General features: G+C 43.4%; 2 protein-coding genes across 3 annotated transcripts; one reads left to right on the top strand and one right to left on the bottom strand.

Annotated features, from left to right (window-relative positions):
* Positions 1–26325: 26325 nt before the first annotated feature.
* Positions 26326–41096, top strand: PDIA6 (protein disulfide isomerase family A member 6). The gene is made up of 13 exons (XM_050893593.1): positions 26326–26359; positions 29229–29370; positions 30566–30623; positions 31400–31526; positions 32028–32134; positions 33582–33715; positions 34136–34250; positions 35198–35338; positions 35761–35845; positions 35939–36011; positions 37076–37234; positions 39220–39316; positions 40067–41096. Exons 1-13 carry the CDS (start codon positions 26326–26328, stop codon positions 40133–40135), a joined length of 1341 nt encoding a protein of 446 aa, XP_050749550.1. The 3' UTR covers positions 40136–41096.
* A 488-nt stretch (positions 41097–41584) lies between these two features.
* Positions 41585–70154, bottom strand: ATP6V1C2 (ATPase H+ transporting V1 subunit C2). Of its 2 annotated transcripts, XM_050893595.1 has the most exons (13): positions 70026–70154; positions 68404–68471; positions 62983–63068; positions 61811–61840; positions 58102–58196; positions 57311–57402; positions 46502–46600; positions 45334–45402; positions 44295–44387; positions 43772–43865; positions 43365–43462; positions 42827–42956; positions 41585–41993 (listed from the first exon to the last, which is right to left on the bottom strand). In XM_050893595.1, exons 1-13 carry the CDS (start codon positions 70152–70154, stop codon positions 41898–41900), a joined length of 1179 nt encoding a protein of 392 aa, XP_050749552.1. In that variant the 3' UTR covers positions 41585–41897. The 2 variants fall into 2 exon arrangements, with proteins under 2 accessions (XP_050749552.1, XP_050749551.1); XM_050893594.1 differs by lacking the exon at positions 61811–61840.
* Between the last annotated feature and the right edge of the window lie 1300 nt (positions 70155–71454).

The following is a 71454-nucleotide window of genomic DNA, read 5'->3' as shown; positions in this document are numbered from 1 at the left end:
TGTATGAGTTTGTGTTTTACCTTTTGAGGTTGATAATGAAGGAATAGGTTTCATTTTGGTCAGAGGTGGAGTGTTGTAATGCACTTCTTGCTGCTTTTCCACAGTACTGTTCTATTCCTCTGAACTTAAGCATTCTAAGATTTTTAATCTCATTATGATTGATTATATTACTGTTATTCTAAATAACATTATACAAATATTTATGTGGAAAAGTTCAAAATTAGAATAAGCAAAAAGGCTGCTTTTGTTCAGAATTTAATTTGGTTTCTTTCCAGCAAAATAAATTGAAATTTTTCACTTTTCCTTAACTTCCTTTTTGTTTAGGTATTACTCATTTCAGACTTTTTTATCAAAAAACTCTAGTTTCAGCACATTCTAGCTATTTTTTATTAAATCTTTTAATGTATATCTCATTTGACTAGATCTAAATAACTTGCTGAACTAACTAAAAAACCAGAGATCTAAGGAAATTGTTTCCCTGAATTTAATTAGACAGACGCTCTGGAGGTCTTCAGAGACATCCTCCTCTCCACTAAGTACTTTCTGGAGTGACTTCACTCGACTTCTATGTTTTAGGTGCAGTTTAAATGACCAGATTATACAGGACACTCAAAGCACACAATAACAGAGTAAAGCACACAATAACAGAGTCCCAGTCTTAATGACTGGAAAGTAATTGGGCAGTAATTATTCCATATTCTTGTATAGAAATGCATTTAAAAAGATAGATAAATAATATTCACCAATATTTCCTCTCATTTATACCAAGAACTTGTTGCATGAGCTCAACAGCAATAAGCCCTTGCTAATTACCTATGTCCCCTCCATGCTGCTATGAGAAGAGGATCACAGCAGTCTCTGAATAAATGGGTTTCAGCCATACCTTAGACTATGGGCTTTTGTGGTTTAATTATCCTGTAGTATGAGAGTCAGTTTTCATATTTTAAGAGTGTGGATTGTGTACATGCAAAGGTATTTAGATGTTCATTGGGACTTCCAAAAGCATCTAAGCGCTTGAAATTGTCAAGAGTTCATTCCTGGTACTCAACAGCTCCTACACAACCTTCACAGCACCCATCTGCCTTGTTAGGCACTTAAATACTTGTTAAAAACTGGCCCCACAGCTTTACTAAGGACAACTTTGGCCCAGAACTTGTTTTTCAGCCATTCAATTTAACATGATTATTTTCCCAGTATTCAAAAAAATAGCTGATCCATCTTCCAAAGTACTGCTAGAGGTGAGAACCCATTCTTGTCATGAGCTGCCAGCCCTAACACTGGAAGCGATGGTGTAGCATTAACATAACTTCAAACGCCAGCCAGAAATAGCCCAAACCCATTGGTGTTGGGCTGACCCTAAAATTTCTAACTACTGCTAAAATAGACTCTTCCTCCCTAAAGTGCACTGGGAAATATTATTTACCAAGGATGTTTTCGGTCTTTTTCCACTGCACGGGAGTTTGGCCCCAGTGAGAGCACTGACAGCTCTCTCAGGAGTAAGGCATGAGGAAAGCATGAGGCTCTGACTCATGTTTGCAGGTGGATTTAGCCAAGATGGCTGAAAGGGTCATTGCCCTGCTGCTCCTGAGGGGCTGCTGCCCACAGAGCCCGAGCAGCGCGATGGCACACGTGTCCCCCCTCGTGCAGTGCAGCACTGTGTGTCACCCTGTGTATTGGCACGACATGAAAGAGGAGGCAGTTCGCACTAGTACGTCAGGCTGTGAATCGTGGCCTTTGGAGGTGGACAAGCATCCTGTTCAGCTTTTCCTTCTCCGGGGATACCAACGGCTGCAAGAGGAGGGGTGCAAACAGTGGGAATCGCTGCAGCTACCCCCATAGCTCTGCCTGTGAGCACAGGCAGTAAATGCAGCTGGAGCACAGGCAGGCAGGGATGCAACAGCTACCAGTCTTCAGAGATACGGCTATGAGGAGGTTTTTAAAAGCAGAATTCCTCAGAACAAGCAAAAAGTCCAGAATGGGAATGGGTCTTGTAAGCGGCATGGACCAGTTCCCTGTCCTGCTGTCCACTGTGATGAAAAGGTGGTGAGAAATAGCTGCACCTGCAACACTGAATAGAGGATGAGGGACGTTGTGGCTGTGGCTGCATTAATAAATTAAATAATGCCGGAGACCAGTCTCTGGCCCCAAAATCAACTGGAATGGCGTTGCAATGGTCCCAGTGTTAAACTGGATTCAGGAGACACGCTAACAATTTAACTGCATAGATGACTGGGTTGCAGGGTTTGGATCTGTGCCATAGCAATTTTTAATTTACTACTAGGAATATGGTCTGCACATAAGCCCGTACCGATATTCCTCAACAGGCACTGGTTCATGGGAATTTTGCAGCTCCAAAACCCATTTTCCTCTTGGTTTGGGAACTGTCTCTGGTGATTGCTATAGTCATACCTTCCTGGATTTCCATGAATTTCTGCAGAAATTCAAACTCCAGGTGCTGGCACCCTGTTGCTCCACCTCTGGAAAAAAAAAAACCAGCAAACTACAACCCCCTCCACACAGCAGGGCCTGTCATTATCTTGCTAATCAAAGCAAGAACTGTCAAAGAACCTGCTGAAAGGACACTTATGTATATACGTCAAGCTTGCACCAATTAAAAAATTGTTCATTGCCTAATTCATTAAACAGTAGGAAGTAGAAATGAAGCTTTAAATTTAGCAGAGATGCTACTGCTAATTATTAACCACAGTCTCTCATTAAGCAGTTGTCTGTCATTCTAATGAACAGTATGAACAAAAGAGGATAAAATATAATCTACTAATCAAATTGAAATCTAATGATATCCAATCGAACAAGTATGTGGTCATTTTCTCAAAAGATCAACTGGCGGCTTTATCTTGCTATTGCTAATTAATTTGGGCTTCACTGCTCGAAAATAACATGGATTATTTCCATATCACGTTCCTTACTGTCACAAATAAGGATGGAAGAGTACTCGGCACTTGAACAAGAAGCGCTGCTGCGGGATGTAACTCCGTTTTTGCTATCTTTGTACTCCTTTATGTGATAAGGGACAATTATCTTCACAGGACAAAATCTCCCCAGGTAACTCAGGTTTGACTCTTCTCATGGCCAAAGAATTTGCTTTGTGTAGATGTTACATGATTTACTGCTCTATGTGCTGGGTTCAAAAGCAAATTTGAGCAACTCTTATCTGCCATACTCATCAAATACAAAAGGCAGATCGATATCCATTGCTCTGTCTAGGTAGCGAGCTAGTCATTTCAAAATCACCTATCATCACGGTTGTGTTGAGGCCAGTGGTTTCTCCCTCTGAATGATGAAATTGTTAAGGTAAATGCTGCCTTTGTGAACCTCGGGATAATACCTGAAGGCAATATTTGCAGTTATCACCCTTCCCAAGAAAATGTAGATTGTAATGACACCTTTTTTTTCTGTAAGACTTGAATCAAGCTGAATCCAATGGATCAGGTTTTTTTGTGGCTTTTTCAGTTTTTCTACCTGGCTTTGCAAATCTGAAGTGGGTACTGGGGAAAAGTTACACTTTGTGATCTCTGTGAAAGTCCTGCCATTGCCTCAGCTTAACTCAAAGGATTCCTAGGAAAGGATATTCAAATTTGAGCTTCCATCTAAAAATACACTAATGACAACTGTCTTCCTCTCAGATCCATTCCCCTGTCTCCTACCATTAAGGAAATCAATTACAGAGGATCCCAGTGTGACATCTGATGCTAGAGTAAAAATGGTAGGAATTAACTGATGCAATTGTAGATGTTGGAAAGTTAGTTGCCTGTGTGTCAACTGCTCGGCCATGGTCACTTCACAGTCAAGAGGCAATTGCAGAGGGCAATTCATTTGATCCATGTATGCAGCTATCTTAGCCTGAGAGAAATTGCCTCCTGGAAAAGCCTGGTTGTGTCCACTGACTAGAGTGTGTCAGTTAATTAGCTTTGACTTAGCCACCTTTTAGACAGAGATGAATGCCACCTTACATCTATCATTCATGACATAAAGATAATATTAGGTATTGATACCATTTGCAGTATGTAAGAAATCACAGGTTTGGGTTTCAAGTCTGCACAATTATTTTCCAGGCTCCCTCTTTGATCAGGACCTCAGCACTTGACAGGAACGAACTTCACTCAATTCTCCTTTACTTTTCAGCACCACTGAAATGCACCAATATTTGAATCTGGGTTTCACAATATTTGGGGTTTTTAACAGGTAGCTTTAAAAAACCCCTATCCTGCACCGCTTTGTTTTGCAGTTCTGAGCACGCCACAATTCAACGCTTTCTGGAGTTAATTAAGGGTTATCATTTTTCTTTGCTCCAAAGGTTCATTTTAAGACAGATCCAAAAATGGCTAAAAGAGCACTTGAAGATGGTATTTTCTGAAACAGATTGTTAATTAACCTTCCCCTTTTCTGTGGTTGCTAAAACCTGCATTGCTCTTTTTGCTAATTCCTCATCTCTTAACCTGTCATTTAAGTCTGTGCCCTGGGCCTTCAGATCCAAACCTTCATCTTTCTTTGGCTTGCAGACGGGTCAAAGGGCTGGTCCTTTAGTCCTTTATATCCCCCTCTCAGACTTGGCTACAAGGAATATTTTGAAAGCTTCTGTGAACTGTCAGCATTTTCCCTGGTTACTGCCCCTCTCCTTTATTATCAGTGAACTTCAAAGGTTTATTATTAGTGCAACACCTTAATTTGTATTAGATTTTGTGACTGTCTAATTAGCATTAGCAATTTACTACAAAGCTATCCAAAAGGTAACATTCATCTTGCCAGGACAGTTAAAGGACTAAAAATGAAAGAATTTGTCTTCAATTACCTATTACAGAAAGATTAGCTGTGGATGCTGCATTCTCAAATTAAGATATTCCTACTCCTTTCCTCTAATGAATTAGCAGTACAAAGGCTGTCCTAGTCTTTCCAGTCTGTTTTAATGATGGTTTAATGTTTTCCTGGAACACACTGCAAACAACACAACCCAGCGCCCACCAGAACCTTTCCTGCAGCTTTCATCCTCCGTGCCCCTCTGCCAAGCACTTGGATTTGCTCCCCTTGCTGCCTGCTGTTTTCATCTGGCATAGTTCAAGCCACAGCCAGTCTCATCACTGCTGACCTCGTCGCAGTCTGATCATGTTAGCTTGTGACTGACTTTACCGTGCTGCCCACAGCCTTGGGAAGTAGCTTATTGTCTCCAAAGTCCAATACATAATGGGATATTTGATTGTGTTTTCCACTTAGCCTGAAAAGGCTGCCACAATTTTTCAGCTCTAATAACTTCGGAATAATACCCTATTCGGTTCTAGTCTGACCACATTTGCAAATAGCAGCGTTCATGTATTAGGTCTGGAAAAAACATTAATAAAAGATGTCAATGGTAAGAAGACTGGACAGCTGGATTATAGAAACAAATCTAGGTATTAAAAAGTAGGACCTTTACCTTTTGAAGTGAGCAGGAGTGTCTTCATGGCTGTCAGTGCCTCTCTCTGCAGGAGGGACAAGATTCCAGGTCCACTTATACTCACATCATGGTCCTGTCTTTCTCCTTGGCCTTGGTGGCCCTACTTATGGTTTAAGACTACAGCCACTTATCAAGGGAGGAATTGGTCTGGACTAATGCAAGTAGTCCTCCATCTGAATCAGTCACCTGTGCTGCTGTTGTCAATGGAGAGCCATGTAGAAGTTTTAGGCTGTGATTCATCTGATTTATTTAGATGTCTACATTAAGATGACATGAATCACATCTTAAAACTGCCTGTTTCTCACCACAGAGCTGAGAGTGACAGTGATTTACATGTATACTGTAGGCATCTCTACTCAATCAAACAAACCCCTGTAGAGGTAACATCTATACTAATATTGTAAGCAGTATCAGGGCCAGCTGGCAGGAGCAGGCCACATAAATGCTCTCTCAGCCTCCAAGAAAGGGTGGCAATGTGCGACCTGCCCACTGGAAAAAGCCCCTACCTTGGGATTGCTCCTCAGTTCTTCTCACGAGCGCTTTGAGGGAGTGCTAGTTGAATGAGACCAAAACCATGTCAAGGACTTTCCTGGCCAGTTGACAGCATGGACAATCAAGTTCCCAGTCCTTGGTCCATGTCTTGGCACTCTTTACTTTACTTAATGTATGTACCCAGAGTGTCATAGCTACTCTTTAACAGAATCCTGATATTGTGTTTCTCCCTCAGCTTTAAGTGCTAAAACAGACTTATGATCAGGAAATTTTGGTAAATGTATTATTTCTCTCTTTTCTCAGGACGTCTAGGAATTTCCAGAATCAACACCTTCTCACAGACTGTATTGCTTTGTTGAACTGCTCTACTGTTAGACAAATCACAGTTTAACATCACATGCCATCACCCGGTAACTTAAAGGACTGCACACATCTCCATCTGTTATTAAATGTTTATTTATGCCTGGAGGGAATGAGGTGCCCCCCCACACACATAGGCAAAAGGCATTATTCTGTGATGCTGTTTCCACACAAGACCAAATCATTTACAAAGCTCCCATCCACAGCAGATACTACATGTTCTCCAGCACTGGAACCAGAGCTTCCCTGCCTGCATTAACTAGCTGCCAGCTTACCCTGCCCGCTTACCAATGAATCCTTCCAGCCTATTGCACAAGGAGGAACAGCTTTGATAGAAGGCGTTCAACACCCTCTCTTTTTCATCCAAAACCACATAGCTCAATGCTTAATTTCCCTACGTGAAATGTAGGTTGGGAGCTCATCAGGCAAAGAAGATAACAGAATAAATAATCTCCCCATACCCTGTTTTATTGCTTTGGTTGGACTGAGCTCTGTAGGGCATCTGTCAATCTGCAGAATTACTGGGTCTTGGCAGGCCATGGGTATGAGATAAACAACTCTGCACAGCCCTGTAGAAATCAAGGTTATTCTGGCATGCACAGAAGGAGAAGTCCCAGCACTTGGTTATACTATCATAGAGAACTGAGCTGCCTGTGAAGCTCAAGCATCTCTGGTAGCAACCACATGGGAGTTTTGAAGATTTAGGTCTTTGGTTCCCAAGATACACTTTAAGTTGTTTTCATGCTCGAGGGTCTACGTCATTTGCCCAACACAGAAAGTGTCATTTCCTCATGGCGGTGTGCAAGGCCCACACGGACACCCTGAACCTTAAAGATACTTTCATAACTGTGGGGTCTCTGCCTGCCAGCAAGTTACCTGGCTATGCCTTGAGAGTGGAGGTGATCTTGGGCCACTGGTTAGAAAGTCCCAAGCCAGAACAGTCTTTACAATGATTTTGCAATTTGTGTAGTTCGATGTTTGCAAGCAAGACAATTTGAACTTACCAGATACCTTGGTGCAAAGAAATATTTCTTTTAAGGTTGAAAAAGAAATCAATGTTCTTAATTCAAAACCATTCAATTTTCAAACCTTCCTACCCACACTGATACCTCTGGTTCTTGGCTCAGTTGTGGAGTATCAGTCACCAGTATGTGTCCTGGCACCCTCAGAGCTCTGTATGGATAAAGTCATTGTGATGTTTTTTACTCGTCGGCTCTTCTTGGCTGAAGGTTTTTTTTCCTTTTTATGTATGCTTTGTACTTTACTTGTTGGTTACTGCAAGTAGCATGCTATACGCTACAAAGAGGCTTTCCTATTTTCCTTTAAACAAAGAAATTTCTACTTATGATGTATATTTGCGATGTGCAGTGCAGACATACTTTCCCCTCAATGATGCTAAATCCTGAGTTCAGAGATGGTCAGTAAAGTTAATTCACTGCTGTCAGTCCTGAGCTCCAGGCACTCAAGGAAATGTCACTGTTGCATAGGTGTTCGAGAGCAACACTGATGCAACCAAAACATTCATTAAAACCAGTCATGTAACCATTTACCATAATCTGGGTTGCAGCTGAAAAAAAAAAAGACATATCTCCCATGCCTTCAAAAAATTCGTAGACTCTTTTGACATGAATCCAGATGCATTCTTGTCCTAATGGGGATGCAGTGCAGTGCAGTGAAATATGGGAATGGTGCCAGAGACATCAAATTCACCGTCACCTTTGCACACAGTTTCTGCAGCTTCACTGTGCATTTAAGAACAGAACCAACTGACCTGAAAGATATAGCCTCCAGATCACAGTCAGGATGTGAAGCAGGGCTGGAAAAAGCTGTACTTCTGTTTTGTTTTACTGCCTTGCTTTGTCTGGAAATGATGAACTTGTATTAAATATTTTAAAAGATGTTCCACCTGTGTTCAAATGGGCAGAGTTATGCAACTTTTACCCTGGTATGGTTGGGACTGTATTATGGCTATGTCACCTTCCAGATAACACAGTAAATGTGTTATGAAGCAGCAGACAGCTGCCAAAGCCATCAGGTCTGGAACAGGCACTGACACAGAGATACCAGGATGCTCAATCCATCTATCCAGGTGTTTGCTTGCTGGCCAGGAGAGTATCCCTCCTCTCTCCCATCTTGGTCCCCCTGACCACAGAGGCAGGGCTGGCTGGTGTGATGTGGTCAGAGCAACGTGCCTGGTGATCAGGCACAGGGCTGCCCATCAGGCACTCCCAGACAGCTACACTCACAAGATTTGTGTCCCTGTTATTCCTTTCCCCATTTCTTGACACTCCTTTTCACCACCCTTGTACCTCCCTTTCTCCACCTCAGTCCTCTCTCAACAAAATCATCCCTAAATGCTTTCTTCTCATTGTCCCAGTTTTGCTACATCTGCATCCAAATTTGGTATTTTGATACTATTGCTTAGGTCACCTTGGATGTACATAGCGTTGTTGACATGCTTCTCTAAGCACTGCTGGACTTGCAAGATTCTGCTCCCCAAGAGGTTGCCAATACTCCCCAAAACGTCTCTCCATTTATCTGTGGAGCTCGGCCATTTCTCACATAGCTCCCCGGTAACGACCTGTGAAATCCAGCCTTCCCTCACAGTGCGAGCTGTAACTTTTGGCAGTCTCTCACGTTGCCAGCTGACACATACAGCAACTTCTCATGTCACATCCCATAGTTTTCCACATCCCACTCAGGCAGCCCCACCTCAGGCCAGCGTCCAGTCAGTGACATGCAGTCCTAACAAAGTACATTACTCATAGAAAGGTAAGTTCATCTTGGGCCAGGAGCAGCTGATAATTATTTATTGCATTATTTGGTGTTTATTGCTGTGACTGTGAAAGTCCAAGGTTATCTGTTCTATGAAATAGTAATATTCCTCTCCAAACTATGTGAAGTCCTTTGTTAAATTAATAGATGCGCTTTGGCCCTGAAAGAATGAACGGTGTCATGGCTGAGGATAAAGGAGCTGGTAGCAACATCATAGCAGATGTTTCACTGAAATTTGTAATTAAAGCAGAGCTAAAATCCCTTTAGTTCATATTTTTATGATTAAATTTTGTCTCCATAACTCCTGCAGTAACTCTTCAGGGGACTATTAAATTGTCTGTATCATATTTTTAGAAAAATATTCCCCCAACTATTGCTAGGGAACAATTTAAATTTCTCCATCCTGGATGTTAGTCTCAGCTTTAAGGATTTCTTCTCATCATCTGCAGCCCAGCCCACATGCATCTTTAGACCACTTCTTCAAATAGAGCTCAGCTTAAAACTCACCCACAAGAATGTGACCTCTGTATGTTTACCTGACGTGAATCCTAGACAAATTTTTCTCTGCAAGGAAAAGCTCAAATAGGGGAAACAGTCCCTTTCTAATAGAGCAGAACAGCAAGTTCATAGCCTTTGTTATTTTGAGACCTCGGTATCCACAAGAAGTTCTCCCATGCTGCCCTCCTGCTTGGCCTCAGGGGATTTAGGAGAGAAGAGTCAGGATTTATCCTCTGCCTCACTACGAACAACTCGTTCTCCTGCTTCTGTGGCTTATTCTGGGTGCAGCCTCAGCCTGTACCAGCATACAAGACTTGCACTGACCTGTCTTAGGAGGTATGAACAAGGAACAGAAAATAAGTCTAGGGCAGGGGGATGGAGGCAGTGGTTGCAGCCGAGCCGCCATGCTGACTCCCATGCCCAGCTCCCTTTGCCCACCTGTCCCAGCTGGAGAGCTCTCTTCCCCGGCTCCTCACAGCATGAACAGGATGAAGTGGTTTTGAATGACAGCTCTTTATTTCCCTGTCTTTAGAGTCTGCATTAATGAGATATGCAGATTAGCAAACCACAGTTAATTATTTTTTGACACAAACTAGGGGAGATGAATCACTGATGATTAAAGCAAGTTTAAGGTCTCTCTTTGCATGGCTTATGTAAAAGAAAGGGGAAAGCGGCAGTCTCACACAGCTCTGGTGGTGCCTGTAACAGCCCTGAGGAAGCAGGGGTAGATATTTCCACAAGCATGTTTCACAGCCACCAAAATCATTTGAGTTTTCTGCAACAGAAGGTTTCCAAAACAACTGAGGAGCTTGCCATATGTGGGAAAAGTATCTAGAGCAGCTAATATTAGCCATAATGGGCAGGAATCCACCTGCTCAGGTTTCATCTACCTGAAGGTATTGCATTCACCCAGGTTCTTGGTACAGTCCCTGGATAGAAATATGCAACTCACCCGACCTATCTAGATACCTGTTTTGGTATGAAATTAGTAGTTATCACTCTTTCTTAACTACCAAGGCAGCCTAAGATCCCTTCATCATCTATGTAACTCTTTGACATGGAAGTCAAGCAGATGACTCCCATGCTTCTTTTTCTGCACTTGTCCCCTTGGCTTTTCTAATCAGAAAGAAACTCACTTTATAAATATAGATTAAGTGTTTTCAGTAAAAAACTTATTGGGTTTTGTGGAAGGAAAAGAGTCACATGGAAATTTTGCCTTGCATCTTGTCTCCTGGCTCTAGAAGTCATGTAAGAACTATGCCTACTGTGAAAAAACAAGCTATGCTGAAACCTATAAGACTATACTTGTATTAACAAAGTAAGCTAGAGGCATAGGCCTGGACACTTAATTTTCTAAGGTGGCTACATCACTAGAATAATCCATGGTAGAATTTTGTCCCAGGCCAACTAGCACTTTCCTACACAATCCTTGGGTACAGTTTTGCAGTTAATGCAAGCCAGGGATCAATCCAGATGCACACAACTTTTTTCAGAAGCCAAAGAGCTCCATAGCGTGGTAATGGCCAGACCAGGCCAATTGGCCTCAAGGCCAAAAAGGGATCCAGGTTTTGCTTAGTTTACCAGTAGCAGTATAACTGCAGTATACCAACACCCCAAAGCAATGAAGCCAAAAGAGTCACGGGCAAAACAGACTCAACTTGGGGGAAAAAAAATTAATTTATTGCCAGTCAAATCAGAGTAGGATAATGAGAAATAAAACCAAATCTTAAAAAACACCTTCCCCCCACCCCTCCGTTCTTCCCGGGCTCAACTGTACTCCTGATTTTCTCTACCTCCCCGCCCCACAGCAGTGCAGAGGGACGGGGAATGGGGATTGCAGTCAGTTCATCACACGTTGTTTCTGCTGCTCCTTCCTCCTCAGGGGGAGGACTCCTCACACTCTTCCCCTGCTCCAGCGTGGGGTCCCTCCCACAGGAGACAGTCCTCCACGAACTTCTCCCAACGTGAGTCCTTCCCACGGGCTGCAGTTCTTCACAAACTGCTCCAGTGTGGGTCCCTTCCACAGGGTGCAGTCCTTCAGGAACAGACTGCTCCAGCGTGGGTCCCCTGCGGGGTATCAAGTCCTGCCAGCAAACCTGCTCCAGCGTGGGCTCCTCTCTCCATGGGTCCACGGGTCCTGCCAGGAGCCTGCTCCAGCGCGGGCTTCCCAGCCTGGGGTCACAGCCTCCTTCAGGCATATCCACCTGCTCTGGCATTGGGTCCTCCACGGGCTGCAGGTGGATATCTGCTCCACCGTGGACCTCCATGGGCTGCAGGGGGACAGCCTGCCTCACCATGGTCTTCCCCACAGGCTGCAGGGGAATCTCTGCTCCGGCGCCTGGAGCACCTCCTCCCCCTCCTTCTTCACTGACCTTGGTGTCTGCAGAGTTGTTCCTCTCACATATTCTCACTCCTCTCTCCGGCTGCAATTGCTGCTGTGCAGTAACTTTTCCCCCTTCTTAAATATGTTATCCCAGAGGCGCTACCACCATCGCTGATGGGCTTGGCCTTGGCCAGTGGCGGATCCGTCTTGGAGCCATCTGGCATTGGCTCTATAGGACACAGGGGCAGCTTCTGGCAGCTTCTCACAGAAGCCACCCCTGTAGCCCCCCGCTACCAAAACCTTGCCACGCAAACCCAATACAACACAAAATCAGCATTTTGTGAACAACTGTGGCACTCAGGTCTCAAATACTGAAACATCCTGCAAGTTTCCTTCAAGACTGTGCTTCAATCAGGATTGGGAAAAATCAGCTAAGTATATAAATACTGTCTTTACATCTCACTCAAGTAACTCTCATAAGTGATGAAGAATGTTGTGTTCCTAAAACTTCACATTTCACAATGGTAATACAGATCAGTTTTGGTAATTACATGTATATGATCCTTCCTAAACAGGTAGTATTCCCTTTGAATAAACCAAAGATGTTCTGAACCAGTCACTGACAAATACACTCCTCAGGTTCATGAGTCCTCCTTTTGAATCTCTTAGCATCCATACAGGACCTTGCTCATTAAATAAATGTCCTTCAACATTCAAGAAACCACTTGTTCCAACTTTTAGCAATGTTGCAAGGACATGTTCTTGCATTCCCCTTCACTACCACATTGTCAGCCTCCTAAATTAACATTCAAGATCTTATTTCCCTGTCATAGACTGAGCTGACAGGACAACTCGTGGTTTTTAATTTGAAACATTGCCCTGTTCTCTGCATTTAAGTTTATTTCTCTAAGTTGGGTGAGAAGGAAAATATCTTACTCTGCTACGTCTATTTCCCTTATACCTGGTGACTCTGCACTAACATTTGCCTGATTTAAATAGAGTGTCCCTATATGACATTGATGATGTTAAGATTTGTAACAGAAACTTTAGGATGGGTCTCAGTGGAGAAAGAAGGGAAATGTCCAGATGTGGATGCACCAGAATGCATGGAAGAAGTGGAGGTGTAAGAATGGCATGTGTTGATGGCACCTAGATTAGCATGTCATCAGGATCACAGCATATCTACCAACACCTTCTGCATGCTTCACACTCAGGCTGGGGAAAAAAAGGGAGAGCCTAAAACAAAGGACAGCCTACATCAAGATGAAAACAAAGACTCAAGACATTACAAGATGATGGTGAGAAGATGAAGAACAGGAAATTCCATTTAAACATAAGAAAAAACTTATTAACTGAAGAGGTGGTCAAAAATGGTAGTTGTGGAGTCTCCACTCTTGGAAACATTCAAAACCCAACTTGACAAGGTCTTAAGCAACCTGCTTTGTTCAACTCTGCTTTGAGCAGGGGTATTGGACTAGACAATCTTCAGAGGTCCCTTTCAACCTCAACCATTCTGTGATTCTAAGAGGGCTGGATCCTTAAAATCCCCTCATAAGCAGACAAAGGACCATGAGTAAATTCTAATGAGTGAGATGCAATGGGATGGTGAGGCAAAAGATCAAAGTCACCACCAGCTTCTATGGGTGCAAAAAAGCTTATCCAAAACTATCCAATGGTCATCAACCTAAGGAGAACCCAGGAGACATAATGAGTACTCAGTAATCAGAGCCCTTTGTACATTTTCTCACCACAAGGAATATGGACCAGACCACCTTGTCCACCTGATCCACCAGATCACCTTCTAGACGCCTGAATGCTGGACAGGCTACTTGGACACACGTGTCTTGGTGCTTGAGATTATGCAGGTGTAAGGATGGGAGAAACTGGCTTTTTTGTAAATAAAATAACCTTTGCCTCCATATAACATCTGGCTTTGAGCTTTATAATATTGTTTCTACAATGGTGCAGCATTATTTCCTACAATGACGTGATGCAGTATGAGGCAATGTGAACTTTTTCTTCTACAGAAGCTCTGTAAAATTCAGTGCACAAAATATAATGTATCCTCAGCTGGGATGAATTAATACTGATGTAACTCCTGACCTTTGTTCATTTTTAAACTGCAGTCATCTGCTTGTCTAAAAGATATGGACTAGTTCAGACGGGAATTAATCTGGGGAAACCTGAGGACCTTTGTTTTAACCCAGGTCAGCCTAGACTAGCAGAATGAACCCTTCTTGCCAGTTAAAAATTATGACACAGTATGTCTAATTTTGCACATGAGTTTCAATTTTAATGTTAGCAAGCAACACAACTTGTCATGTTAATGCAGTAGCTCCAACTAATCTTACTCATGTTATCTTCGATCAATATCTTAAGGACTGCAAGACTCACTCCTGTTCACCCGTTTTTACTCTTCTCCTCCTCCCTTGATTTCCATTCTCTAGCTTACACCACCTATATGAACAAACTGTTTTGACAGTACCAACAGTACAATGATAAAACATGCTGTATATCTAAGGTAAGCAGCACCATCTGCCAGCTCTTTCAGAGCACTGCAAGCAGCAGCAGGCTCAGACTGAACTTGGGCAATCCTGCGGTAGCAGTGGCTGAGAAAAGGAAAGAACATATTCCCCACACACTCCCCACTTCCCTATAATGTCCTATAGTAAAGATATCTGTTCATGTGCCATCAATTCAGTTCATGACTCAAGCTACTCAAGAATTTTTGAAATGCACCAAACTACAACATATTTTTCAGAACATTTTGATTTGTTGCAATAAAAAAGTATTCAAAGTAATATGTTAGTTTGATTTAAAGACTTTTGGGGAAAAGTTTTCTAAGGTCCAAGATGGATATCTGCTAAGAGAGACCCTGCCTCCACCTGACCACAGGCATTCATAATCAATATTCTCTTGTCCCTAATGATCCTCTAATTTACGTCCCAGAGAATCTCTAAAATAGAGCATGGCGGGGTCCATTTCTATTCCTTCACTCCCTCCATTTGCCCAGACACATCCCCTTCCAGATGTGTGAGTAACATGCCTCCCTGCACAGGCACAGCTGGCTAGAGACTTTCCAAATATTCTTTTTTTTAAACTTTTGGGAAGCAATGCATTTCCTGGCAGTGCACAAGCAGGTTAGTTAGGAAAACAGCCCCTAGGACTCCGCTGCGGACTTGATCCAAGCCACCCACCCTGATTAAAAAAAAAAAAAAAAAGAAAAAGAAAAAAGGTAAAAATGAGATAGTCCTCCAGACTTCTAGCTTCCAAAGAATAAATACGTGCCACAGCTCTGATCTCCTAGCAATACCCTTTCCTCAGCCTGCTCCTCTGTACAGCAGTGATAATTAGCTTTCTCATGGATGACATGTTTTAATTAGTGACAATAGCAGACTGAGTGAGAGGAAAAGAAGATAAGTTAGTCTGCAGACTTGCAAATTCTGGCACAGAAAACATGTGGCACAGCAAGAACTAGAATCCAGCAGGATGCAAACATTAACACGAGGAAAACACATGCCTTTTCAGATGCTTAATACAGATTTCACATACTTCTAAATGCCATCAGTTCAGTCCAGACAGAGCACCAGCTGGTGTCTGGAGATAAGGTGCTTTGATTTCTTGCTTGTCACTCATTTGTCACTCAAATGAAAAACTGCAGAACTCACAAGACAACTGAACCAATATTTGAAAAATAAAGGGCATCACTCCAGAGAAAGCCTGGATTCCACCTGTCAAACCAACATGTGTAGGCAGAGGAGCAGCACTGAGTTAGGACCCCAGCTGGTTCTAGTCATATAGCATACATCAAGTTATTGGAATACTAAATAAAACAGGGTAGCAAAAAACACACATATGCATCTGGGATGACCAGCTTCTGGCTCATCACATGACCAGCCTGGCCAGGCTGGCCAGCTGCAAGACAAAAGGGACCCCTGTAGCTTTCATGGTGGCTCTGCATTCTGTTGCAACCTTGCTCATGCTCAGCCTCTCTTTCCATGGGTCTTCTACAAATTGCAATGTTATTAACACCCGATTGACTATATTTAAATGTTTTTGTACTGGAAGGACTCAAGTGAAACTGGCTGCTGTTTCATTTTAGCATCTTTCCTGAGAAATTCTGTATCTGTCACATCTTGTCTTTGTCACAGTGTCAAACATACACGGAGCTGTGTATATGCCTGCACTGTAGCCCTCACCATCTATACACTCACAAAGATGTGCATGTGGCAAACAAGGCTAAGAGCAAAATGGAGTGCATAGGAGAAAGTCACAAGATCCTTTACAAGATAAAAGCCATTTTTTTCTGTTTTCCAATGTATAACATTTACATATTCTTATCTTCTTATTATTAACTTGATAATGAGTAACCTGTACTATTTGGGTTTTGGGCGTTTTTTTGCAAGTTTGCTAAGTTTTGCAAATTCTCTGGAGCTCAACAAACATGTGCACACCCACACAAGTCTATTACAAAGTTTTCCTGTCAGAGATCCACCAGCTAAAGTGAATTACAGGCGCTGATTTCATCCCCGTATCTAAGTGGTCTTTGGCCAACGGCTCAGCCTAGTGTTGGGTGCTGAGAGACAGAGACAGCCCAGAGCTGCAGCTGGGGTGGAGCTGGAAAGGGGCTGCCAAAGAAAGCTCCGGGCTGCAGAAAGATCTCTCCCATGGGTACTGTTTAGCTGGAGGAAAGGCTTGGGTACCTTGTCTAAGGTCCAGCCAAGGATTACAGTTCAGTTCAGAGCCAAGAGTTAAAACTCAAAGCTACAGCTGTTAGGGGCTGGAAAGCGTCTTTCCAAGTAAACTACGTGCTGATGCCAGAAGTCACTTTGGAAGAGTGCCGTCAGCCCTGCTCCTGCAGCTCTGGGCTTTCTTTTTCTCTCAACCCAACACTGAAGTAAAGCATTGGCTTTACTAGAGCTCTTATCTGAAGAATAATTTGTCCCTCGATTGAGCAGGGTCTCTGGTCTATGGCTTACCTTACTGCTAGGGTCAGGATTAGGTCTGAGGGCAAGAGCAAGACCACAGTTGGAGTAGGGCTGGAAGAAGACAGAGAGGGCTGCAAAAAGTATCTTCCCTTGGACATGGCGTAACTGGGAGAAGGTTTGGGGTGCCCTGTCTGAAGGACACTCTAGGATTAGGCTTAGGGTCAGGTTGAGAGAAAAAGTCAGCACAAAACTACAGCTGTAGGGGGACAGGAAAATATATTCCAAAGCAAACTAAAGGCTAATGCCCTCAATCTTCTCTAAGGAATATTTAGCCCAGGGGAAGCTCTTAGCTTAAGGATAGTGTGGTTTATCCCCACCAGAACTTTCTAAACCTCACTAAAATCTTCTGATTTAATAGTGATTAAAGAGGTTGCATACAACAGCACCGGTAACGTCACAAGGAGGTAACATGTCGCAATGGAGGCAACATGAAGCAATGTTAAATAGGAGACAATTTGTTGCAACACAGAAGATGCCATCTATAGGGGTTTTTTTTAATAATGCTTAGGTGCATTACAGAGTTCTTGTGCACTTGTGCCCCTACTCGGTAGCCCTGAGTGAGGATTTTACTGACTGTCCCCAAGCTCACAGACACAGGCACGCGGCAACTCAGGCTGAGCACAAAGAAGAGCTTGCAGGAAAATATTACAAACTTCTGATTAAGTAATGGCCACTGCTGCTTTCTGTTGTATAACAACTAGTCTCATTAGCATTACCTCAGTAATGAATAACCTATCCTGTTGTTTTCTACGACAGTGTTGTCATAAGTCTCTGTTGGGTTATATGCACACAAAACCACTCACACACATCTTCAAATGTTCTGCCGAGATCCCCGTCAGCTAAAAGCATCAGAGCTGCCACTGAAAGGAACACATTCTGCTCCGGTCTGCAAAGGGCATGTAGTCTTACACAGATTGAGAAATGGCACAGTGGCATCTAGTGGGTGTTCATTGCATTAGCTGATACCTGGCAATAACTCTTGATTCATTAGGGCCTGCACCACTGCTGAGACAGAGGAGTACAAAACAGCTAAAGGGCAGGGGAAATCTGGAGGTCTGCCCTTCTGCCTCCCTCTCCACCGCAGAGAAAACCCCTGGCATCAGGGGCCACCCCCCAGGCTTGGCCATTCTCAGTAGCTCTTCCAACAAACAGCTTTCATGAACTCGTCCTTAATTTCTTCCCACCTCTCTCCTTCTTCTGCTTCCACATACTCTAGTAAAAACTTCCTCGATTACCTGGATATTTCTACTATACAGGTATTTGTCATCTATTTCACTACCTACTCAGCGTTTACTCATTAGTTAGGAAATAGGTCATTCCAGTTCATCTTTCTAAATCTCTGTCACCTTGATGCCCTTCTCTAAAACAATTTCAATTTATTTGGATTTTTTTTAGCAAAGCAGTTTCAATTTTTTTGTCATGGTGCAAATAAATGCAGGCTTATATATTATTCAGCTAATGAGTGAATTTCTGTTGCCCATTAGCTACTCAGGCTAAGAAATTACAGAAGAGCCAACAAGCTTGGTGGTAACTGCCCTACACAAGCTTTTTCCAACCCCATCCCCAAAATAATCAATTTCTTAATGAAAGGTAGATAAGCATTTGACAACATAAAACAGCAATATGAAAGCAGGCCAAAGAGTCATCCAGCACTGTACCTTGGAAGAAGCTAATAACAGCAAAAAAAGACACATTTTCCCAGCACTGACTCAGCCCCCCATCATGTTGTGATTAGGGGACTTTCCAAGACAGGGTTCATGCCTAACCAGCCACGAGTGGTTTTTCTTTCCGTGACTTTGTCCAGTCCCTTTTTTAATCCATTTAAATTTTTACCATTCAAAAAATCCTGCAGCAAAGAGTTCAGTAGTTTAACTACCCATAGGAAAAAGTATCTGCATTTTTGGTTTTGAACCAAACACCTATTATTTTAATTTGTTGCTTCTTAATGACTAACTCTAGTTCTTGTATTGCACAGTAAGAGGCTGTTCCCTATCCACTGTCTCCATGCCACTCACAAATTAACTCTTTCACTTTTACTGTAAGTTAAAACTTCACAAGGTTACACAGAACAGCTTCTTACCACCACGTTAATCTGTAATGTATCAATGTGTTGCTAGTAAGGCAGTAAATTACAATTTTTAATCACGTATTCTTCATCTGAGTCATGTCTCCTTCTCCTGGAGTCATGTGGGAGCAGAAACTAGCTCAGCTTTTCCGATCCATACAGTGCCTTTACCTTTGCTTTATGTTTGCTGCTCACCAGAACTAACTGAACAAAAATCCTTCCTCTATTGAAGCCAGGGGAAACTTGCCATGGTTTGTAGTGCAGTCAGGATTATACCTCCAGGCATTTCTAGGCTTTGATGGCTCAGAGTGCCAGAGGTTGGAGCCAGTCTCCCAAGCAGACTGGCCTGCAGTTCCCCAGATTCAATCATCTCACTGATCTTGCTGATCATTCCCGTAAGTCTTTGATCTACTTCTTTGTACTTAGCAACTTCTTCCAGAATAATATTACTTGTGGATCTCATTGATGCACTTTCTTCCTTGAGTTCCTGACCCTGGTTCTAACAGGATATGTTTCTATTTTATTGCAACCTTGCCTGTACTGTCTACAGCCTGACGGCGACTATTCAGGCTATCCTTTCAAAACAATGCCTCACATAGTTTAGTCCTGATACCATATTTTTGAGTCTGAGTTTTCCCTCACTGTCTTTTATCATTTTTTATAGTGTCCTATGTGTGTTCCTGCCAGTGCAGTAGATAACCCATGTGGAAAAGCCTGTGCCTTCAGGACAAGACAAGGCAGAGCAGTCAATCACAGTAAACACGCAGTCTGCTGGCCAGCCAAAAATACACCCTGCCATTGCGCAGAAATACTCTGATGGAGTGTACTGCCATCCTGGACTGACCAAGGTGAAAGGAGAGGAGCAGGACGGGGCTGCAGCACCCTACCCCATCAGCCAGCACCCCCGGGGACACAGGTACCTCTGGAGCTGGCTAGGTGTGCAGGCTCCCTCTTCCAGCTAGACTGGGCTTCCACCTGCCCAACACAAACAAGCTAGTAGAGATCTACATCTATAAAACCTCTGAAATATTCCCCTTCACTGCCACGTTTGGTATTTTCCCCTTCTTTTTACGGTTTCCCTTGGTGTACATACACTGCTGTATTTTTCAACTCCCTCAACATCTGCTTTCTCTTAGTCTTTTTCCACTCGATTCTTTATTCTTCTCAATCAACCTTTAAAGTCAACACTTCTGAAAGCCCCACTGTAACACAGGCAAAGCCAGGCTGGCCTTATGAGATGTGTTTATTGGGATTTAAGGCAAACTCTCCTGTTCAGGGGTAGAAGAGAACCAGTATAGCCCAGAAGAGCTAAAGGAACCAAGTTTCTGTATTCAATGACTTATTAAGCAAGACACCAAGAGGGGGAGCTGAGGCGGACTCATGAGCTGTATATGAGATGTCTGAGAAACCAGATTTCTGCAGAAATACATGTTTGTAACAAGATTTACGTAGCTTCAGCCCTCCAGGGACACCTAGAAATCACTTGATTTTTTTAAACTTATTTACATTCCCTCTAACACAATCTGACAGGGATTTTAACACAGGTCTGTGGTGCTGGCTCTTAGCTTTTCAATAGGCTGATGGTTTGGCTTCATTAAGCGGAGATGTTAAGTGGCCATAGAGATGCTATGCATACAAAGGCAGTGCTTGTCTAGCAGAGTTACAGTGATTAGATGTGTAGAACTACACACAGCTATTAAGCAAAAACGCTTGCATGCTAAAAGCTTACCTCATCAGAAAGCCTTGCACAGAAATACAGTTTGTCATGCAAAAAAAAAAGCTTTAACTACGCTAGCAACGCCGTGTTCACTGCATAGGGCAGATGGCAGGGATGGGCCTTCTGAGAGTTAGTTAGAACCAGTGGAGGTGATCTTCAGAGCCAAAGTTAAGTCTGGTTGCTCAGTGTCATATTCAGCTGAGTTTTAATACCTCCAGGGATGGAGGTTCCAAAATCTCTGTGCTCCAATGCTCGGTCACTCTCAAAGTGAAAAATGTTTTCCCAACATCTAACCAGAATTTCCCTTGTTGCAATTTTCCTTGGTTGCAATATTTCCCCTGGTTCTCTCTCAGGATAGGCATAGTGGGAATTCAAGCTCCAGGACCGAGCTTCTCCTCACCAAGGAGAACAAGCCGTGCTCACGGGAATTCACAGTGAGCTCCAAGGCTTTTCTATATGACAGGACAACCTATATGTGATGATACACTCAAATCAAACCTATTTTTCTTAACGAAAGACAGCTATGCTTACTTTATTACAACAGATTTTTCTCCTTGCCACAACGGTCAGATAAAACAAGCCAACCATTAAACTGAAAAATGACACGAAGCTTACTGGGCTTCCATAACATTAGGTATCTATTATATTTGTCTTTTCTTGACAATCCCAAGGTGACTTGCAAAGTGACAGACAGTCTGGCCTTCTATACAACTATATACAATTTAGTCAGCCCTGAGATTCATGAAGAGACTGAACTTCCATGTTTAGCACAAAAGTGAGGCCCAACTGCAGTAACGTTAATCACCTGGAGGTACTCCTGAAGGATTCTGTGGTCTGGGGTATGGTCTCCTCCCCACCAAGCATCATTGGAATAGTTTTGTGTAATTTTTTCTTTTAATCCAGAATGCTCTGGTATATCTGGCAGGAAGAGGCTAAACATTTTATTTAGCTGCTGAAAATCCTGTTTCTGTGTTGCCAAGCCTTGTTAGATACTTCAGGCTAGAAGGTTTGAGACTTGCTGTGTTTGCAAGGAGCTTGGTCAAGCTGAAGAAAACAGAGAAATGGACCCAGAAGCACCTCCAATTTTTTTCAGCAAAACAAGAATTTTTTTTTCCATTCTGTTCCTACTCCCTGTTTGGAACTGCGGGCACAGGAAGCATTGTCATCATGTGCTCTTCTGGAAAATTTTGGAAACTCTCTCTCTCATGTATTAACTAACTGAATTTGAAAAGTTTTCATGCCTCTGATATTCCAAACTGGATGCTCATCTTCTATAATCCTCTTCTTCCCATAAGGAGTTTGCAATAGAGAAGGGTTGCACCCTCTCTGATCTCCTGGTATCTGGTCTGAGCGATCTCCTCCTGCATCATCCACTCCCTTGCTGCTCAACAAGTTTCCAGTCAGCACAGAGGCATCCTCAACAAACTAGATCCTTATCACCCGTTTTCGTTTTGCTGCTGAAATCTGAGGGTTCAGTCTATGGTATCTTAAGCCACTAAAAGTCAGGACTGTTGGGGTCCTGCCAGACTCTTGCCTCTGAACCTGCACCTTCCCTTGTGCAGCTGGCTCGGGAAATTGAGACAGATGAAAATGAACACTGCTGAAAATAAAGCCATTAGCTTTTGGCTGGGTGTCCCCACATTCCTGCTGTCACTGCTTCCACAGGCACGAGAACGAAATGGGGCCAGACCAGTAACTTTTCCTCCATCAGCACTGGCCTGTCCTCCCAAACTTCTTCACGGGTAACAGTAACACTGGTCTGGCAGCTATTAAGGTTGTAAGTACTAAGAAAATCGAACCTTACTGTTGTTTTGAAGGAGTGGGTGTGTCCTCAGATACCTGGGTAACAGAGGCTTCACAGCTCAAGGGAGGGACCTCTTAATGAGCGTACTGCAGCAAACAAGAATCTAGAAAAGGCCACTGGAAATCCTTCTGAAGCATATTGCAACCACGCTGCCTCTCACGTGGCCCAGCTGAACGGCAGGTGACTTTCTACGGCAGTGTGTGTCATTTGCTATCCAGCTCATTTGTTATCAGGATATAACCTAAGAAAGGAGACATCTGGCACTGGAAAACACAATGCCTTCTGCTGTTATGCATAAAGAATAAACCTCATATTGGCGCACCACGTGATGTGGCTACACGATCAGATCAGACTAGGTGCATCTAAAACTACTGGTTTTTCAATGTAATTTTGAGAGTCCAGAAGTGATTATAAAATGGCTCTGTAACAGGTTAATCCCAAATAAGTTACAATACAGAACAGGGGAATGACAGGTCCTGTTGGGGACCTGAATGACCATGACAGTAAAGACTTGGGAGAGAAAGGCCTGGATCTGAATAGGTGAATGCTCCATTTAAGTAACAGAAGAGGAAAGGTGGCTGATTCCAGCTGTGGTGGGATAAGGCTAAAACAATCATATCTGTTTTAGGATAACGTTGAAGCCTGGTAACTGAGTTCACTCCTTGTGATAGCCTCACCCTGATCAAGGCAAATGGGCTCCAAAGCTGACGATGTCTGTTGCATCTCTGAACAGCAGATGCTGGAGCCTGGAATATTTGTAGGGCTACACCTGCCAGTTAGTGAAGGTCCCTCAAAATTTTTGTTGCCTCCAAGTCTTCCCCTCCTTCTTCAAACACAGTCAGTTCTGGTCATGTGTATCAAATGAGCCAGCAAAATGCCTTTTTACAGCTTCCAAACCTTCACCCCAGTCTCATCCTAAACAGATAATAAGCCTCATTAAGCAGAGAATAGCTTGTCTTAAGCTCCATCCATCGTTCCTTCTGAGGCTGTGCAGCAGCTGGCTCCTCTCTGCTAGAAACAAAGCCAGTTGTTCCAGGGAGCAATCCTTATCCCCACCTCTTTTTACTAGCTCTAAGGCTTCCCCTGTTTTTTCTGTCTCCACTAAAAGCTTGTCCACTGCCTTCTGGTAATTACAGGCCACTAAGATTAAATGCATGTTAATAACACAAATGAAAAATGCTCCTTCAGGCAAAGCTTGCTTTACTGTGAACTGCATTCCAAGAACACCCAACCATGTCTCAGTTTTGGAATCAGAATGTACCCAGAACTTGGAAAGCCAGAATCCCTGTGCGTTATACTCCTCCTACTCATCTGCCAGGGCAGGAACCAGGCAAGATCCCTGGAATACAAGAATAGTCCTCACATTTATAACATTAATCCTCTTGCTATCTGTTCTGTACAAGTGTTCTTCAAACACTGTATTTCCTTTCTCTAGTAACTGATTTCAGGTTTTGTATCAGCTGGCTCCCCTGCACGTGTCCATGAGGTCTCACAGACTCATATATGGAACGACGTCTGCTGTATCAGTGTGCTGACCTTGGAAATCTGCAAAGTCCCTTCTAATCCTGCCCCTGCAATCACCTATACATTTTTAAATATAGACTCAATAACTTGTCTCATTAACCTCTGCAGACAAAGTATCTCTCTGTTATTCCCCTTTTTATGTAGCCATTAGTCACATGAGGTTTTTTGCCAGTAATATCACAGAAGTTCACGCTGCAATGGAGAAACAGCATCTAAATCTCTTTCAGAGACTCCATTCAAGTACTGTCTTCGCTGAGATAGTAAAGCCCCATGCAAACTCATTAAAACCCTTAATGCATTTTGTCTGAAGGCAGCTCATTTATCAAATACCCTGTATCATTGCCCTGTTTTCATTGCTATTTATCACTTTACTAATATTTGTCTTGGTGCAGGTTTTATCAGCACTATCTTATGTGTATTTTCAGAACACACATAAAAATGTTGAATTGCTCCTCGTGTAGAATCATTTCCTGTAGAATCATTTCCTGTAGAAACTCACTAGGAATTTACCGAGTCACTAAAGACCTGTGTTAAAAGCTTCTTATTCAGCAATAAGTACTTTAACACATGCTTCTTGGTGCTGTAGAAATCTTAAACGCAGCCATTCAACTTACTGTTGCAGGACACTGATGAAAAATAAAATACACTAACTCTATGCTCTTCCTTGTATTAGACAATCCCTCACCCCAAATTATCAATTTTCTCTCCCAATTTACATGCCATAAAACTATCCTTTAATTACTTCTGGTTTTGAGGATTTCACCAGGAGCTAGTGTCATGCTAACTGCTCAATAGTGCCCCAAGGTGTCATGTTTACTTTTTTCATCATACTGGTGGAACGTAAGAGAAACTTAAGAGACATACTCATTCCCTTAGGAAGGATGGTCTGCAAAGCAGCTCCTGTTTGCTTTAGGAGTCAGTAAAATAAGAGGTGAGGTATGTTTTATCTCAAGATCTGGGAATTGCCACAAACTTGAACCTGCCTGCTCAGCAGGCTGCCCTTTTATGGATGGAAATGCCAAGACGTCAGTATTTTGTAGCCATTTTGATTAAAACTTTTATTATTTCAGGCATCCCTGTTCCTCCATTTCTGAAACAACTTGAGGATGAAAATGGCTGCCTGTTCTCACTACCGTGCTAACAATTTCATACTCTTAAAAAGCAGGACTTAATCGTACTGAAAAGTGCTACTTGCGAGCATGAAGCAATGGCTGTGTGGACGGGGGTAAAATTCAGACCACTTCAGATTCGACTGCTGAAAAATTCTATTTCAATGGTACATTAAGTCCAGCTGCTACTACTACTACACTAAAAAATTCACAGCTCACTTAATCGTTGAGCCCTAGCTCTGCAAAAGCCTTTGTCTAGATCTATGCCCACCAACAACATAGCCCCAAGCTCTAGTACCCTCCTGCAATGTGCAATCATTAGGGGGCAGAAAAAACAACCAGCTTTTTTAATCAGTTGTTTCCAGAGCTTCTGAACTGGGATGCTGATTTTTCATACAAAATAGCCATATACATATTGTGCTGCTGGATCCAAACTTTCCAAGTCTCTGTTGGATGCAAGCAGGTTATCCAGGTTTTAACAGTGCTTGTATCAGCACGCACCAGCCCTCCCCTCCCCCTACTTTTATTTCCCTAGCCTAGAGCAGATGCAGCTAGGCTAACTTCTACTTTTACATGCAAGCTTGTGACTTGCAAACAAATTTTTTTTCATCTCTAGGTGCCTGCCTTGGTTTTCACAGTGACACCATTCAGACTGCCAAGTCCTTGAGACTTATGTTTGCACTTACAGGCAGTAAAAAAGAAGCTCGGGCATCGACCAGGACAAAACACTGCCCTGCCTTTCTTCTCCTTGAAGGCCTGCGTGGGTTTCAGCCCAGGCCCAGACACCCCCCAGCGCTGCGAGGCAGGGAGTGGCTGAGGGCACTCTAGCCGTGGCAGGACCCTGGGAAGCTGCCAGAAGCAGGCTGACAGCGCTTTCCCCGGGGCAGCACTCACCAGGCACACCTCTGCCACCCTCCTGCCCTCAACAGCTCCCGGCCAGCCCCGGGACCCCACGCCGGCCCCGGCCCCGGCCCCGGCCCCGGCCCCGGCCCCGGCCCCGGCCCCACCTTCCTCCTCCTCCTCCTCCTCCGCCCCTCAGAGCCTCCTCCGGCCACCCGCGCCCCGCAGCGACTGACGCGGCCGCCGCCCATTGGCTATGCCAGTGCGCGAGCGCCGGCACCGCCAATGGGCGGCGGCCACGGCGGGGAACGCGCGGCGCGTGGGCGAGGGGGCGGGGCGGGCAGGCTCTAGTAGCGGCGGCCGAGGGAGCGGGGGGCAGCCATGGGGGCGCGTGCCGTGGGCCTTCTCTGGTGGGGTAGGAGCCGCGGGACGGGGGCGCGGGGGCTGCCCGGGTGGCCTGCGAGGGCGGCGGGCCACGGCTTCCCTCTTCTCGGCTTTTCGGGCCCCGCCGGGGGTGTGGGCCCGTCGCGGCGGGAGGGAGCTGGGCGCCGGGCTGAGCGGGCGGCCGCTGGGGAGGGGTTCGGAGCCGCCGTGCGCCCGTCTCCCGCTCGGGGAGGAACGAGGGCTCTAGGCCGTGCGGGCCGCTCTCCGGGGTGGCCGGCGGCGGGGCGGGTGACTCGTGGAGTGGGGGGCAGCGCCCGCAGTCCCGTTTCGGCCATTGCCGGTCCGAGTTGCTGTGCAGCCGGGGGGGGGGCGCCCCCCGTTGCTCGGTGGGTTACCGGAGCGCAGGTAGACGACCTAAAGATCCCAGCAACAAAAAAAAAATTAAAGAAAGCAGTGCTTATCTCTCACCTTAATTAAAAAAAAAAAAATTTGATTACCAGTAAGAGGTGATGTTTTACTTGCCTGGCTGCCCTGAACTGGGATCTAGTGCTGTAAGGGCAGTAAAAAAAGTAATGACTGAAGAGGAAGAGAGGAGTCCGTGGGGAATTGTACTTCCTCTTCCCCTGCTGCTGGGTCTTCTGTGCTGAATAAATCGGTAAACCGGTTAAGCAGTCCCACTCGGACCCCATAATAGAAGTAGCGAAGGTGCAGATAACACTGCACAGGGCCGAAAGGGGAAGGCTCTCGCTCACCCAGCGCACACGTGCGGGGATGTGTGAACTTCAGCACACCGAGCTCCTCTGCAGAAGGGGCGGGTATTTTAAGGAGGAAGTTCACAGCATCATCATCATCCCATAGAAAAAGCTTTCTTCCACAGATCTTCAGAGTTACAACTTGGCTTTTCGATGAGGACTAGTAATACCAGCATGGAGCTGCCGTAGTTGGTTTAACAACGCTCCTGTCTATGTAACTTGCTTATCTTGGAAAACATCTTTTGAAATCAGATTAGCAGAGATTTTTTTTTCTGTCTTAATATCAAGGACAGACTTGCATTTTCCTGGCTTAGATGCTTGTAGGAAAATGATCTTTTTATTTGCTAAAGATGAATTAAACCTTGAATATCTCACTATAGAAAGGAAAATTATGCCACCAGTTCATGAATCATAGTTTAAAAAAAAATAATGCAGTGATACGTGACTAGGTGAATTTCACCATGTGCTTTCTTTTGTGAGTTCTCTAGTAGCTGTTTTTGCATAAGCTAAAACTTCTCTATTTGAAGTGACAGAAATGGCTGAGTGGACTCTGTTCAGCTTCTGAATGTATTCTGCCAGAGATCTCTCTACGTGATGCCAAAATATGCTGATTTCAATTTAATGGTCTCATTCCATCTAGAGAAGGGTTTCTCTCTGGAGAGTGACTGTAACATTCAAGTAGCTTTTTCCATCCTTATTTTTGTACTCTGCCCCAGTGGCAGCTGCTACTGTAGGTCACCGTAACATGCTGTGACAGCCACGGATTGCCTTGGAAGTCAGCTGATCAGTGCTGATGAAGTGCTGTTTGTGTGGGGGCATACTGAAGGGAGAGAGCAATCTAACGTGTAAATCTGGTGGTGGAAACCAACTAGGATCACCCTGAAAGAAGAAGGTTGGGTCCTAGGGCTAGAAGAAGCCGTTAGGAGGGAGAGTGGTGCAATGGATAGGGTGCTGGGTTGCGGTGTGGCAGTTCAGTCCTGATCTCTGGTTGAGTAACCTGGAAGATGTTACTTCTGTTAGCTCTTACCTGCAGAATAGGTGTAATGAAACTGGCTTTTCTTGAGCAGGACTAAAAAAGAATAGGTGATGCCATGCAGTCTGTGTACCATGTGCTGTAGAGTTTCTGCATCACTGAACTGTATCTTCCTCTCACGTGCAGTCTTGAGAGAGAATGTGCAGCTTCCTATGCGGGTTATTAACCACTCACAGCAAAGCTAACTATTTTCTGCGTAGTTCTAACTTTGATGTCTGAGCTCTTGCTCGCCCCAGTCTTTGGTGGATTACGAAAAGTCTTTTGCTATGTGGATTTTGTTACAGAGATGCTTGTCATCTTTCATCAAGTCATCTCTTGATCTCTCTGACTAGGTAGAAGGAAGGATTACAAGGTTTTATGTGCAAAGTCTCAAGTAATAGTAAGATCCAGAAGTACGAAGTCTTTCTTAAGAGAAGGCAATTTCCTTGTACTTTTTAATGGTTTATTTTTTTTTAGCATTCTAAGAGCGCTTGAGTTGTTAACCAGAGAGATTTAGCTGTTGTTCTCCAGTCGGTTGCTAGAGAGGTGAATCAATGGTAGACTAAGATCCTCATGAGCAAGAATGAAAGAGCTCCTTACACTACCAGTGCATCAAGTGCTGGTCCTAAAATCAGTGTAACTGTACTAAGACTAGTTGGGACAGTCCTCCATTATGTGATCCTATGAAAGATGTGTTTGAGTGCCTGCTGTGCAAGAGGTGTGGGCAATTGGCTTAGGAGTTTTTGTGAGAAAGAACTGAAAGAAAATGTAGCTGATCATGGGGATCCCTGTGGAAGTTCTGCTGGTCTGGTACCAGTAGTAGTTTGGGTAGCAGCTTTGACAAAATGCTCTCTAGAGAGCCATAGTGGGAGTTGCATAACTCCAGCTAGCTTTAGGCACAGAATGTATTACATGATCCTGTGGAATCATGATTTAAGTGAGGAGGGAAAGCATATATCTTGCCTTAACTTCCGTTTTTTTTCTGGTCAAACTGGAATCCCTTTCCCTTTTCTTCCCCCCCCCCCCCCCCCCCCCCCCCCCCCGATTTGCAGGGGCTGGGGAGATGATTTAGCCATGGCAACAGGAGAATCATAAATGTTCTGCAGGAATGCTGATTGCTTTGCTTTTTGTTCTAGGCACAGTGAGCTGCACGTTATTCCTGGCAGTTAACTGTTTATATTCAGCCAGTGATGATGTGATAGAGCTAACACCAACTAACTTCAACAAGGAGGTCATTCAGAGTGAGAGCCTGTGGCTCGTGGAGTTCTACGCCCCATGGTAAGAATTATAGCTGCATACTTGCTTGCTCTTATCATGGAGGAGCAGCATAGGAATCTGCTGCTGATCAGTCCAGTGTTTCATTCAGTTGTTGGCAGTACAGTTATCGGTTTGATGGCCTCATGACTAGCAAAATAGCTGTAGTGGGGATTCCTATTTTGAATATCCTCACGAGGGAAAAAGGCAGGAATTGGTTTCAAGTTGGCAAATAGAGTCTAATAACAAAACCTTATAAGCCATTTTACTGCTTCAATTTTTCTACTGAAATTAGTGTTAAAAATGACTGATCAAAGTGCAGTAGGTAAGTGAGAAGGCCCCTCGCTTCTGTCTTTCTGAACCTGGTTCTGATGTGAAAGCAGAGATCTGAATTCACACTTAGAATTTCCAATTTCCCTGGAAAAATACTGGCTTTGTGCATCTTAATTTAGCACCTCTATCTCCCATCCTGCTCATGTCCAGAGCATGGAGTCTCTTCCATGTAAATTCTGGTGATGTATATTCCATCTTTGCACAAATCCTCTGTGCTACTGCCATCCAAAGCTCCACGTTCTGGAGAAAGGGGCCTTTCATTGCAACAGCCTGACTGTGTCTGGCTGAGAGGTTTAGGGGGGAAGCTTGCTGTGCCTCTTCTAGTGTTGTTGCAGCTTTATGGGCAACAGGAAGCTTTATTGAACAATGGCAATAAAGTGTAGAACAGGTATACGTAAATTGAGAGCTCCTTTCCCTACAGACTTGTGATGCTGTGATTATACACTAGTTGCCAGTCAGCTGTTGGTCTTCTCCCCTAGACGCCTCCAGGAAATGTTGTGCCACAAATTCTTGCTAGTTAAGAATTTACCTCTAGAATAATTTTTTCAGGCTTCATCACAGGTCCATTTTAGCTTGCAACAAGCAGACTAGTGTGCAAATCTGGATTTTGGTGCTCCCATTTGCCTCTGTTAGGAAAGCCAGGTAGCTTTTGAGATGTGTGTATGCAGTTACATAATACATGTGGAGGTTTTTCTTCTGAAGTCTTGAGTGATAATGTGATGTTGTGGCATAGCCTCTTCCCTTCTTCATGAGTAGATCTTAAGTCTCCTTCAGTTTGCTGTGAGTGACTGTTCTGTAGTTGCAAACCCAACAAGACCACTCTACTTTGTGAAATAGTTGTCAGATCTGAATGACAATTACTGGTTGGTTTTTTTTTTTCTAAAAGGTGTGGTCATTGTCAAAGACTAACCCCTGAGTGGAAGAAAGCAGCAACAGCATTAAAAGTAAGTTTAACCTTTCAAATGTGCTTGTGGCAGTGGATTGAGGAGAGTTTGGCTGTTTGTCATCTGGCTTGGGAACATGGAGGTGGGGTTTGGTCCCCAAAACCATATCACTTTAATAATACTTGTCCAGCTAGAGAAGTGGCCAGAGGCACTTAAAGTCAGGATTTTTGTGGGCTTTTTTTTTCTTTTTTAAAAGAAGCCATTGAATTGTAGAGGAAGCAAGTCAATTCTGTCACTGAGTTCCCATTACTGTTTTCCAGGGCTGCTTTTAACAGCACCAGAAGACATTAGAATCCAGCCATCCCCCAAGATAGCATGTTACTTTTTCTTCCTTGCTGTCCTGTCACCTGCCTCTGAAGTACAGGAACAGCATGAACTGAATATTTGAAAACAGCTTTGTAAGCTGTTGGTGATGAGTATTTCTTTAATTACAGAAAACTTGGTCATGTAGTGATTTGCTGAACTCTCGCCTATGTAAAATATATTCCCCTTCTTAAAAATAAAAAAAATAAAATTAAACAAAACCAACCAAACAAAAAAACCAACTAAAAAACCCCAAACAATTTAAAATTTAGTTTGTCAGGATGAAGAAAGAAATGGACATACATGGTGTTCTGTAGTTTAATGCTTTTGGGGGGATAACACTTCTCTTCTGGTGACTGTTTTCCTACCCTCCTAATAACTCTCTCTCTCTCTCTCTCCAGCATGCACAGAGTATAAAATGTGTCAAATCACTGTAGAAGTCTTGTCTTAGGTTTTTTTTTTTATTTCCACAGGGTGTAGTGAAAGTAGGTGCAGTAGATGCAGATAAGCATCAGTCCTTGGGTGGACAGTATGGAGTCAGAGGGTTTCCAACTATCAAGATATTTGGAGCCAACAAAAACAAAGCAGAGGATTATCAGGGTAAATGTGATGCTCTTTTATGTGTTGCATGCCTAAAAACTTCCCTGAATACAGTAATTATGGTAGCTGTTAATGCTGTCTTGTGTGGTGTTTCCTTCCTGTCTAGTGCTTACAGTAACTGAGAGACAGATGGGTGGGACTGGTTTGACCAAATTGTACCCGTCTTAGCGTGGGCCAACAGTCCTACCTGCAGTTGGTAGTTGGTGGAGGTTGATAGGCAGTTCCAAAGAATTATTCCTTTCTTCCTGGTTACTGGGAGCTTTCTACAGTCCCGCCCCTCCCCCCCCATCAGATAAGGTGGGTAGTTTAAAAATTAAGTCAATCATGCTGCTTGTGTTTAAGTCAATGATGTCCCACCACTAGTACCATATCACTCATAGCCCAGTCCTGCTTTTCCTGAAAAATCCTTAGGGTGAGGGAGTATTAAGTTTGTAATTAAGTCAGGGGGCTACCTTAAACAGGCCTTTTGATGCTTTAATCACTCATTTTGCTGCTTTGCAGGTGGCAGGACAAGTGATGCTATTGTCGATGCTGCTCTAAGTGCTCTTCGGTCCCTGGTGAAAGACCGTCTTAGTGGCAGAAGTGGAGGATATAGTTCTGGGAAACAGGTATTTGAGGGAGGGAGTGTGTGTGTGTGTGTTTTCAACTGGAGACTGTCCTGTACAGGAGATCAGAGCTTGTGCCCCTGACTCAGTTCACAGAATAGTTGAAGTTGAAGGGACCTCTGGAGGCTGTCTCATCCAGCCCCCCTGCCCAGTGCAGGGTCAACTAGAGCAGATTGCTCAGGGCTGTGTCCCATCAAGTTGTGAGTATATCCAAGGACTGAGACTCCACATGGGCTGCACTTTTTGGGCAACCTGTTCCAGTGTTTGACCACCCTCACAGTAGAAAAGTTTTCTATTATGTTTAAATTAAATTCTTGTATTTCAACTTATGCCCTTTTTGTCCTGTCACTGGGCATTGCAGAGAAGAGTCTGCCTTTGTTTTCTTTACTCTCCTCCACTTGGGTATTTATATACATGGATAAGATCCATGCTGAGCCTTCTCTCTTTCCAGCTGAGCAATCCCAGCTTTCTCAACCTCTCATCATATGTCAGATGCCCAAAGCCCTTAATCAGCTTTGACCCTTGGCTGGACTTGCTCCAGTGTGTGCATGCCTCTTATACTGGGGAGCCCAGAACTAGACCTAGCGCTCCAGGTGTTTCACAGAGTGGTGAGCAGAGGGAAAGATCACCTCCCCAGGCTCTGCCTAGTGCAGCTCAGGAGGCTGTTGGCTGCCTTTGGCACAGGGGTGCAGGGCTGGCTCATGTTCATCTTGTCTACCAGGACCCCCAGGTCCCTCTCTGAAAAGCTGCTTTCCAGCTAGTCAGTCCCCAGCATGTACTGGTGCATGGGGTAATTCTTTCACAGGTCCATCTCCCCTTGAACTTGGAGACTGGGGCTAACAGGGACCTCAGACAGGTTGAAGTACCATTTGCCTAGTCCTAGTCTAAGCTAGATGGATGAGGTTTTTTCTAATTTGGTAGTGTTCTGAAGTTGGCTTGCTGGATTTCTCCCTGAAGGTAAATTGAAAAGCTTCTGGCTCCTACTACTATTTATAAATCATGGAGGAAGTACACTCCAACATCCTCAGGTTGGCCAGATAGAAGACCTGGGTGGACTGTACCCTGTAGTGTGTATTGCACTCGTGTTTGTTTTGCCTGGAAACCAGGGCACAGTGGGGCTAGGGGGATTGGACAGCACTTTGTTCTTGGACAGATCAGAGCATGAAGAACTGGGGAAGTGTTCCCACATCTTCTTGTTAGTCAGTTTGACCTGATTTCTCTTTTTTTTTTTTTTTTAAGAGAAGGTTCACTTGCTGTTTCTTCAAAGCGCTGTGGGAGTAGGCTGTGTGTATTGTCAGTTCTAAAATGGGAAAGTTGTATGACCTAACACTGCCTGTTTTGTATCTCATTCAAATAAAGACCATTTGGTATGACATGACACACAGAGATGGCTTGTGTGGGAAACCAATTTTGGTTACTTCTTATGTGAGGGTCTGTTTGTTTCTTACAGAGCCGAGAGAGCGGAGGTGGAGATAAGAAGGATGTGATTGAGCTGACTGATGACAGCTTTGATAAGAACGTCATAAATAGTGACGACGTGTGGATGGTGGAGTTTTATGCCCCCTGGTGTGGGCACTGCAAAAAGTAAATGAGGGTTTTTTTTTGACAATTCAGTTTCCATTAGTGCTTGGTTTTGTGTGCTACCTTTAATCCCCTAAAAGAGACATTGCATCTCTGGTATATCAGAAGTGGGGTTTTCTGTAAGGTGTTTAACAAAAATGTCTGGGCTTCTCCTGCTCAGGGTGCCTTTGGTGCTGCTCTGGCTGCACTCCTCCTTAGCAGTAAAATTCCCAGTTACCAGTGGAAATAAGGTCCAGAAGTTATATTAACCTTTTCATTCCTTCAGATGCAGGACTTCAGTCTCATTTGGAATAACCCTCCTAGCTGTCATTCTCTGCAGAGACTTTATTTTTTTCCTGAGTGGAGTATGTCACATACTGTTGGAAAGTGGTATACTTTTGCTAGCTCTATGAGCTTAGAGCACTCGTACTCTTTGTTTTTCAGCCTGGAGCCAGAATGGGCAGCTGCTGCCACTGAGGTGAAGGAACAAACAAAGGGAAAAGTAAAGCTGGCTGCAGTAGATGCAACAGTCAATCAGATGCTGGCAGGCCGATACGGGGTGAGTGTGCTCTGCAGTGGTTACAATTTCCTTTCTACCTCTAGTAAGTCAGATTTCCCTTTAATGCTTACTGAACTGTTCCTTAATCTGGTACCACTTAACATTATTTTTAGCACAAAACATTTAAGTGACGCATACCGTTTTTCCACAAATAATTCATTCCTGAATGTCAGTAACAATTTAAATAAATGGGGTGAGAGGAAAGGAATAAATCTGGATGTTGCTGATGGAGAAGGCTGTTTATTTCCATAAGATCTCGTATAGCTTTATCATCTGAAGTGAGAGGTCTCTCCTTTCAGACTGTTTGTATGCTGGCTGGGCATCTCAAGAACCCACACATGTACCTGTACATCTTGGAGCCAGTTATCAGGGATCGCTCCAACAATATTAGCTGCCCACATCAGCTATGCTACGTGCCCAAAGTGAACTGATATTCTCTAATGTTTAATACAGTACAGGGAGCTTAGTGTGCTGCTTAGTTTCCCTGTAAGTGCACGTGGCTGGCAGTCAGCAGGAACACTGAACAAGTTTTGCTGGAAGTGTAGCAGAGGGAGCTTAAGGTCCACTTGTTGCCATGTAGGCACAGTGCTGTCTCCCCACAAATTGGTGAAACTAATGTGTAATAAATAGGAGGAGTTAAGCTAGTCCTCATGGTGCTTAAACCTGCAGTGCTTGGTGCGTCTGAATTGAGATGAAACCATTGCTGATTCATCAGGCCTAAAACTTGAAACAGTGTTTCAGTGTGTGTTAACCTTGTTTTGAATTGTTGCACAAGTAGGAAGCTACAAAATTGTTCAAGTTCAGTCGTAACATGCTGTGAGACTTGATTTCATGTAGATATTAAATCTCTTCCCTTTCTCTTAATCTAAAACACATCAGAGTAGCAGATAAATCTGAATATTTATGGTGGAAGTTATTTGAGCTGATGGCTTAAACTTGTCTTGCAGATTCGTGGATTTCCCACCATTAAAATCTTCCAGAAAGGAGAAGACCCTGTTGATTATGATGGTGGGAGAACTAGATCTGATATCATTGCTCGTGCTCTGGATCTGTTTTCTGATAATGCACCACCACCTGAGCTCCTGGAGGTACCTTTACATCATTTTCTCCAATTGCTTTTCCATCATATCCTTTGCAGCAGTTTTTACAGGACTATATTAAGTGTAAATAAAACAGGCTAAGTGTGCTGGGTGTGCTCTTTCTAGCCCTGGTCCAAGGACAGTGATTTTGAGCAAGAAGTGACATCTTACTGTGCTGTCTGTAAGCCTTATTTGCTACTGCTTACTTTCCTGTTGCTGCAAGTCTCAATAGAAGACTTCATGAACTCTGTAATTAGTCTTGTGTTGGAGGACCAGTGAAATAGGAGAGGCTTGGCTTGTAAGCTTTTGTGTCAAATTGTTTCAGTGCTTATTACCTTGTAGGATGGAGTTGATAGGCTATTGGAGGGAAGTGCAGTCACAGCCGGGTAACCAAGTCTTACTGTCATTGACTTTCTGCTGCTTTCTTCTAGATAATTAGTGAAGATGTTCTGAAGAGTACCTGTGATGCTCATCAGCTCTGCATCATTTCTGTCCTGCCTCATATTCTCGACACAGGTAGACATAGAAGCAAGCGGACTTCTTTATGAATTTGTTACTTAAAGCATGTAGTTGTATCTCTTAACTTGTCCAATTCTGTCTAACAAACAGGAGCTTCAGGGAGGAATTCTTACCTGGATGTCATGTTAAAAATGGCTGAAAAATACAAAAAGAAGATGTGGGGGTGAGTGTCATTGTAGACTGGTCATCTTGGAAAAGATGTGAGCATTTTTAGAGGTAACAGGATAGAATTTGTATGATAGTGATTTATCTGCAGATAGGAGTTGTTCCTTGTTCAGGATAGTACGTCTTGGTATTTCACTAACTGTACTGCGGGAGGGGATGCTGTGGCTTTAGAATAAACTGCTGATCTTTTTCGTTTCATCCACCTCTCAAATCCTGCATTTACAAGTGATATCTAAGCATTAATGAGATCAGATTAAGCATCTTTTACTCTTGTCCTGAATGCTAAAATATTTTAGGGCAGTATTTATCCAGTCTCTTCTAGAGTCTTTTGCTGGTGGGTGCGTCTGCCAGTATGACTGAATTCTCAAAAAAAAAAAAAAAGTAAATGGCAGTTTATTAACAAGTTTCATCTTCTCAAAGCAGCAGGCTAGCAGGCTTTGCCTTTTCTCCTCCTCTTCTCAAGTGAAGGTTAGAATCTCTGGGAAGTGAGAGTTGTTCTGACACAATGACTGCTGTGAAAAGGGGGCAAAATGGCGTGAAAGCCTGGGGTAAAATGCTGATTCGAGAGGTTCCTCAGGGGACTTGCTAAGCATTAGAGGAACTGAGACCTGACCGGTGAGGAACTATACTGAGTGAAATACTGGTCTTGCAGTCTTTGGCCAGAAATCCTCTACAGTAGGATCTAGGCAGTACTTTGTCATGTTTAGATCTGTGACTTGAGCCATTTTAAACCTTGCTTAATATAGGCTAAAGTGCAGCAGTTTGTTCAGATTGGTAACATAGTTCTTTCCCTGGACTGTCTTTGGCTGTTCTTCTGACACAGCTTTCAGTGGCTGTGAGCATGGGGCTGGCCTAGAGGTGCTGTTGAGGAGGGGCTTTCTTCTGTTACATGGTTCAAGATCAGGACCCTGCTATTCCCTGCTGACATCAGTAACAGCTGACACTGTCAAGGGCAGTTCAGAGCCCAGCTTGAACTCTGCAGGATTGCAGGATATGTGTGACTTCAAAACAATTGTAGTGCCTATCCTAATTATTAGTTTTCTATTTTGTCTTTTCCTCAAGGTGGCTGTGGACAGAAGCAGGTGCTCAGTCAGATCTTGAGAGCTCTTTGGGGATTGGAGGCTTTGGGTATCCAGCAATGGCAGCTGTTAATGCTCGGAAGATGAAATTTGCCCTTCTGAAAGGATCATTCAGTGAGCAAGGGATTAATGAGTTTCTCAGGTATGAAATCTTTAAGTGACTTAAATCTTTCTGTAACCAGGGCTGTGACTCTTTAGACCAAAAGCAGGCTCTCCTGGATCAGATGAGACTTGCACAGTTAAGAGAATTAAGACGACGAGCATTCACTGGAGTAAGAGAATGACTTCAATGGGGACTGCAACTAATAAAGCAGATGCTACCTTTTTGTGGTGGACAGAATTAAGAAGTTGGCCATTTAGACTTAAGTTGTGCTAAAACTACCATTTTTGAAAATGGTTTGAAAACAGAAGTGAGCTTTGATCTTGAAAAATCCTGGTTCTCTGGTAACCCAAGAAATTAATGGGACTCAGTAATCAATACAATTTAATTCAAGTGGTGCATTCTGATTAGTAATTGGGAAGTTCCCAGTTCGGGAATATAAATGGGTGCTGTTGAGGTTCTGTGTGTTACTGTTCATCTTTCTGGTTTGGTCTGGTCCTGTCTTCCCCATTCCCCTGGCATCTGATAAACTAATTGGGGGAGCTGAAGCAATCCATCCAAAAAGTCCATAGCTCTCTGCTCAGCTCAAGTTCCCTGAAACTGCCTCTTGTGTAGTTGGGCAAGAGCCAGGGCTGAGAAGAATTGAATGGGGAAAGGAAATGGAGAGGAGGACAGAAGGCGGCAGCAGCACTGAAACAGAGCAGCTAAACTTAAACTGTTACTGAAGTGTGGTCAAAGTGAAGCGGGAACTCTGCTTCTGGGTAAAACACCAGCTGCCATAAGGTATGTAAGAGCTTTTGAGAGCTTACATTAGCAGTGTTATTTCCATGTCCTTGCTTGGAGAATGGCAGAGGACAGTCAGAATTGCAAAAGCAAATACAACAGCCTCTCCCCACCTTGCCATAAGAAGCACATTAATTGAACCCTGTTCCTGCTGGATTAATGGAAACAGTGCTATATTCTCTTACCTGTGTAAGTGATCAGGCTTTCTTCTTAATGCCAAAAAGGGAACATTCTCAGAGCATCAAGTAAAATTTAGGATTCAGATGCAAGAAGAGTAATACCAGACAGTCTGTACTAATGCATGTGAGAGAGATGTCTGCCTTTCTCAGACATGGCAAATTATCTTAGCCTATAAAATCCATCTTAGTGAAGCCTCTCCTGGTGAGGGTGGATGGTGCTTCCAGGACACAACAGCCAACTTAACAGCTTATATTGCATTAGATAATTGGTTTGGTATTGTCTTACTACAGAGCAATACTTGCTAGAATAATCTCTTACTTGACACTTCAGCTCAGCTGTGCTGCCTAGAGAAGGCAGTACAATCACAGTTGGTGTAGCTGGCTGTTAACTCAGCTTGCTGTGTGCAGCTTTTGTAATCTAATAGGCAGTCTCAACAGTGACCAAAAGTAAGGTAATCAGCACTGAGAAGAGCCTAAAAATTGTAGACTCCACCTAGGGAGGAATGCTTATTCAGTCTTATTTGCCTCTGAAAGAATGCAAAGGGATTAGCTAGCTCTTCAGGATTTTTATATTAGGCTTTTTGAGCAAGCCTGACTAGCAAGTGCAAGATAGAGTGTCTCAAAGCAGAAGCTGGTTACCTCGTACCCATTGTAACCTGTGGAGGATTAGTCTCCACTAAAAAGATGACTAGTGATTTCAAGTAACAGTTGCAGGTGACTTCCAAAACTAGAATTATAGAGTCCTCTTGGAGTTATTTTAAGTGATAAACAACGTACTGTTAAAGGAGCTGTATTTGTCCATGATTGTTACACTGCTGAAATATGAAATAGTGTAGCTCACATAGTTTGTCTCTTTGGATCCAATTGTAAATTTGCAATGCTGCTTTAAAGGCTGTATCATTTTCTGCTTCTCAATTTGAAAAGCTTTTGCTTCCAGACAGTTTAGATTTGCTTTAAGAGATGAGATCTCAAAGTTGACTTCCTTTTATCTGAAGCAGGCACTATTCCAGGTGGATGGAGACTGGAGAAACTTCTTAAATTTAACTTTTACTTGTTTTTTCTCAGGGAACTATCTGTTGGTCGTGGCTCTACAGCACCAGTGGGTGGTGGAGCTTTCCCTAAAATTCATTCAGTTGAACCTTGGGATGGCAAAGATGGTGAGGTAAGAGGTGCTCCATCTCTAAAAGTGCTGATGATTTGCTAGGTTCAGAAGTGACTGGATAGAGTAACTAAGAACTGGCAATGTGGAAATTCTTGTTGTTCAAAGATTGTGGCAAGTTGTGTTGATGGTTTCCCATTATCTAAATCCTGCCACCAGACCAAACAGCAGATTTGTCGTCTGACACTGGACAGATACTCCTGCCTAGCTGTGTTAGGATGTAATCTGAAAGTTGAATCCCTTGAGGCTGAAACTTATTACCTATGCTGAGTAAAGGAGGTGGTAGTGTAGTGTATGCATTCAAGACCTGAATGTTGTGGAGACCTTGGTTCTGCAATATGCTGACCTTACCATCAAAGTCTTAATGTCAGAAAGTTTGTAAAGTAAAGCCTGTGTTATTCATTAACACAGTGATTAAGTATGTTCTTAAGGTTCAACATTGCTGCAAAAAACAAAGTTACTACAGTCCTTTGATCTACTTCAGATGGAATTAAAATATAGAATATGATAGTAGTTTTGTTACGTAGTTTATCTGTATTTGCCTTTATCGGGAGTATTTTTATTAGTAGAAAACAACCTTCTAGTCTAAACTCTGATCACTTGTCCTGTGCTTAATACACTTGAATTTTATGAACAAAAGAGATAACAGGAGGGAGCTTTACTCTCAGGATGAAGTAAACATCTGTCAGAGTCAGTGATGTCCTGGTGTTAAGTGCTTCTAAACATGTGCTCAAAACCTTCCCTTTTTCACAGCTTCCAGTTGAAGATGATATTGATCTCAGTGATGTGGATCTGGATGACTGGGATAAAGATGAGCTGTGAGATCTTCAGGAAACTTCTTTTCTTGGGAGAGTCTGTGCAGCAGTTTGCAACCTGGTTCACAATCAGATGGATGTTCCAGTGGCCTTTTTATGGAGAAATAGCACGTGACAGACTGTGCTATTTGGTGCACTGCAGCAGTGAACTGTACACATCTCAAGAAAACATTGCAGAAATTCTATGAATTGTCATAACCAGTAAACTTGATTGTATTCTGTGTAACAAATATTTTGAGGACAACATGGATATTTCTTTGGAACATCTTGGTTTTTATTTTGTTGATGGTGTGCTGTTTGAGTGTTACTGGAGGCTGTTAGTGTAACCAATTTTAAATGTGATATTTTTTCATGGAGGTAGAACCTGGTCAGCTTCTGTTTCAATTAAAGAATAAAACAAAATATTTTTGACACACAGTGTTAGTCTTGTATAGAGTAACAAAGGTGCACATGATAAAAGCTATCCCATTTTGGATGACTCTTGAAAAATGAACTGTAGAATAGAGCAACTGGTGCAGAGGGGAGTCTTAAACCACCCCTTGCTGTGAACGATCTGGACAGTTTGGCCTAAAGCCTGATTAGACAGACAATCTTAGTTTAAATGGTCTTCAGTCTTCCTTTTCCTATTCCTTCTCAGGGGCTTTCTCTTTCTTTGTGCTAGACTTTGTAAGATCATTAATACAATGGAAGTGGGGTTGCTGCTGCAGTGGGAGACTCCCGGAGCTGTTGGTCTTTTCCCCAGGATTAGTGGTGAACTACCCCCATTTTAGGGCATGAGGATTTCCAGGTGCTACCAGAAAAACACCACGGTGCTGTCTCCAGCAAATTGGGTAATGTTTCTTCACTTCCCATCTGGCATTGTTTTGATTTGAAATTGCTATTTCCTTGGAAGGGGAATCAGGACTGGGAATGCAGATGGTTACTGCTGCTTTTTTAATAAAAATACTATTATATTTTGTTGCTTTCCATGTCTTGTGTATTGGTGTCTAGTGAAGTGACCCTCATGTGATCCGCTTGTTTATAAGTAAGTAATGAAAGAACTGAAAGTTTCCCTTCCTTTCAAGGAAATAACTTAATATTTGTCATCTCGTGTCTGTAAGAGATCGCCTGTAGCTCATCCCTATGAAAGGCAGTGTAAGAACCACGGGTAGCCAACAGTAACTTGACTGCTGATTTGGTGCAGGAAATGAGCTCCAACTCTAAGTCACCCCAGCAGATGAGATCTAATGGAACTGTTCTAACTGAAGTGTCTTGGCAAAAACTAAACTTATGAGTATTTGGGACTATAAGTCATACTACAATAAGTTCCACAGCAATTTTGAGGATCTTTCTTCTTAAGCTTTTCTTTTTTTTTTTTTTTTTAATTTAAAAAACTTTTAAGGTTTTGCTCTGATGCTTTCTACTTTTTCTGGGGTTTTTTTTGTTTGCTTTGTTAGAAAAACAGGACTGTATACACCTAGTAGATCCATTAGCCACCACACTTTTTAAATTGTTTTATTTCAAGTCCAATAGATATTCCGTCTCTGTAACTTAACAAAATAAAAAAATATTACCATAGTACCTCCTGTCTCTGAAATATGTTTTTGTAAAACTACGAACAAGAGAGATTTATACTGAAGTCACTGTAAAAATTACTGGAAGTGGTAGGAAGAGCTTATGCAATTATCCTGCTACAGCATCTGCATTTTAATTTGACTTTCAGCAGCTAGAGATTGTTTTACTGTAACATTAGGGTCTTGAAAAGTAGATGATGCTTGAGCAATTCTTCTTTAACTGCAGTCAAGAAGACTGAGGTCAATCTTGAAATAGACATAAGGATAGTATTCTTGATTACTCAGTTGTAAACCAGGGATGTCCATGCCAGGCTGCAAAAGGAAACAATATGACTTAGCACCAGTAAGCAAACAGTTGCACAGTTCCAAGCTACAGTGGGTTGCTTCTGCACTCCCCTTCCACGGGTGGAATGGAGTTTTGTATTTGGTGTGCTTAGGATGGGGAATTCACCACTGAGAATCTGGTGTTTCCTTGGTGTTTTCAGGCTGCCTAATGCAGTTAGCATCAAAAATTCATGTTTGGTTCCAACTTTATGAACATGTAGCATTTTTGTGTGCTTCTAGAGCAACTCATCTCTTTCTCCTCCCTTCATGCACTGGGAATCTTATGCTTGCTGGTTTTAGGCTGTTTTAATGCCTACTGGTTTATCCTAATCGGTTTATCCTAAATTGTTTGTGCACTCAAGATATAGGGAGGGAGAAAGGAAGTACTGCTGCTTGCTGAAGGCCTAGGTTGAGGTATTTAGTCAATGACAGCCTTTTACAGGGGATGGAGGTGTCACAGTCCTAGCATTTAGTTTTGAATTCATTTTTCTTGCTTGTGTTGATCTGAATGTTTATAGAAGACTTGAAGTTTTTTACCTAGAGGAACTACCATAATTGAGCAGACCTATTTCAGTCCGGTAGCTCTAAATATCACATGCTTCAACAGAAAATGTAAGCAATCTCTATGCACCTCCATCATAATCTGAGCCTACTTGTTACCCTAATCCAATCTGTAACTACCAGGAATTAGAGTTGCATGCAGGGCTCCTAGCACTGCAAGATGTGAGGAGATGGGTGCTGTAGCCCCTGGATGGTGAAAGTGTTCATTTGGCTAAGCTGAGACAAGCTACAGCATGTGTGCTTGCAGTCCAAATACATACATCCATTATACTTGCTGCTGCAACTTCATCCAGGTGTTTGAAGACCACGTTCAGGACATCTCTCAGGCGTTTTACAGACTTCCTATTTGGCTGCAGCAGCATTGCTTGGAAATTCACTGGGAGGCCATACCTTGAAACATATCAACATACACGATCATCTGATGGGAAGGGGCACACCTTTCCGCTCCTGCCCTTCTCCCTCTTCAGTCTCCTGGCATGCTAGCTGATGGTGCATTGCAGAAACAATCTCAGCGGTGGTGTGCTGCCTCCTTATCTGAAAGCATTTTCTTTTTGAAGCTGAAAGTCAACTAAACAGTGTCTTTCTGTTTTCCATTTCCCTGTAAGTGCCCCCAAAGAACTGTTTTTCATCAACTTTGTATGTCACCTTTTTTGTGGTCATCTGTATTGTCTCCTGTGAGCTCCTGTAATGAGGTGTGTAAGGGATGTTCCCTCCCACAAAGGAACTGCCCCAGGAAGAGAGCTGTACATTTTGACTTCTACAGGAGTCTCTGCCGGCACTGCATGTTTACCCACTTACCTCAGGACAGATTCAACAAAAACTCTCAAGGCTTTCACATGAATCCAAGCCACAAATGCTTCACTGAAGTTCACTTTCAGCCAGCGCAGTAACGGGCCCTACGAGAACAGATACAACAGTATTGTGATCCCCTCGCTGTGTGAAGCAGCTCCGTAGCTAACACCACTGAAGCCATCATGGGCTGCTGGGATAATTCTCAGGCAGGCTGTTACTGGCTCCCAGTTTATCAGAAATTCAAGTGACCTTGGGCAAATTGTGTTATCTATTCTGTGCCCCAGTTTTCTGGGCTAAATGGAGCTCACAGGAATCTGTTGGAACCATAAAGCCATTTCCGAGTGAGAGGTGCTTAGGCACGCCAGTAGCAAAGGCTGTCATTATGTGGGCCATCAAGTTGATGTGCTACTTACATATTGTTGTTTCTTATCAGAAGCTAATTTCATCAGCTCTTCCTTTTCACATTTCAGTTCCTTCTCATCAAAATAAAATTCTCGAACCATGAACCTACAATTGAATGACATTTGCTCTCACAAGCCATAGTCCAAGCAATATGCACGCTCGTTTCTTTTGCCTCTGGAGAAGCAGGTGTGGGATGTTTCAAAGTTGCTAGCCATTTAACCAGTTAAAGTATGTGGAGGGTGGGAGTTGAAGTCACCCCCAGAAAGCAAGCTTCCTGCTGTCAGTAGCATGAGAGCAGGAAGGACAATTCCAGGATCTGTAGTTTGGCGCTTAAAGAACAGGATCACTCTATCTGCTGCCACAGCTCCTTCCCACCCTGCTTTCTCAGTGGCTTTAGGGCCAGCAGCAGCCCAAACAGTAAAGAAGTCCTAAAAACCAGTGATGGATTCAGCTGTACTGCACACAGAACAAGCCTCACCTTATCCTCATCATCTGCTTGCTAGCCTGCCATGCCTAGCAATCAGTGCTTCTTACCTGTTCTCCCTGGCTTTAGCCTTGAAGTCATCCATCACTTTTCTAAATAGGGTCACGGTGAAGAGTCCTCCCTCTGCATCCTCAGCAATCATTCTGTGGGAGGGAAATCCACTGCTGTGATTTGACATGGCAAATCCCTCATGCCTTCTTTACCTTCCTTTTTCGCAGTTCTTTTTTTCATTTATGATATGGAACAACACCCTGCTTTTCAAGAACTGCTGTGACTGAAATAGGGAACAAAGACTTTATAAGCACTGGCCATGCTATCTCCAGTGTGAAACTCCCATGAGTTAAGTTACTGAACCCATCATAGTACACACACATTCTGCCTGCCTGATTTTTCTATGTTTCCTGGTAATGTTCCCCTACTTTCCATGCACTTGTGTTTTTTAGACAGGCAGTAGCAAACAGCTTTCTTCTTTCTCTGTGCTTTCCACTTCTTTCATTTCAGGTAATAGCAGTGTCACCTCTTGTGCCCTGGACTGGACCTCATGGTCTGTGTGAGCTGAGCAGTGGAATATTTAATTCCTAGCAAGGATTTTTTACTCCAGGTGAAAGGATAAGTTAATATGGCATTTGCTAATGCAAATGATAGTACACTGAATTATCCTATTCTACAGCAGGAAGCAATTAAAGATGCAAAGACAGTGTTTGATCTTTGTAAAAAGTAGTTTCCATGAAGTTGTATGTGATTGCATGTGTCTGAATTATGCCTGGATTACTGTAACAAATTGTTTGTCTGTTTTACACAAAAAGCAAAGGCCCTGGTTGAAAGTAGAAAGGATTACTGGAAAAGGGAACAACAAGCTAATTGTAAAAAAAAAAAAAACAGGGATGATTTTTTTTTCTTTCATCTGCACTTCCCTTCAACAGAGTAATTTCTGATTTCAATTGAGAATGAAACTGGGCAAATCTATATGTTAACATGGAGCCCATGCATTAGACAAGTGATTCCTTCCAGGATGCAGCAATTTGAGGGCCTGAAATATGGCAGGGATCTCTGAAACAAACAGGGACCCTAATTTGGAATTTCACTTACTTGGTGGAGCGAGGCACTACCATATCAGAGAGAGATTCATAGGTCTTCTGCCACTGTACGTAGCTTGACCTTTGAGCAATACAAAACAAAGCACATTAAATAAATACTATATACTAGAAAGCAAATGTGTCGATAAATATAGTTAATTAAGCTAATGGCTTAGGATTAGAAGGGTTGGAGCTCTTCATGCTGCTTTATGTGATTAAGATACATTAAGCCTCTCCTATCCTTTCCTCTCCTAGTCACCAGCTAGGGAGATGTTTCCCTCCATGCTGCACCCTCAGTCTTCACTTCGGGTCTTGGCATGAGGAAGGGCCCAGAGCAGGAAGCTGATGGTGGGAAGAATGTGGCTTTTGGCACATACTTCCAGGCTGCCACACAGCATCCCATGCTCCAGGACCCCTGCACAAGCTGCCCCTGATCCACGGGTAGGTGTGGTACATCTGCTATGTGCAATCCCAGAGCCGATCTGGTGCTACAGGGCAAACATGACAAGTGCCAGCACTGGGAGAAAGGGGTCAAGGGGATGGTAAGAGTTTGCAAAGCGAGAAGTCTGTTTATAGGGGGAATCTGAAAGAATGTGCAGATAATAAACTCAACAAACTTACCTCAGATAGCTTTTTGTAACATGGTTTTCACAGACAGAAAAGTGATGGTACTGTATGTGTGTGTTGGGATAGAGCTATACGGAGAGGAAAAGTTTTTTGTAGGCTTCTGAGAAGGACATCGCGTAACTTCACAACTGATGGCGATGGCAGTCATCCTACGTGCAGGCACTTATGAATACATGGCCAGCAGAGGCCTTGTGAGTTTGACAGGTCTAATTCCTTTTATAAACTGGCTAAACTCCAGTAAGAATCTGTTTTTCTCTTTTTTTAAACTCGTACTATTCCTACCAGGAGGCTGTTTGAGAACCCACTCTCTAACCATTGAAAACCTACATCCCGATTCTGTCCTGCTCCGAGTCCAGAGCAGTCTTTGCCTCTTTCTTTTGTGCCAGCACCACCCTTGGCAGAAACTGTTCTTTCCTCTTTCCTAACAGCTCCACCCGTGCCCCAGCCACGGCGCTGATGAGCTGCCCCAACCTGAGCCAGTATCGCCTGGATCCGGTGCTTAGGCCTGAAACTCAATGCCACACTGAGCGTGTGTGAACGCACTATTGCCTTACTTTGGTACCACGACGAGCAGCGTGATGAGATACTCGGAATTCAGAACAAAGTCGTCTTTATGCACAATGTCTGCTAGGGTCCGAGTCAGCAGATTTCCCCTACAGTGAAGAAGACAAAGAAAAATTAACACTAGCAGGAACCCAGCAGCAGCACACTGGAGGTATTGTGCTGTGGGTATAGTTGCTAATAGTGTATACTGGGGTAGACGGCAGCCAGGAGGAGGTGGCTAAAGGACACGTCTACACTTCTAGAATGGTAATTTAGTTATTTTTACTGCAACTAAAAAGGATAAAAAAGCAGCTAATACTAATGGCAGAATATTGGTGACTAGCACTAGGCTAGTTTATGCCCTTTATGTGAAATTACACCATTCTGCTGCTATTGTTTCTACAGTGAAGGGTGTAGATGCTTGGGAAGTGCACATCTGAAGTTACCACCCCGCTCCTGGTCATTGCCGCTAATGTCCCCTTGTCCCTCCTGCCCATAATTATCCACATGCACACAGCCTGAGACAAATCTGTCTAACACTGTCTATACCAAGCTGGAAGCACAGGCCAGTGGTGCTGGCTGGCGGTGGTGAGGCATGGACATAGGAACTCAGCAGAGAGAGGGGGAGATGGAACTGTGATATGGCTCTGCTGACCCTCGTGGGCACTGCTGTCCCCATGTTGAGCAGGTCTCCATGAGGGATAGCATTTTTTTCACAAACTCACTCTGAACCACCACCTGGAAGTATTTTTTCTGTGGTTTCTGGTTGGGTTCAGTGGAGTTGGTGCCAGGCATGCTCATTTCAGCTCTGTGATAAACGACCGAGTCCCGAAATAATACGTTAACAGGAACTTGGTTTATTAGCGAATAAACCAAGTTCCTGTTAACGTATTATTTCGGGACTCGGTCGTTTATCACAATTTGGGGGCTCGTCCGGGATGGTCTTGGTTCCTGAATTCTGACTTGATCTAGGAGGGGCGCCCCACCATTTGGTGGCTCCTGTTCGGGTCGGGTCAGGACCAAGGCCATCCTGAACCTGAATAGAGGCAAGCAAAGAATTCGATTTTTGGAGCTCCCTTGCCGGTTGCGGCAGTTGATTTTGCCCGTAATTCTGCGTGCGAAGACCCGAACAAAGACGACGGAGTCGTGAGTATTAAAGGCGTATACCGTTCGGTTGGGTGGGATTCGGTTGCCTGTGTGTGAAGAGTGTGATTGAGACGGAACATAGTTCCGAAGCGAGTGCAGAGGTCTTCTAACCGCGGTTCCAATCTCCCGCGAGGGACTTGGCCGGTGAAGGACCGAAGCGATTCCTATAGGATTCGTGGGCGGGTGATAGGTCCTAAGCCCCCTGCAAGACACTCTTGTTAAGGTAACCGAGGGCTGTAGGAATTGCCACGGTAAAATTCCTAGATGGGCCAAATAAAATCTAAGACCCAGGACCAGAAGAAAGGGAGCAAATTACCAGACATACCACTAGAAAGTCCATTAGGGATAATGATTAGAAATTGGAATAATAGGGGCCCCAGAAAAGGAAAAAGTAAATTAAAAATGGTTCAATATTGTATGGTAGGGTGGCCGAAGGAGCCTTTAAAACCACATGTTTTTTGGCCTGTTTTTGGATCTTTTGAGGACTGGGTCTGCCAAGCCTTAAATATATATGTTAATACAAAGGAACCTTTTAGTCAAGAGGAAAGTGATTATGCAGGATTATGGATTAGGACTTCATGTCCTTTTCCTGCCTCGATACTTGCATTAAAGGCAGATGAAAAGCCTGAGGAGGAAGAAAGAGAAAGAAAAAGGAAAAAATAATGATGAATGGGAGCCGCTAGATAACGTACCACCACCGTATAATCCACCCCCGGCAGCTCTGCACCCGGTGATGGTGCCGCCCCCTCCTCCGGCGCCGACAGCTCCCAGATCAGATCTACCACCAGCTGCATGTACACGAAGTAGAACTGCCGCTTCTGAAGGAACTGTTTTATATCCCCTAAGGGAAGTACCCCTTGGAGGAAATCAGGGAGGCATTGGATTTGTAGCTGTACCACTAAGTACTACAGATATGAGAAACTTCAAAAAGGAAATGGGGACTTTATTAGATGATCCACTGGGAGTGACCGAAAAACTAGATCAATTCCTAGGTCCTAATACCTATACCTGGGAAGAAATGCAGTCCATTTTAGGGATTTTATTTACTACTGAGGAAAAGGGAATGATCAGACAGGCAGGAATGAGAATTTGGGAAAGACAGAATCAGGCAGGACCCCCAGCGGACCAGAAATGGATCCTCACTGGGATCATCAACAACCCCAGGGGAGACAGAACATGAGGGATTTAAGAACGTTAATCATACAAGGAATAAGGGAGGCGGTTCCACGAGGACAAAACATCAATAAAGCATTTAGTGAACAGCAAAAGAAGGATGAATCTCCCACGGAGTGGTTGGAGAGATTAAGGAAGAGTCTGCAGATGTATTCAGGAATTGATCCGAATACAGTAGCTGGAACCGCACTCCTCAGAACACAATTTGTGGCCGAATCCTGGGGAGATATAAGAAGGAAATTAGAAAAGCTAGAAGACTTGCAAGAAAAGGGATTAGAGGAGTTACTCAGGGAAGCACAAAAAGTCTATGTCAGACGAGATGAAGAAAAACAAAAAGCGAAAGCAAAAATTTTCGTAGCTGCTGTTCGAGAGAGTCAGAAAAATAAGAATTCATCTGGGGAAAGGAAAGAAAGAGGGGTGAACAGAATTCCCCAAGAACCACCCCGCCGAGAAAGAACAACTATTTCTGTTTGCTATTACTGTGGCAAAAAGGGACGCATTCAGAAGAATTGCCGTAAGCGAAAACAGGATGAGCAAATGCTTAAAGAAGAATAGGGGTGTCAGGGGCTATATCTCTTGGGGACTTCAACATCAACAGAGCCCTTGATAAAATTGTTGATAGGTCCCCATAAAGAGGAATACTCATTTTTAGTAGATACTGGGGCTGAGAAATCAACGATTCAAAAACTTCCAAAAGGCATAGAAAAAGGGAAAAATTACATGTCAGTAATTGGTGCAAAAGGGGAGCCTTTTAAGGTACCTATTCTAGAAGATGTAGAAATAGAATCAGAAAAGAAAATCTGCTTGAATGATTTACTTTTGCTTCCTGAAGCAGAATATAATCTGTTAGGAAGAGACTTAATTCTGAAATTAAATTTGAGTATTCAGAGTCAAGGGGACAAACTACAGGTTAAATTATACACTTTAACACAAGCAGATGAAGAAGTTATCAACCCCTCAGTATGGTATCAGGAAGGGGAAACTGGGAAGATAGATATGAATCCAATAGTTGTCCAAATAACAGATCCACATCGTCCAATTAGAATCAAACAATATCCCATACCGACGGAAGGTCGAAGAGGATTGAAACCTATAGTAGACAGGCTTTTAAAAAAAGGGAGTTTAGAACCGTGTATGTCACCCATCCTACCTGTAAAGAAACCCGATGGGTCATATAGGATGGTACAAGATTTAAGGGCCGTAAATCAACGAACGATTACCAAATTCCCTGTGGTAACTAATCCTTATACTTTATTGAGTCATTTATCTCCCAAGCATATTTGGTATAGTGTAATACATCTGAAAGATGCTTTTTGGGCTTGCCCCCTAGATAAAGGATCTAGAGATTATTTTGCCTTTGAATGGGAGGATCCTGAAACAGGAAGAAAACAACAATTGAGGTGGACCGTACTACCACAGGGGTTTACAGAATCACCTAATCTGTTTGGACAAACATTAGAAACAATTTTACAAGATTTCACTATACCCAGGGAGGTAAAGTTATTACAATATGTAGATGACCTATTGATAGCAGGGGAAACTGAGAAAGAAACCCGAAAGGCTACTATTAAACTATTAAATTTCCTGGGAGAAAAGGGATTAAAGGTGTCCCGGTCAAAATTGCAATTTACAGAACAAGAAGTGAGATATTTAGGGCATTGGTTAAGTGAAGGAAAAAAGAAATTAGACCCTGACAGAATATCTGGGATTTTAGCCCTGAGACCCCCAAAAACTAAAAAGGAAATAAGACAAGTATTGGGATTATTAGGGTATTGCAGACCATGGCTTGAAGGCTATAGTGAAAAGGTAAAATTTCTATATGAGAAATTGACTAATAAGTTTAAGTGGTATGTGGAAGATGATAAAAAGTTTGAAGAAATTAAAAGGACACTTGTGGAAGCACCTGTGTTGAGCCTTCCAGAGTTGGAAAAACCTTTTTATCTGTTTGTAAATACATCTAATCAAACAGCATATGGAGTTCTCACTCAAGACTGGGCAGGGATTAAAAAGCCTGTAGGATACTTGTCTAAATTACTTGATCCAGTAAGTAGAGGATGGCCTGCTTGTCTCCAGGCCTTGGTTGCTACAGCACTATTAATAGAAGAAGCTAGGAAAATTACTTTTAGCGCCCCTTTGAAGGTATTTACCCCACACAATGTTAGGGGAGTTCTCCAACAAAAAGCTGAAAAATGGCTAACGGATAGCAGAATTTTAAAGTATGAGACCATATTGATTAACTCTCCAGATTTAGAGCTAAAAGTTACTTCTGCTCAAAGTCCAGCACAATTTTTATTTGGAGAACCGTCAGAAAAGTTGCAACATGATTGCTTAGAAGTAATCGAAGTTCAAACTAAAGTGAGACCAGATTTAAAGGAAACTGAACTAGAAAAAGGAGAAAAATTGTTTGTAGATGGATCTTCCCGAATAGTTGAAGGGAAAAGAAAATCAGGGTATGCAATAATAAATAAAGATTTAGAGATTGTGGAATCAGGACCTTTAAGTCCAGCATGGTCAGCTCAAGCTTGTGAGTTATATGCTCTATACAGAGCTTTAGAATTATTTAAGGGAAAAAGCGGAACAATATTCATGGACTCTAAATATGCATTTGGAGTGGTCCACACTTTTGGAAAAATAGGGGAAGAAAGAGGCCTAATTAATACTCAAGGGAAGAATCTAATACATCAAGAATTAATAATAAAAATTTTAAGAATGTTAAGGGAACCAAAAGAGATAGCGGTAGTACATATAAGAGGACATCAAAAAGGGTTAGATTATCAGACTAGGGGAAACAATCTCGCAGATAAAGAAGCCCAGGAGGCAGCTTTAAGGGCTCCGATTGTTCGGGTTAATATAATACAAACAAAAGAGGATACAAGTGAGGAGGAAAGAGAAAGTGAAAAGAAGTATACCCTTGAGGAAATAACCAGATTTGAGAAAATAGGGGCAAAATTCGAACAAGGAAAATGGACACTGCCCGATGGCAGAGAAATGTTACCAAAGGCTTATGCTAGACAGATTTTGGAGCGTTTACATGTACAAACACATTGGGGTACAAGAGCATTAAGCGATCATTTTCTTAAACAATTTGGCTGTATTGGAATCTTTGAAATAGCTAAACAGATTACACAAGGTTGCTTGACTTGTCAGAGAGTAAACAAGAAAGTGTTTCGACAAGTGGCAGCAGGGGGAAGAAGAACAGCTTATAGACCTTTTGAGAAAATACAAGTTGATTTTACTGAACTCCCTGAAGTCAGAAGGTTGAAATATCTATTGGTAATAGTAGACCATTTAACACAATGGGTAGAAGCCTACCCTGTGACACGAGCTACAGCACAAATGGTAGTGAAAATTTTATTAGAACACTTAATACCTAGATATGGGATAATCCAGTACATTGATTCTGACCAAGGCACTCATTTTACTTCCAAAATAATAAAGCTGCTATGTCAATCCTTAGGTATCAGGTGGGAATACCACACCCCATGGCATCCACAAAGCTCGGGAAAAGTAGAGAGAATGAATCAAACAATAAAACAACAACTGGCCAAATTAATGATTGAAACACAGATGCCTTGGACAAAATGCCTATCATTGGCACTTCTAAATATAAGAACAAAACCTCATAGTGAGACTGGATTATCACCCTATGAAATGCTATATGGCATGCCCTACTCTCAGGGGATGCCACTTGGAAATAATATAGTAGAAGATCATGATGTTCAGAAATATATAATTATTTTGGGAAAAAGGTTGAGAGAATTAAGAGAAATAGGAATGTTAGCTCAAACACCACCCCTGGGATTTGCAATCCATAAATTGAAGCCTGGGGACAGGGTGTTGATAAAAACATGGAAAGAAGAAACTTTATCCCCTCTTTGGGAGGGACCTTTTCTTGTTCTGTTAACCACAGATACTGCTGTCCGAACTGCGGAAAAAGGGTGGACCCACGTATCGCGAGTCAAGGGTCCAATAAAGGAGTGGAAGGTAACATCAGAGCCAGGAGAGACTAAGCTAACCATAAGACGAACCTGAAGATGCAGACAACGAAAAGAAGACTGGACCTATGGACAGCTTCCTTTAAACCAGGCAAACTCTGTCTGGATTAATTTATGTCAATTGAAGTTAGAAAAAGTCTTTATACATGGTTCCAAATACCACGGGGATGTAAGGTGAAACAGGTATACTTTATTCCTTGGAGGGAAGAAAGAATACCTCAACTAACAGGGGGAGCAGGCTGTTATAAAATCACGGGAGTCCCAAAAATTTTTCCCTTGGCCTGTGATTTAGAAAAGAAATACTGGGATTTCCTAGATCAATAATCCCACCTGAAATCCCATGCATTAAACACCTTGATTTGGGTCACCTATGTTGGATAGTCTGTAGATGCTGGAATTGTAACCAAAAATGGTCTTGTCTATCATTTAACAAACAACCATACTGCAAAAAGTGCAGAAACCCTAATTCACTCCCTACAAGGGAACAAATAAGACAAGTCGAAATTCTTAAACTGTTTTGCGGCTGGGAATTGCTTTTACCTGAAACATGGGAAGTATTTGAGAACGATTGGTATCGGGTTTTGGCCAAGTGTGCTAAAGAGTTTGCGTGGAAGAGGGACCAGTGAAAATATTAAATAATAGAATAAGAGCAGGGTCAATCTCTAAATTATAAATCAAAAATTAAACTAACTATTGGAACATAGCGTACAAGTGACTAAAGGGGTTTGAGAAGCCCCAACTTTGGTTTCAAAGTGATCTAAAGGAGTCACCCGATACTAAAAGGAAAGAGGGCAAGACCGGAGTGGGAACCGGTATTGCGGCTGTAGAAGTCTGCTAAGGGCTGCAACCCCTTTGGGCTGTGACTGCCGAAAACTATGGCCCTGTCCGGACCTCTTTTGATAATACTTGAGGTAAACTCCTTAACTTTGGCCACAACAAATAACTGCAGTCTATGTGTGATGACCACTAGGAGGGGAAAAATAAGCTCCCAAACCTTGGTTTATCACACTATCTATGACTGCAAAGGCAAAAAAAATGGGAACTGTATTCATAATTCGACCCAGTATGCCCTATGTAACGAAGGAAATAGAACTGTATGCTATGATCCCACAGAACTCCCTTATCAATATTGGGTAGAAATGAAGACAAATTCAGAGGAAGGTAGATTAATCGGAACAAGTAAGGTCATAACCGATTTGAGTACGCCGGTTTCAATAGTTTTTGATGCATGTGACGTTATAGATGATGATCTAGATACTAATTGTGGAAGTTTAGAATGGAGACGATATTACAGTAATCAACCAAAATATATTTGCCCAGGTGCACATCAATGTCCAATAAATCCTGATTATGTACCAAGTCAAACAGCTAGGTACCAGTCGGCACATCTATGTGGAAGGAGGGACTGGTCTTGCGTATGTTGGGATACTACAGGTTGGGGATATGATTATCAATGTAAGGATCTAAAAGCTTTAATAACGAGGATAGAAACAGGAAGTAATTGCACAACTCGTACCTGTAATCCGGTAAATTTAACCCTTATAAATTTGGAAAATTGGAAGCAGAAACAGGTAACCAAAATTGGACTTAAGATATATGGACCTGGAGAGGATCCAGGTGTAATAATTAAAATTAAAATTAAAGAGAAGACAAAAGAATCAGTACAACACAGATTATTATTTAACTCATTCTACCATGAAATGGAGACAGGAGTGAAATATGAAATCCCCACAGTAGCTAAAAATCTATTTGTAAATCTTGCTGAAAACATTGCTAAGTCATTAAGTGTAACTAACTGTTATGTTTGTGGTGGAACAAATCAAGGTGAACAATGGCCATGGGAAGCTATGGAGAGCAACATAAGTGATTCCCAAGTATGGAACACAACGGGAACAGGTAACAGGAAACAACGATGGGTACTCCAAACGAGTATAATCGGAAGGAGTTGTTAGCAAAACCTAAAAGATAATGGAAAGCAAGTAGGTCACTTGGAATGTGAAGGAGGTTACCTATGGAATGAAACAACGAATAACTGGGATAAGTGGGGAAGCCCACTAAAAATCAATAATCAATTTACGAAATGGACTAGTGGGCGAGACATATCGAAGGGTTGGCCAACCCCTGAAGGACATTATTGGATTTGTGGCAAACTAGCTTATGCATATTTGCCAAAAAATTGGACAGGATCATGTGTATTAGGAACTATAAGACCTAGTTTTTTCCTGTTACCCATAAGCCGAGGAGAACGATTGGGAGTCCGAGTGTATGCTGAAACGGATGAGTTAAGGCAAAGGCGGCAAAAAAGAAATCTACAAATAGGGAATTGGGCGGACAATGAAAGGCCGCCCGAAAGAATAATTGCCTACTATGGTCCTGCTACATGGGCAGAAGACGGGTCTTGGGGCTATAGAACTCCAATATATATGCTTAATAGAATTATAAGATTACAAGCTGTAGTAGAAATAGTTGTAAACAAGACTGGAGAAACATTAGGACTAATTGCAAAACAAAATACAAAAATGAGAACCGCTTTATATCAAAACCGCTTAGCTTTAGATTATTTGTTAGCACAGGAAGGAGGTGTGTGTGGAAAATTTAACCTTAGTAATTGCTGTTTAGAAATTGATGATGAAGGGAAAGCTGTAAACGAACTTATAAGAGAAATGAAGAAAATTGCACATGTCCCAGTTCAAACATGGAACGGGATAAATTTAGGGGGAATGTGGGAAAACCTCTTCAACAATGATTGGCTCACCAGGATTGGAATAATAGTTTTGGGAATATTTGGCGGATTATTGATTATCCCGTGTTTAATACCGTGTTTTATTAAATTAATACACTCGATTACATAAAGAATACAAATATTGGCTGTGCCTATTGATCCCAAGGAAGGAAAAGGGAAAACACATTCCCTAATGGTAGTCAAAACAAAGGAAGATCCAGAGTTAATTCTAGTAAAACAGGTATTAACAAGATTAGAAACCAAAACACGAATCAATGCAATCGAAAAGAAAATGGGGGATTGTGAGAAATGTGAATGTGATTCGTGTGAGTAAAAACAGAATAGAAGAGGGAGGATTGGTTCATGTAGATATGAAGACATAGTTGAGTGAAAGCACCATTGTTTTAATGCAACTGCGGACCTTGACGGGGAAGATTGTGTAATGGCAAACTGCAGAAGTTCCTTTGTCTATGGGGTTGTAAGTTTCTAAGTGTTACAAGCTTACAACCGGTTGGGGGACGAATTCATTACCAGAAGGAATGACAGAAGACACGCGCTGCACGAGATAAGAAGGCGAAGAGTTCAACCTTAAAAATCTGTATAAAGGTCGCTGAGGAAGACTCTTACTTCATCCCAAGACCCCCGCCCAAGACCACCAAGAGGCAGTGCGCATGTGAAAGGGGCTTGCAAAACTCATTATAATACGAAGCGAAGGACAATTTGCATATTGCATCACCCTGTTAAATATGTAAGAGTATAGACTATAAATGCTATATGCTGCTGTCTGTAGGTGTGCGTGTTGGTAGAGCCCAGGCTCCCTGCGCACCCAGCGCTGTTTGCTTGCCTTTATTCGCTAATAAACCAAGTTCCTGTTAACGTACTATTTCGGGACTCGGTCGTTTATCACAAGCTCCATGTTCAGAACAAAATTCCAACCACCCTGGAGTTTGGTTTGAGCCCCTGTGAGTATCTTCCTTGGGTAAAGGCTGGTTTCTAGGCAGGCTGCCAGCCTGGCTGGCTGCAGTGCCAGAAAGGCGAGGACCTGTGTCCTGTGCCCAGAGCAAGGGGCCTGAGTAGGAAAGAATGGCACCTATGAGCATGTGTTGGGCAAGGGCTTGCACAGCATCACCTAAGTTGCTTTAAATTTACTACTTACTGGAATTTACTATTCTCCCCAGTGATATCCTGGAAAAAAATCCAGGTATCAGCACTGACATAGGTAAAGACCATAAGCAGTTGAAGACAGGAGAGAGAACATTTGGGAAGCCCTGACAGGGCATTATCTGGACCAACAGAATGAAACAAAGAAAAGAAAAATGTAAAAGTAAGTGGGATGCTGGTGAGGTGCGTGAACAAGCAAGACAGAGCTGTTTCCTATGGGAGCTCTGCAAATGCTGTTCAGAACATAGGAAACAGCTCTGTCTTGCAAAGGAATCCACCAGTTGACCCAGCTCATCTAATTTCTGACTCCCTGAAATCTCATCAGAACAGTACAGTGCATTTGGTTTTGACTCGGATTTCCAAGTCTGTCTGCTCATACTGCCAATAAAATCCTATTAGGAACTGCAGTCTCCCTGAGCTGATTTTGAGACATGCTGATCACACCAGTTCCCCCCCATCCAGCTTTCACTGGGTCTGTAGATGCTCAGCATGCCCCAAAGCCAGAAAAATTTGTTCCCACCAGAACACACATGGTCCACTGCACAGCAATGGGTGTGAGCATGCACTGTCCTCAGTTCAGCCATGCAGCGTTCCAGATGCGAGCGGGCATGTGCTATACTTACACAGTTTTTTTCTCCAGGCTTTGCAAATTTCCTTTAATGTTGTTGTATGCAGCTGATCGGGTCTTTAGGTCTGTTTCTATTTGAGTCACTTGCTAAAACAAAGTAAAAAAAGTGAGTCAACTCAGTGCTTCAGGCCTTGTCCTCACCCCCCTCCCACTACCTCTGCACCTTAACACAAGGACACAGCTGTCAGCCCCTTGTAAAACCGCCTGCCTGTGGCACGAGGGAGCTGGTGTCAGAGCTCCTCTGTGGCAAAGGCCTCTGCAGAAAGTAGGATTCAGTTAGCTGTTGCTGTGTGTGTTACAGCTGTAGCTAAGGAGCAAGTTCACAGTTTCATTTGTTATCTATACTGAACAACACATCACGCCTTTCTGAATGGACTGACAATGTAAATAATTCATCCAGCCTGCAATGCATTTGATTTAATGTCAGGCCAACAATTTCACAAAAGAACTCCAAAATGGAGAATAACATGGCAGTATATAAAAACAATAAAATATTACAATGAAGGGGATTAAAGTGCAGAAAGCATGTCAATGTACTCTAGTAAATCCGATAAAGTGCCATATACTTACAGACTGGATAGGTTTAAATATATGTACCATTATTATTACAGTAGAAATTAAAATAATATCAACTGCTTCAGTACAAAGTGTGTGCTTCTGAGCCAGTTCCTGCCCAAACCAAAGGCCAAAACCTCTCACTGACTGCCATGAGAGGAGGGACCAAAAACTGCCAAAACACATGCTTCCCCATGCTGACATCTTCTTAAAATTTGGAGTACAATTTACCTTTGCTAATGCTTCTGATATATTCTTCAGCGGCTGCTTTATGGGATATTTGGCCATGTCCCACTCAAACCGTGTCAGGTAGCTAATTAGGTCAACTGAAAATGCAAAGAGATGCATGAAAGCAGATAGCTTACCAGATGGCAGGTCAAAGTTTGGGTAGTAGTCCCCAGCTATAGCCTAGGCATAACTTTGATTAACATTAGAGACAGGAGTGAACCAGAAGCCTGCATCTGAATCCTCATAGAAATTTGATCTAGATCAAATCCGCACAGATCATATGCCCAATCTAACCATCTTTCTAAACATCGCCAAACTTAGAAGTTGAACCAGAAATCTTTTCTGCATTATACCTAATGTTATAGAACAAGCGTTACTGTGAAATTAGCTGTATCAGCAGGACACAGCAACGTGCAGCCATTCTTCTTCACAGTACAAACAGCTTCATGTAACTTCAATCTTGATTACTGCAATATGCCTGAGTTTAATCCCGGCAAAAGCTACCAGAAAAATACTTTGTGCCCAGGACCAACAGTAATACTCAGGGTTGTTGAGAGTTTGATCAAAGGTATTAAGAGCGTAGCTGATGTCACTTCTCTGTGATTCAGTCAAACGCTCACTAGAATCAAACTCAGGTGCGATGAGGAATTCCTCATCGACTTTGCACACAGAGCTCCCCATCTCGCACAAAGCTATACAGTGTTTCTCTAAATGGATAAATCCAGTCACAGCATCCAACAACAGAAATTCACAGCAAGGCCCTGTGCATGCAGCCCCTCAAAACAAGGCACCCTCGGACTACGGGGAGCCATGGCTTCTTCCCAGAATCGAGGGGAGATGACACATATGACACTCAGCTCCTAGAACAGGATCATGCTGTTTCACTCTGTTTGAAGACCAAGGCTCCTTAACATTAGAAAACATTAAGGCTTGGTACGTTATGGTACCAAATAAGGAATTCTCCTCTAGCAGCTCATGAAATCAGACAGCTCTTTGCCCGAGTCCTGAAAGCCCTTAGGATGCCAAACACACCTTTACATAGTGTTCTTGAGCAACTTTATGGGATGGGATAGAGTCATGCATCCTGCCACAACAAGCAGAGGGGCTGGGACTGTCCCCCTGCAGGTTAGGGAGGCTAGAGGAAGGCAGCAGGTAGGGTTTCAATGTCTAGACAGAGGCCAGAGCCACTGTCACCTGCAGGGTGGGCTTCCTTCCAGACCAGGAGGATAAACAAGGAGAATATCCGGGAAGTTGCTCTGGGGAGATGGGGAGCAAAACAAGCTCAAGGTGCCAACTAAAAGGAGGGGCATGCTGGGGCTGTTCAGTGCTCTTTGCTGCCTTGTCCAGAGAATTAATTCAGTCCCACAGCAAGGTTTGAGCACAATTTCTTGTGGGCTGGACTTCCAGGGTGTGGGGAAAACTTTATGAACCGAGATGCATGAAAAGAAATGTGAAAAGTTGTAAAATTGCCATACTACCAGGCTGAGGGTACTACCCTGTCTCGTGTGATACCAAATACCCTTGGCAGGAGAGCACTATCCTTTCCATGGGCTTCTCTCACCCCACAACAGAGTCAGTTTACCCTATTAGATTTCCAAAGCATGGAAAGTCTTATGCTAGGAGGAAACAGGCTTCTTAGCAAGGGATAAACTGCCTGGGAGGCAGAAAGCACTGGCATGATGTCGTTCTCCCCCTCTTTCTAAAACCACAGCTGTGTAAACCTCCTCCACATCCCATGGACAGGAGTCACGAGGCAAAGATCCAACCCTTCCTGCTAAGGTCTGATCGGGAATCAGCAAAATCTCCTGCACAGAGAGGGTGCGGAAAGGAGGCAAAACTGCAGAAAGGAGGCAAAAAAGCAGGGAGAGCTATCACACAGCTCCTGCATGCGCAGTTCTCCGGCAGTGCTTGCTCATGGTCTCTGGGGGGAAGGCAGGGAGGTCAAAAATACTTGAGCGACAAAGTTCACGGAGCATTTTCAGCACGGGGTACGCGACACAAGGATTTTATCCTGCTGCCTCTCTTCCAAGCTTTCTTGCTTAGGCTTTGCTTAATTCAACGGGAATGAAACCTGCAAAGAGCATGGTATTACTGGGCTGTGTGGAGCAACAGTGTATTCACAGGCTCTTTAAAGACAGACACTGACCTATTCATAGCTGAGGAGATATGAAAGTTCCCTGAAGACCTACACATGCCCGTTCTATCCTCGCATTCCTTGAATCTGAGCAGAATTCAAATGTTAGGCATTTAAGCACAGCATGAGTTCTCAGCCTGTTTTACAAGTTCACTCCTGAGCAGTGCTCTGGCACTGGTGCAGTTTAGTTAAGCAGCCTGATCTTGGGGATGGCACAAACTACTGTGAACACACTAGCAGAACTGAGCTTAAAATGCCAAGCAGTCCAAGCACCCTGATGCTCCTGGAATGGCAGCCCTCATTTATGGAACCTGTCAAGTCACTTCTAAAAGACTTCACATAGCTGCCCATCCAGGAGAGATGCTTCCTACCTACCACAATGTGCTCACAGCTGCCCAGGAACCCCACAGTCTGAATCTCTCGTAACTCTGATTTACTCACCCAGCTCTAAGAGGCAATGTTAAATACTTTCCCTTCAAAACACTTAATTCTTCAAAATTGTTATGCTTCCCATTTTGCTTTGTTTTGAGCCCATTATAAAGAATGGAGTTATTCCACCACTTCTACCAAATTTTAGAATTCATTTGGGTTTAACATTACTATAAATGGAAGAGAATTTGGTCCAACTCTTTGAAGAAAAGCTTTACTTACATTTCACATTTTTTATTCTGTCATAAGCAAGAAAGCATTTCCTGCTGTTGTGATATTCTAAAATTCCCTTTATTACACAAACACACTATAAGAAAGAGAGACATCTCCACATGGCTGCTTCTGACTAGTGCCCACTGGAAAGCAGTGTGTTCACTTAACTAAAAGTGCTGTATTTTCTAGTACTTTGCATTTTTTTCACACAAATCTAACCAAACAATTGTTAGATACACAGCCACCATCTTCATCAGTTCGTGGACCAAACTGCTGTCAGGATTATATACAACTGAGCTAAAATCAGAAAACTTGTACAGTGCAACTTAAAACAAAATTTGAGTTGGGACCGTGTAATAGTCTGAAACGGGACCATGCAGCAAGAAGTCGTGTCTTATAATTTTGTTTCTAATTTCATGACCTTGAGGAAGTCTTCAACTTTAGGGTCCTTTTGCTAACCAGAAAGGGGAGGAGGAAGAATTCGTACAGCAAAGTTGCTGCTGCTTATGAAGAATGACACTGGAATATATTAGGGGAATTCACATATACTAAAGCTGACTCAATTTTTTAAGATGCAGTCAATAATCTTGGAAAGGTTAATGTCTTAGCTTAATATGATTTGTTTGGATGACCAAATCCAGACAGAGGACAGAAATTAGTTAACACATACAAGTAATTTCCACATCCTTGTATTACAACACATGCAGAGCTGATAGAAAAGGAAAATGGTGTAAAAAGAGGAAACAAAGGAAATAAGTGAAACCTGTTGTTTCTCAAGTCATAGGGATATTGTGATCAAGCTACGAGGTTGTTACTTGAGAAATCCATCGTAACCTGATCACTGTATCTCTACAACCAGACCAAGACTTGTCTCTAGCACTAATACACACAAATGCATGCTTGTAACAACACCGCAATCATCAATCCTCAACATACTTTTGAGACATTTCATTTTATCCTTTAGCCCTGAAACACAGTAAGTGGGATTATTGTACATGTCAAGCAGTTGCACTCATCAAATGTCAGTCTTATGTCATGCAAGGAGGACACTTCTAAAAGAACTTCCTCCCCATCCTTTACTCATACAGATCTGAAGTACAACATTGCAGATAGTCAACGGGTGATGGAGTGTGCGCTCTTAGTTTCTTTAAAAGCGTCAATTCTACAAGCCTGTAATTAGCATGTGTAACACATCCAATTTTGTACTTTTCCAGGACAGCTGGGGCAGAATTTGCTCTGAAACACACTCAGGGTCTAACGAAACATGCGGAGATCTAGGAGCCATCAGTTTCTAAATGTTAATTTTGTCCTTGACACAGGCTCCCTTTAGGGCCTTGAGTACCATACTAGATAATAAAGGGGGAAAATTAGTTCATGGAGGTTATAAAAACACCACATTGACTACTTAGAGATGATGGAGGGGAGCATACAGTAAGGTAGTGGGCTCCCACAGCCCTTTGGCATGTCAGAGGTGCCCCTCCTGTCACTGCCTGCTCTTCTTCTCTGCTACACAACTGCTGCCAGCCAGGGCAGGACACCACTGGAGGCCATTTCTTCCAAACACGAGTAGCACATGCACGTCCTGCCAGCCCCTGGCACTTGACCTTGTGAGTGCAGCCCCGGCTCCATGTTTTGGAGCTGTTGCCTCACATGTCCACCTGTGATGTCAGAAATCCACAGTTAACAACATGATCTATCCCAGCGCCGTAGGAGGGAAGGCAAATCACTAACAGATCACTGATGTCATGCAGCCATACAGAATGAGATTTAGCTGCCTGTAAGAGATCAAGCCCATACAGGGCACAGAAAGGTGCTAGGTCATTTTAGGAGTGAAGAAGGATGTCTCCTGCTTTCCTCTTCACTCCTCAGCTCTGGTGTTAGAAACTAGTTCAGTACTAGATGCTGAACACTGTCCTGGAAGAAAAGTTAGTGCTGGATAAAGCTTCTGCTAACTTTGAGAAAAATGGGAGCAGGCTAGATGTGTTCTTAAAAAATGTTGCTGATGGTTGTCCTTTCTAATGTGCGAGTATTTCAATTCAACATGTTCATATTCTGAAGCAAACAAAGGCAGAATCAATGCATTAAAAAAACATATTCACAGCACCTACCTCCATTGGCCAGAAGATTTTCCTGGACTTTATCTTTTGAGTCCTCCATAACTTCTCCTATGTACTGGGCTATTTTCTTTATTACGCTTAGGTGTAACAAGAGAAGCTTTGTTAGTGAAGAAACAAAATTCATATAAAACAGTTGCCGCAATGATCTAATAAACATGGAGATGCCCAAACCAAACACTTCTGAAGCAAGGCAGGTCAATTCACAATTCAGATGATGATAAACAATCTATGGCCTACTGCAGAACTAAATGCTTTATTTCTAAATACACTGATCTCCACAAACACATAGGTAATATCATCTCCCCAGTGCTCTAGGCTTCCAGAAGACCAAGATTCAGTCTTCTGTACGCTCTTGATACTCATAGCAGAAACCAGAAGGCAAGAAACCCATGTTTAAAACTCCAAAGGTAATGGAGGAACAAGAGGCTACATACAGACAACATTGTCTGAAAATCTGTTCCATGGGATGCTAAATAAACCCTTAGGGCTTACTGAGATAATGTTCTTACAAAGTACTCAGGGAAAATGACAATGTTCTCTTGTTTGACAGGGAGAATTTCCTTCTTATTCCTGTTCTTCAGGGGACTCTCTTCTCTTTAGCATGAGGGACAAGACACTCCTTTAAGGTGTGGGAGAACTAGATTCAAATCCTCCTCCTGCCTGATTCAGAGCAGCGATTTGAACAGAGCCCCTCCCAGAGAACATTGTCTCCACAGTTACTTATTCTTCGCTTATTTTAAAAAATGGATTCATCAGGTCCCTCCAGCAGTAGATCCCCCTGGCTCTAGTCAAAGTACCTATCTCATACAGGCCAAGAGCCTTTCTCGTTGTTCTAGTATCCTTCTGTACTCAGAAATATTCACAGAATTTGGCCTTCAGCTCCCTAACCATTCCAGGTTGACTAGACCCTGTTAAAAAAAGCAACAGCTAAAAAGTAACTGCCTGATCATGAAATTGGCAGAGGCATGAAGGGGGCATAATCCTTGGCGTGGTGACAGAGAGTGGAGCATAATGGCAGGCTGCTTCTCCCTTTCTTTCCTTACAGAGGGGAGACTACTACAGCTGCGGAGGAGCTGGAGACTGAAAGGGCACCTACCGTGTTTGGACAATGTGTCTTGTGACATCCTGTGGCTTTCAAGAGCTCAGGAAAGGGACTTCAGGCCAGGTACAGATACCATGTGTTGTGGTTTAATCCAGCAGGCAGCTAAACACCACACAGCCGCTCGCTCACTCCCCCCCGCCCAGTGGGATCAGGGAGAGAATTGGGGGAAAAAAAGCATCAGAGAAAAGGATTTCCTGTGATGTGCTGCAAAGCAGTTACAGGGGCCATTTAAAAGCAGTAATTCGTAGAGGTAAAGATTCCCTCTATCTCCATTCCTGTGAAGCAACTTAGAGTCTTTGGAAAGGTTTCCCAGTCCTGTGATAGGGAGGAAAAATCTGAGATTGCTGATGCTGCCAAGAAAGCAATAGTCAGAATTCCTGCTGTTTGGGGTCATTCAGCCTGGAGAAGAGAAGACCTTACTGCGGCCTTTCAGTATATAAAGGGGGCTTATAAGACAGATAGAGAGAGACTTTTTACCAGTGCCTGGAGTGACAGGACAAGAGGCAACAGTTTTAAACTGAAAGAAGGTAGATTTCGATTGGACATAAGGAAGAAATTCTTTATGATGAGGGTGGTGAGACACTGGAACAGGTCGCCCAGAGCAGCTGTGGATGCCCCATCCCTGGAAGTGTTCAAGGCCGGGCTGGACAGGGCTTTGAGCAACCTGGTCTAGTGGAAGATGTCCCTGCCCATGGCAGGGGGGTTGGACTAGATGATCTTTAAAGGTCCTTTCCAACCCAAACCATTCTTTTCATGACCCTGGACAAGCACAGTTCAGAGTGCCTGTAGGAGGAATCTACACCATTGTGCTCTAGTTCACATCCCTCTCTCAGGGCTGCTGCAGTTTTCCACCATCTGCCTGCAGCCACGTGGGGACCCGGTGCCAGCTGAGCGTTGCTGCAGTACAGTGCGTGTTGCCCACGCTCGGGCTGCGGGGAGGGTGCAGGGATCCACACAGCGGTTCCCCGTCAGCTGCGACCTTGCCAAGCACTTCTGCAATTTTCAGCTTGTAGACGCAGCTGGCTTTTGGCTCCTTCACGATGCTCAGGGAGCCCAAAGGAACTTGGAACAAGACAGGACTCCAGTCCAGTTGATAAGAACAGTATAGCAGGAGGCTAAAGACATTACGGAGAAAGCAGCCAACAGGAAAGTGTATAAACCAGTAGCTTTTCCAAGGTGCCTGAACTGCTTTGTTACTGTTGAGTGCAGCTGGCGGCTAATCTGATAGCTGGGAGACAGGTAGCTCTGGTCTCTCCCCATAGGTAGAGACGGTGGGACAGGTACGTGCTCTCATGTACCTGACAGTCCTAGCTGCCCAGGCGAGGCTTGGCTCCCTTCCAGCCCACACGCCCCAAGGTCCCTACAGCAGGATACGGCCAGAATGTATGTATACACTGGGCCAAAGAAATGTTCTCCAGTCCTGGCTTAGTCTCTGTGCCTTGCCTTGCATCCTGTGAAATGCAAGCGGGATTCACTCATCCAATACATTCCCCATGCAAAGACAGAACACGCACCCTGCGCACCACTGATGTCTGAGGCAAGTGAGAGGAATCAGACCCCCGGAGGAGCCCCATCGACTATAGTGACATCCAACAGCGAGCAGCTTTCACATCCAACCCTTACACCTCTGCCTTTAGATGAGATGATCCCACCTTGAGCAAATATCATGCTCTAATGATGCATTATAAAAGGAGAGGGTTTCAGCTAAACTGCCTCAAGAAGTAGTAATAAAAACCTGTAAAGAGAATAACTCCGTTTAGCCTATTATTATGGCTTGGAAGACTCTCACATTTTGCTTCTGAAATTGCTGCAATGTCATTACTTTCAAAAAAAAAAAAAAAGGTCTAACACTCTTTAAATGATAGTGTGTATTAAAGGGCGCTACCCGCTAGGCCTCCATAATACTGCAAAGAGCAGAAGCCCTGCAATCTGAGGCCACTGCAGAATGCTCTGCTGACGGAGGACCCAGGAGAACCCCCGGGTAAGAGTGACCGAGGGGATTGTCAGCTTGAGAGAGCTCCATGCTACCACATGGTGACATGGAAAAACACTCTGGCTCCCTGCGTAAATAAATAATAAAAGTATGTGGAAACAATAGATCCTGCAAACTCTTGCCCCTTCTCTGCTGTCCTGGGAGGAGGCAGTGCTGACAGGTTTGCACCGCCTGGCTTTACTGGCAGCTGTGTTTATCTAGCAACAGTTCAGCAGGTAGCTGTTTCAGAGGAGCAGGAACGCAAACGCTCAGGTCATTTGAACAGGCTTGTAACCCTCTGGATGCCATTTCCTTCAACGAAGTGCGAGTGCTTGGCATTTTAACCCTTGAATCACAATTTAGACTCAAAAGCCTGGGCATTTATTTAACACAAAATGCTTTTGTATGTCCTTGTGGGACTTGATCTGCTAATACATGTGTGTTAATTATCCTCTGTTATTACTCTAATGCATTTTTCTTATTTTTGAACACATTTTTCTTATTTTTAAATCTTGTTGAATCTTTTTGGTTACCTAGCTCGATAGTCAAATGAGCCAAATAGGAAGGGTCCTTACATCAGCAGGTTACAGTGGAAGGGCCTCACTGACCCCTTTGCTCGGTGCCTATAGCATGTCATACAGTAAGAGTCATTACTGGCATTAAAGGGACAATTAGTGGAGTAAAGTGGCATTCAGCTTGAACAAGGAGCTGTACCATGTTGTCGAGTTAAGACAAAGATAACAGAAGGAGCCAGTGAGCCTAGGGAGCTCATACTGACATTTCACTTAAAACTACCCTCCCTGAACTTACATGGATCCTACAGTCAGCTTTTTGGAAGTCCTAATTCTTCACAAAGCTGGGAATTAGTTAAGCACTTCTGAAAATCAGTTCTGCATGATTTTTGGCAGCCCTCAAACCCAGGTCACACAGTTGCTTGCCTATCTGCTGCCCTGACTAGAGACACCTTCCATTAGAACAGATAGCAGGCATTGGCACTGTCTCTCCCCAAATTTGCCCCCATTCCCACTTCACGAAGAATCTCTACAGTAGGAACCAGAGGCCTGAACATGTTTACAAAGGATTTGGGGCAGTTTTTTTCGCAGGGTCACAATGGAGAAGGTTTTCTTGATGAATTAAGTTGCTCTGTGCTACTAAAAATCCTGAAAAAAATGGTATGGTTTAGTTTTAGTTAGTCCTGTGAGGAGCAGAGAGTTGGACTCAATGATCCCTGTGGGTCCCTTCCAACTCGAGATATTCTATGATTCTAAAAAGATCAATGTTGTCTGCAACCCAGAGTGATCAAATGTAATCACCCCTGCTGTAGCACAAGTAAAAAAAACTCCTACAGAGAAATGTATTCTGGCAGACTTACTTTTACCCACACTGCCTAGTGTAGATGTAAACAGTTTATATCAGTGTTTCTGTATGTGTTTGCAACTGCCAGACAAAACCTATGGAAGTATCAAGCATATTTAGACAAGCAAATCCTTATCAGTCCTGGCTGGGGGGAAAAAAGGCAAAAAGCCCCAGAGCTAACACATGCCTCTGTGACCAAGACCAGAACTATATGTGAGGTATGCTTCCAAAGCAAGAAAGAAAACCCCCAAAACCCCCAGCAGCTTATACTTTCATTGCCTCAACAACAAAGTCTACTTTGTGCCATGAAGTATCTTACAATCTGGCATTTTCTCAGCTTGCTGTACTATATTATTCTTTGTACACCCAGGTCAGTTTGGCCCAAAAGGCAAACTGGGCAATGATCAGCAAGGAGATCATGTGAGTCTTTGCATAAGTAGGTTTGATACAATGTGAGTCAATATTCTGGTTTTCAAGGAGTTGAAAAGCCTGAGAGGGAGAGCTCTGGATTTCATTCAGAAGAACTTATTCCCTAAAACTCCTATATTGGGCTGAAAAGGGGCAGAAGGCTCGATAGAAATACTCTGGGAAAATAAGATCAGGGAGGGCTTCATATTCTCTAAATGCTGTTTTATTAATTTAAGTTTCTGGATGGGGTGGGAGGATGTTCTTTAAAAAAAAAAAAAAAGAACCTTTTTAAGCAGTTTCCTTTTGAGAAACAGCTTCCCTAGCACTGCCACTCAAACAGATTGCTGTGCAGACAAAACTAACACGGACTTAATGCAGCTAAAGTTTAAGGAATGATCCTTTCTTTGTGATGACTGCATGACAATCAACACAAGGGTTAAACAAACCCTATCCACTTTAGTCCAGTTGTAGTCTGGGCTGAACTGAGTCAGACCGAGGTGAACACAAGGACATACCGTCCCATAAAAACAATGTCTGTTTCTCATTTGTAGGTAGTAAATAAGATCTATTTTACCTTTCAGCAAAGCTATCAAGTTTTCCCAACTCATCTGACAGACCAACAAGAGCATCCAGTGTCCCCACCTGTGCAAAAGATGAGAAGTAGGTGAAAGATGCACAAGTCTGTCTAAGCCTTCTGTTGGCAGGGTCTTAGGGACACTGACTTGTGCTTAGCACTTGTGAATTCAACAGTTTGGCAGAACTTTATTTACTTGGTGGAAAATAGTAGCAATTTCTTTACCCAAGACCTAGGGCATAAAAAGCCTTTTCCAATAAAGGAAAAAAGTATGTGTAGTCTCAAGATTACACGTCAGTGTCTTCTTTCCTGTTTTCATTCCCGTATCATCAAGTTGCATAGACCAGTCTTTAACCTGATAAAATAGTGACTAGAAATGCACACAATATACATACAAACAAATTGGATGTACTGAGAGAACCAAGGGAAGCACCACTTATTCAAAAGGGCATCTCTGCATTCTTTGCTATTACACAAAGCCATTTCAGCCAAGACCAACATCTGCTTTTTGTATGACTCTGTCACAGTCATAATCCCATGTTTATGGTATTGCAATATATTGCTGAACCTTTTCTTGTAATGTTGCCAGCTCAACATTATGAAGGGTCAAGCTGAAGGAGAAGAAACAAATTCTACATAGAACAATTAGCAGAATATTAATGGGCTGGTTGCATCTTCAGATACTGCAAATGCTTTATTTACTTTAACGTTAGCAGACACACACCAACACTGGCTGGGTAAGGCCCATAGATGGTAAAAATCATATCAATCTCAGGTGCACATGCAAAAAGCAACACTCCCAGTCTGAAACATTCATGTGACAATTCAGTAGGTTATTACTTGAGAACAGGCCACGCTCCCCTTTCACTTGCATCCTTATGTAATTGGAATAGCTCAAGTTATAACTGTTAACAAACTTTTTGGATTAAAGCCAGATCCTGGATGCACTAAGTGTAGCTTCATTAAGTGATGGGTGATGGCAACTCTCCAAGGAACCAAGTCTACATCTGTGGTAGCTCCATTGACTTTAATGCAGCATATTTGGATTTTTCATAGCCACAAATGAAATAAAAATAAGGTGCAGATCTTATAAAATAAGGATTAAATAATGCAAAGATATTTAAAAAATCATGGGTTAATACTCTTCCTATTTATATGATGATATGAAGCTGGATAATGCAGCTGAATATACACACACATCCATTTCCCAAGGAGTAATGTGCATTATAGCATTGTTTTCTCTGTCAGCAGTCTTACTGGCATGGTTCTAGATACTTAGCTACTCCCTTTGCATTAGCGATCCAAGATGTACAATGCTGTATGACTTTCATGACTGGGAGCAGATGGTATATCGAATGCAATAGATTAGTTATTTTACTCATCTCACTCGTCTTCACTCCTTACACATATATCCTTCCAATGTGAAGGTCAGCTTCAAGCACAATGACTTCTTTTCTCTCTGATCAGTTTTCAGTTGACTGAACACAACTCATCCCCCAACTGCAATCTTCTTCTACTCTCTGCATATTATCCCAAAAGATAAATCCCACATTTATCCCAAAAGTCTTTAGCCCTGGCTAATGCTGCTGTATTGCCCATACACAAACCCCTTCCTCATTTACCTTTAAGTCTGGAATATGGAATTTGCTGTTGCTGGACAGGTTGGATTTAGATGTCACCGTGTTCATTCTCTCCCATGCCTGCAGATTTGTTTTATCTCCCGGGGCAGAAATTAGCCAGAACTCCGACATGATCTAATATTTTCCCTTCGCTCCTGGTCACTGTAGAAACACAAAGCAGGTAAGTGGCTAAAAGAGCACCGCACAAAATGTGCTGTTCCCTAAGAACAGAAAGAGTTAGAACGGATCACTGATTTTTCTTCAGAAACACCAGGAGAGTGAGTCAGTCCTGTGTCTCAGGCTGAAACGGAACATGACCTTCTCCACAATGTCACGGAAAGAGTGCGGCCGTTCCTCCTTTCTCAGGGTTGTTCCATCCAGTTTCTGAATGAAGAAATGAAGCTTCCTCCTCCCCTTTTCCCTCCCAGCCTGTTCCATTCGCCTTGCACTGTAAGTCCAGTCTCCATTGTGGAGTTTGGGGACTTCACTAAATCATCCAAATGTAATTAAGGATTTCTACTTGATAAACGTTCTCTCTCAAATTTTTGGACACTTGTAGGCAAAAGGGAAAGCAAGATGTAAAAAGACCTCTGCTGAACATACAGGCTGCAAAAGATGCCACTGGCAAGACGGAACATTGCTTTCCCCTGTGTTTTTCTTCCCAGGTTGGATAGGAAGGAGCTGGAGGAAGGCAAATCACGGTGTACAGAGATGGTATCAGCAGAACAACATAGATATAACAGTCACGAGAATCCACGGGGGACAACTACACTGGTGTCAACCGAACAGATCAAGGCAGGGCAGCGAGAAGCAGAAACCACACAGAAATCTCCCATTCCTCTCCGAAGGCTCTCCCCGGAGCCTCCCCCGCCCGGCACGCCTTTGCTCTCGGGTGCGTGGGACAGGGAAGGTCTGACACTTGCCTCTCACGCACCCCGCGACCTGGCCCCGCGGTGCCCGGCCGCTGCCCGGGGACAGCCCTTCCTCCGCCCCGGGGGCCAGAGCCTCGGTGCCCCGCTCCTCGGTAGGCGCCGGGCTGGGCAGGCCGAGCCCTGCGAGCGGGGGTGGGGGGGTGGGGGATGCTGCCGGCGCGGGGGCCCTGCCCGCACCCTGCCCGCTGCCTTACCTGCGCGAGCTGCCTCTCCCGCCCCGCGCCGCCCCGCTGCTGCCAGCCCCGCGGCGGCGGTAGCGGCGGCTCCCGGCGGGGCGGTCGCGGACATGCTCGGTGAGGCGGCCGGGGCAGGGTCGGGCCGGAGCGGGGCGGGGGAGGCTAGGCAGCGGCGGGCAGGTGGGAGGGCAGCTGCTGAATCCACGCCGAAGAGCCGCGGGTGGGTGCGAGGGGGTAAAGGCTCCCCGCCTCCCGGCGCAGGGAGGGCTGTTGCAGTTGGTGAGGCAACCCCTTAAAAGCCGGTAACAGCTCCGACTCTTGCAG

This window comes from Gymnogyps californianus, chromosome 3 (genome assembly GCF_018139145.2).
Source record: "Gymnogyps californianus isolate 813 chromosome 3, ASM1813914v2, whole genome shotgun sequence".
Lineage (NCBI taxonomy): Eukaryota > Metazoa > Chordata > Aves > Accipitriformes > Cathartidae > Gymnogyps > Gymnogyps californianus.
The sequence above is the reverse complement of the archived record's forward strand: the minus strand, read 5'-3'. Positions and strand labels throughout refer to the sequence as shown.

Excerpts from the sequence above, each read along its gene's own strand:
- PDIA6 (XM_050893593.1), top strand. The coding sequence starts at position 26,326 with ATGGGGGCGCGTGCCGTGGGCCTTCTCTGGTGGG. Across the intron at positions 26,360-29,228 it reads CGTGGGCCTTCTCTGGTGGG|GCACAGTGAGCTGCACGTTA; the intron begins GTAGGAGCCGCG and ends TTTTTGTTCTAG. Across the intron at positions 30,624-31,399 it reads AAGCAGCAACAGCATTAAAA|GGTGTAGTGAAAGTAGGTGC; the intron begins GTAAGTTTAACC and ends TTATTTCCACAG.
- ATP6V1C2 (XM_050893595.1), bottom strand. The coding sequence starts at position 70,154 with ATGTCGGAGTTCTGGCTAATTTCTGCCCCGGGAGATAAAACAAATCTG. Across the intron at positions 57,403-58,101 it reads TATCAGAAGCATTAGCAAAG|CAAGTGACTCAAATAGAAAC; the intron begins GTAAATTGTACT and ends ACTTTGTTTTAG. Across the intron at positions 42,957-43,364 it reads TTTGTTGAATCTGTCCTGAG|GTATGGCCTCCCAGTGAATT; the intron begins GTAAGTGGGTAA and ends ATATGTTTCAAG.